This window comes from Spermophilus citellus, assembly GCF_964194105.1.
Source record: "Spermophilus citellus genome assembly, chromosome: 16".
Taxonomy (NCBI): domain Eukaryota; kingdom Metazoa; phylum Chordata; class Mammalia; order Rodentia; family Sciuridae; genus Spermophilus; species Spermophilus citellus.
In genome coordinates, this window is record NC_138196.1 from 42,088,407 (window position 1) to 42,160,495 (window position 72,089).

The 72,089-nt window shown below is 43.3% G+C and overlaps 1 protein-coding gene across 2 annotated transcripts; it reads left to right on the forward strand.

The window, feature by feature from the left end:
* The first annotated feature begins 2,915 nt into the window (after window positions 1-2,915).
* On the forward strand, window positions 2,916-59,778 carry PRAG1 (PEAK1 related, kinase-activating pseudokinase 1). Of its 2 annotated transcripts, none has more exons than XM_081268995.1 (6): window positions 2,916-3,202; window positions 7,938-8,375; window positions 10,476-12,310; window positions 37,718-37,875; window positions 48,303-49,060; window positions 55,457-59,778. In XM_081268995.1, the coding sequence occupies exons 2-6, from the start codon at window positions 8,046-8,048 to the stop codon at window positions 56,591-56,593; spliced, it is 4,218 nt and encodes a 1,405-aa protein (XP_081125121.1). In that variant the 5' UTR covers window positions 2,916-3,202; window positions 7,938-8,045; the 3' UTR covers window positions 56,594-59,778. The 2 variants fall into 2 exon arrangements, with proteins under 2 accessions (XP_081125121.1, XP_081125120.1); XM_081268994.1 differs by having other exon boundaries at window positions 7,959-8,375; window positions 55,457-59,777.
* Window positions 59,779-72,089: the final 12,311 nt, after the last annotated feature.

Consider the following 72,089-nt stretch of genomic DNA (forward strand, 5'->3'; position numbering starts at 1 on the left):
GTTCCATTGTGGGTAATCTTCTGTCAGTCTAGAAAGTCTCCATTATCCACAAGTAGCTATCTTATGGTGCAAAGCCCCCTTCTTCCATGAAACTACTTCTTGTGTTTCTGTTTTTTTCCTGTTTTGAATCTGCTCTGTCCCCAGCTCATCTTCCTCTCCTAGAGCTTACATTTTTTGTCTCTTACTCTTTTTTCTTTAGTTTCCCTGTGGAACCTCATCTAGTGCTTCATAAGGAGAAAGCACTCAATAAATACCCACTGACTAAAATTAAACACCTTTCACACTTTAAGGTGAGAGATTCCTCTCTATTATTTGAGATCTATCCTCCAGCTGGGAAAATATCACTCACGGAAATTCCTTGGCCCAGTCTATATGCTGTGTAATCCTTCTCAAACATCCCAGATTGCATTTTTCCAGGATAATTGAATAGAGTGTTCTTTCTAATTCTGCCTTTTTGCTTTTCCAATTCCAAACTACCTTATCTTGCCCACCCAAAAGTCCTACCTGTCCCAATTCCTTATCTTAATCTCCTAAAATTTAACTTCCGTCTTACACAGAATGGTGCCTGTAAACTAAAATACTGAAGAGAATCACTCTTCTTAAAGGTCTGATCTGTTTCAGGAAGCCCAAGCCCAGCAGTTAAAAGTGTAATGAAAATGAACTGATAAGTAGCAGAATGCTGTGACCACACAAATTGCACTGCATTGCAGGCAGGGTGCAGTTTGGAAGTTCAAGGAGAATTGTTCATGAGTTTACCATAGCTTGATGAAGGATACCTCATACCTAACAGTCACTAGCTGAGCACTGCAAAAGAGGATGGGGATTTTATGCGCATCTAAGTGATTCTTTTGAAATGTCTTTTGATTCTTTTCATTAGGCAAGATGAATCCATCTTTATGGCCATGTTGCTGGCATAAAAAGATGCACATTATATGTCAGCAACTACAGTATAATGCATTTATTTTGTGTGAGCGGAGCAAACCACTTGAGAATAGTTTATTTTGCAGAAACATGGGATTAACACTTCAATTGCTGTCCCAAGCCATAGGACCAGTGGTCTTGTCATGCAAAGACTTTTACTTCTATTATTATTATTATTATTATTATTATTATTATTATTATTATTATGTTCTTTAGTCTGTTCCTATATTAAGGATACAGTTAGGTTAAAAAAAATTAAAGTATCTCTTATGTGTTTGGCATGACCTTTATTTACCCTGTAAGGTGGGTGTCCCCTTCTAGTGGATCTTACAAAGGAAGAAGTGAAATAGCTAAACTAAATCCTAGGAATCATGAACTTCTCACAAACCTTGATAGAGGTTCCAGTATAACTGAATTGCATGCACCTCCCAAGTGACTTTTGTATTTCTTTAGTGTAAACGACTTTATACCTACCTGTTTATCAATACATTCCCCTCTTGGGTCTTGGTAGATGCATGGACTGGATCTTTCAGCTCATGTGGATGCTGATAGAGCCTAACCAAAGTTTTCCTTACATATTTGTTTAAACGATTTCCCCTTGCACTGGGAAGAGAGATAGGGCTGGACTATCACTACTTGGGGAGGGTGTTGTGAACTCACCTGTCAGTGGAATCAGACAGCCCTTGATTCCAATTCCAGTTTTCAGCTGAGAAACCCTGGCAAATAATGTGGTCCTCTGAGCCTCAGTTTTCTTCTCTGTAAAATGGGATGGAGGACTTTTTTTTTTTTTTTAACCCTGCATGGGCTTGCTTGACACAGGATATCTACACAAATAGATATCTCTCCCCTCTCTCTATACCTTCCTTGAAATTCTACCCATACTCTTAGGAGAAATTGGTGACATTGGGGCAGGGAAGTATTCCCTATGTCCCCTTTTGCCATTTTTCTTTTCCCCCACAGAAGGCAAACATGTCTCAAACATGTCTTCTCCTTCTGTTCCCTCCACCTATCCCCTCCCCCTCACTCCTGCTATATAACTGCCACAAAGGGAGGACAGTAAAGGAATCTAAGGACCCAGCTTCCTCCTGTGGTGTTGGTGACTCATAGGCTCATTCTGGAAAAGGACCCTATTTGGAATTTCAAACACTGTCTCAGCGTTTTTTGTGGGGTCTTTTCCTGTTCCATTTCTCTCAGCCTAGAGCCCTGGGAGGTGACTTTGGCCTGGGCTTTTTGAGGAAACACCCAGGCCAAGGTGCAAGCCTGTCCTACCTAGGTAGCTGGAGGAAGGGAGGGACTCGGAGTTAAAAGACTTTTCGCCAAGGAGGAATATCTCGAACTCTTTCTATCTCGGTGAATGACTCACTGGAACTCGTGTAAACACAGGTGTAATATGGGCCTGCGGAGGACTTATAAGTCCCAGCGCGATGGTAGGCCAGCGCTCTCTTCCAACCCTTGCATTCCACATGCAGAACACTAAAGTTCAAAGAGGTTAAGCAATTTGCCAGAGGCACCCCGCAGGACCTGGAATCTGCAGCCGGGATTCCCGGCCTCGCTCCTCCAGCCGCACCACCACCCTTCTCCCAGGGTAAGAGGAACTGGCAGTGACTGTACCCACGCCGCTTTCAGAGCCTCAGACCCCTACCTGGTCATTCCTCTCCGGGCCCCTCACTTCCTTCTTTCTTCCTCCTTCTCCCTCCCTGACCAGGGTCTCGCCAGGCCAACTGGATGAATGGATGCACAGCACCTATTCCCATAACTATACCTGTGCAAGCACTGTGGCTAAGAAAGCCTTCAAACACGGAAGCTTGCTTGCCCCTGCAGAACTAAGCAGAGTCATGGCTGAGGAGGGGGTGGCCAGAGGGGGTTAGCTGGGGGGTGGGGGGGGCGGGGGTCAGCTGGCGCCGGGAGTCGGGGTGGAGCTTCGCTGTGGCAAGCTGGTGGGCAGGGAGCGGGAGGGAGGGGCGGCGCGTGGAGTTTGGAAGGATCGGGGGGCTGGAGAGCTGTAGCTGCTGGGGCGGGCTCGCTGGGCTGGGGGGACGCGGAGAGGCGGCGGGGACTGCGGAGGTGCGGCGCGAGCCGCGGAGGGCGGCGTAACCGGAGGCGGAGGGGGCGGAGCCGCGCTCACAGCTGCCACCCGGCCGCCGGGCCCAGGCAGAGGCCACCCGCCCGCCGCCGGGCACGCACCGCGCGCAGACACTCTCCAAACAATGCTCCGGGGCGCCCAGTCGGGCGGCGGACGGCGAGGCCACCGACGGCGAGGCCAGAGGAGCGCAGCCCCGAGGTGAGTCCATGCGGCTTTTTGCAAATTCGGGCTCTTTTTGTCTGGCAAACGTGGCCTCACCGGGTGGTGGTGGTGGTGGTGGTGGTGGGTTGCAAGAGCGCTGCGGTCGCCGCGCAGGGAATCCCCTGTCGGTGTCGCCCTGGGTGACAGGCGGCGGATCCCGGCGAGTGGAGCGACTGAACCGCGTGCACCCGGGGTTGTGCTGGAGGTGGAGGCGCCGAGCGGAGTGGTTTTCGATTCATTCGAGTATCGCGCTCTTTAAAGGGGGAAACTTTCCTTCGAGTTCCGGGAGCCGGGAACCGACTGTTCTTAGGGTTGTACTGGTCTGGCTGCTGTGTGCGATGGGAGACTGAAACGCTTTCCACCGCGAGCATTGTCAAAGGAACGGAGAAGGAGAGATCGCCCGGGCTGCTCGCAACAGTTCCCTAGGACGATTTGGGAGTTAGGGTAGTTACCTCTTTTGCAGCAGCGGGCCTTGAGAAGCAACTGGGTGATACCTTTTTCCAAGCCCGAGCTGAGCTCCCTAAATGCAGTGAGCAGGTTCTTAACCTTTGCTTGTGCTGCCCCCTCCCTAACAGGCGAAACACACACACACACACACACACACACACACACACACACACACGGAAAATAGAACCTCTCTACTTTATGTCTTGTGAATGGGAATGGAGCTGCCTGAGTATTCGCAGCAAGCAGCGGCCACTGGCTCACTGTGTGTATTTCTCCCAGGTGAAGCTCAGCCAGCACATGGTTTGCAGAGCCGGTAGCAAAGCCCAAAGGTCTAGGGGCCAGGAGTTTTGCAATGCATTTAGCCCTGAGTCGGGTTTGAAAGGCTTTATTGATCACTGGGCTGAACTATCATTAACAACGCTTTCTCTTCCTTTTCTGAAAAGGAAATGTAACGGGAAACCCTAGGGAATTCTGCAGTTTGCTATCTTGGGGTCCTGTGGAACTCAGGTGTCCTTCTTATCAGTTTAGACTGTAGTGGGTGCAGAAACACATTCCTCCTGCCGAGATTAGATTACACAGCATTGGAGAAAGAAAAAAGAAAAGAGAAAGTTGTGTGAATATAACAACTTATCCTCTGTGTGTGTTGGTTGGGGGGGTAGTTACGATTGCCACTTTCTCTCTTCTGCCTGGTTAACCCTCGCCAGCAAGAGTGTGTTGAAATCCACATGTATTTCCTTTTTCAGATGTTGCATTAATTTAATTGCAATATATAGATATATAGTTTTTTTTGGTTAGAGTTTTCCGGAAGTCTGTCACTTTAGAGTAAGGTGTAAGTAACTTGCTGTAAATATGAGGGGTACTTTGAGCCAAGATATTTAATTTTATGGATCTGGCCACCCATTTTCTTCAGATTCTTCAAGAAATGGGGTGGGAGTGTATCTGACAGCTTTGGTCTTGTAAATTGTAGCCACAAATCTAGCACAGAATTTTGCAGAGATGAAGCTATTTTGTTATGGCTTAGATCAGAAAGAATGTTGAAATCTTTTTCTAATCTTACACTGCTGCCTCCCACTACAATGGGGGAATTTGCATAATTCTGGGGGCGCCACCCCTCAGAGGTAAGGAATGTGGGCTGAGAAGGTGCCATTCCCAGGCTGAGGAGCTGGCACCTGTGAGGTGTGTCAGCTCACTCCTGCATGGTGAGCGCCACTTGCTGCATGCTTCACCATTTTTTACTTAAAACAAATAGGAGGTACTTCCAGGCAAAGAAGTGCAACATGAAAAGGGCCCTTTCTGGCCCAACAGATATGGTGGTAAATTCTGTTTGCTTTGACTGAGAAACCAGTTTTAATAGGATATAGTTAGTGATGATGGCAAATCCAGAGCTTCATTTTGTCCCCTTATTTAATGGTGTCCCCTTTAAATACCCCTCCACTCCACCCTCCATCCTGGAGATTAAACTCAGGGGTGCTTTACCACTGAGTTACACCTTCAGCCCTTTTTGTTCTATATTTCGAGACAGGATCTTGCTAAGTCAGTGAGCCTGGCCTTGGACTATGATTGCAGGTGTGCACCTGGGCAACTGGCCCCTTTAAACACCTCTGTGTCTCTGGGAAGTTGTGTGGTGAAAGTTGAAACTGACCTGCAGAGAATTTCAGAGTTGACGCTGAGAGCAAAGACAACATCATAAACTAGGAGGGAGGCCTCAAGGAAACCTGCAGGATAGTAATCCCAGGCCTACCTAACTCCCAGGGCTATTGCAGGCCGATGGCTATAAAGGAGGGTGAGTGGGGGGCTTAGAAAGTGGGGCATCTGGCACCAAGCAACCTCCCCATCACAAATTTGGGTTCCTGCTGAGGAGGAAATGAGATGTGGCCTTGCAAAACGGCTTCTTTGTGAATCTGTGGTAACTGCTGAGGAAGTGGTTAGATGCCAACCTCCTCAGATAGCCCAGCTTGACCAAGAGCTGGCAGGAAGCTGATGAGCCCACACAGAGCTGGTTTCCAAGCTCTCTTCCTCCATCCCACAGAGGGGGCGTGGGAGCCTCTGCCTGTAATAGATGTGAGCCTGGCAGTGTCTTCCGTGACTGGGAAGGTCTAGTCAGCCTTGGCTCATCAGCTTCCCAGGAAGAACCCACTCCCCTCCCCTGAAGACCAAAACACTCCCTCCACTTTCCAGCTAGCCTGCATCTCTGATGCTGTAAGGGAAAGAGAAGCCCTGGGCTATGCCTCCTCTGCTTGTTGAAGCCCATGACTTGTCCTAGAGAACTTGGCAGGGAATGAACCTACTACTTGGGTGTAGTTGGAGAAGAAGAATTGAAATAGCAATCATTAAAGAAAAGGATCAAAGGCTCTAGGTGGCCACTGACAGTCTGTTCTTCTGGCTGTTCCTTTAGCTTAAAGATGGAGTTGGCTTCATTGTTAGCTTCGGAGGAAAAAGTGTTCCATTTAGCTTCAGCACTCCTTGAGTATAAGCACCTCCGTCTGTGAGTGTGGGAGACAAGAAAGAGGGCGCTTCCCACAAAGGCTCTGGAATTTTCTTTGGAGCTCCTGGCACATTCCACCTGGTTAGTCCTGTTGATTGTTTAGAGAACATCAACCTCAAGCAGATTCTCACGGAGCAAAGTGGAATGAAACCTCAGGTGAAACCCTCTCTGAGCAGTGAGAATCTGTTCACCTCCAGGACTCAAGGAAGAACAGGAATGAGTAACAGGGAGCAGCAAGCTCCTCGGTATTTCCTCAGTATCTGGAACCATGAGGTGAGGTGAAGGACTGCCAGCCAAGTTGCCTTCTCTTGCCAGAAGCACCAAAAACCCGTGTCCTTGGACGAGTGTCAGATTTTGTCCTTGCTGAAGTTTGCCCACCTGTAGAATGGGGTCACAGCTGCCATGGGATGTTATTCAGATTAATTGGCTAATGTTTGCAGCCCTTTGATCTCCTCAGGGGGTGAATTTACAGGGGGCATGGTGCAAAATGGGCTTCCAGCTTTACTCTCAGAAGAACTGAACTCTTTCAAGAAGCTGATCTTCACCCCTGAGCTACGATAGGGAAAATACTATCTAATAATTGCTTCTCTTATATTCTGTCCAGTTGACTTTCAGGCCAGGACTGTGATGACCATGCATTTCTCTCTCTTCTGTCTTCCTCCTTGGCTTGCAGTGCCCAGCTTTGATGACCTCACTCAGCTCAGGCAGGGTTGAACCCAAGGAAGAGGAGGGGCCAGAATTCCCAGATGTCAAATCTCCTGACAAGGTGCCCCTGGAGGATGGACCAGCACCACACCTCTTCCTCAACCATTCCCACCTCCACCTGTCCGGCATACGGATGAAAATGCCCATTTCAGCCCTTCTTCTATTTTTTTTTTGGCTGGAGGGTGGTGCCAGGGATTGAACTTGGTCACTGAGCCACATCCCCAGCCCTATTTTTGAATTAGATTTAGAGACAGGGTCTCACTGAGTTGCTTAGCACCTCACTTTTTGCTGAGTCTGGCTTTGAACTCAAGATCCTCCTGCCTCAGCCTCTGGAGCCGCTGGGATTATAGGCGTGTGCCATCGTGCCTGGCCCTGCTTTTATTTTAATAGAGTTCTTGATCAAAAATTGTGAGTTATCTAAATGAAACATGTAATCCTGGCTTGGGGCCTGGAGGCCACCTATCTGCCCTTAAATTGCTATAAGAGACATTACTAGGATAATCAACATCTTAAAACTACGTAAAGGTATTGAATCAATATTACTTTCTGGTTGTGAATTGTGTGGTTAGATGTGCAAATTATTAAATGGTTCAGGGGGAAAAGTATGTGTATGTGAAAAGATAAAGCAAAGAAAGTCAATGTAATAAAATATTAGAAAATCTGGAAAAAAATTGTGAGCTATCATCTGGAAGCCATTGTTTTTATTTGTTGTACTACTTTGAGGTTCTTCTTTCTTGGGGGCAGCGCCTTATGCTCTGGAGTCCCTCTGCAGTATTTTAAGGAATATATCAAGGAGTTACAGGCTTCCCTTCTCAAACTCCATGATTCCCTCTTATAAATGTCCCACACCCTCAAGTACTCAGTGTTTTAAGGACCTGAAATGTCTTTTATTTTGCAGTCTAGTTTTTGCAGCTCCTGATAAGGTCACTCCACTAGAGAGCGTCCAAGAACATTGTGACAAGAGCGTGAGGGCCCCAGAATAAATGGAATACTCATCTTTACCTTGTTGCTCCTCCTTACCCCACTGTGTCCTCTGTTCTCTTCCCTAATCAGATAATTAGACTCTAATAGCTAATACACCCGTCTTCTAATCAGGCCAGTGATCTGCCTTTCCAGGAGACTGCTCCAGGACCTACCTCTGTCTTCCATAAGACTACGCCAGAGGGCTGGGCACAAGATGAACCAGCACACTACTGGCCCACGATGCTCCAGACCATCCGACTGAACCCTGAGAGCCCCAAAATGTCTGCGTGCAGTGACTTTGTGGAGCATATCTGGAAGCCCGGGTCCTGCAAGAATTGCTTCTGCCTACGGAGCGACCACCAGCTGGCAGCTGGCTGTCCCCAGCCCAGAGCAGGCAGCCTGCCCCCTCCACCACGCCTGCCTCCCAGGCCTGAGAATTGCCGCCTGGAAGATGAAGGTGTGAACAGCTCCCCCTACTCCAAGCCCACGATTGCTGTGAAACCCACCATGATGAGCTCAGAGACTTCCGATGTGTGGACAGAGGCCAACCTGAGTGCTGACGTCCAGCAGGTGAGGCTGACTAACCCCTGTGGTATTTTAATAGGGGCTGCTTCTTTTCTAACACTTGGTGACTGGCTGGCAGCCAGGGAGGGCTGTTGGAGCAAGAATCCGGTAGGATGGCTGCCCGTTGGCTTGCCCAGAGATTGCTTTGCCCTGACTGCTGCTATTTGGCGATTGCCACCCTCCTTTGTATCTGTCCCTTTAGGCTAATTACTGTCTCCAGTCCCTCAGATTTCCTCCTGTGATACGGAGACTTGTCTCAGGGCAGACCAAAAATGAAAAACCTCTTTTAAAAATTTCAACTGATGATTTAGCAAGGCCCTAAGCAACTTAGTGAAACCCTGTTTCAAAATACAAAATTTAAAAAAAGGGCTGGGGATGTGGCTTAGTGTTAAAGCACCCCTGGGTTCAATCCCCCATACCAAAAAATAAAAATAAAAAATTCAACTGACAATTTTAAATGTATATACAATTAGCAGTCATTACATAATGAATCTCATGCACACAACACTCATCAACATAAGCTTCAAAATCCATCAGCTCATGACCAATCTTGTTTCATCTCTGACCTTATGCACCAATTGCATATCATTTTAGTAATGTTAAAATATAAAAGTTTTTATAAAAAAAACAATGCCATTATACCACACTTAAAATATTAACACTAATTATTTATTATCTTCTAATACTCAGGGAGGGTTCATAATCCCTGCCCTCTTTTTTTTTTTTTTTTGTACCAGGTATTGAATTCAGGGGTGCTTAAATACTTACTAAGCCTCATCCCCAACCCTTATTTATTTATTTATTTATTTAGAGACAGAGTTTTATTAAGTTGTTTAGGCCCTCAGCCTTCCAGGCTGCTGGACTTACAGGCATATACCACCACTACATTCAGCTTATAATTTTGAAGCTTGGATTTAAAAAACAGTTTTGATCTAGAATCTATTGAAACAGTTACATCCCTAAAGGTTAGACCTTTCTGCTCATCTCACAGATAACCCTTAGAAAGGAATAATAATTGAGATGACACGTAGACCAGGGCTGCTGGAATTTGCTGACTTGGGACACATCTTGGAGGCTTTATGTCTAAGACATTCCTAAGAACTGCTTGCTCCATGTTGACCTCTTTGCATGTTCTAGTTTTTCTCAGCCAATGTGGTGAGTGGATCAGGAAGGGTGTGTGAGCTTTATGTGAAAACAAAGGTCAATTTTAAATCGGAGGAGGCTTAATTGAAGAGAGGCATTTCCTGTGGTTGCTATGAGTTCCATGTCCCTCACGGGGCTGTTCCATTTTCCCTAAACTGGTTACACCCATTCGCCAGGCCACTCCCTACACCTTCAACCTTCACCTACATAAGCCAGGGACTCTCTGAGTTCTGAATCCTTTGGGAAAGGAGCCAAATGCAGGCCCTACTTTGAAACTGTTTCTAAAAGGGGTGGTGATAGGGACTTTAGAAGGGAAGGAAAAGGGAACAGGGATGGGAATGGCTAGTCCACATCTCTCTTTCATAGCCCAACTGGTCCAGTTACTTAGGCAGCTCTGGCTGAGGTAACCATTGTTAACTGGGAAAAAGAGCAGCTTTTTAGCTTTGCCTGAGGCAGAACCCAGCTAGGAGAGAAGAAGCCTGGACCCAGCTAAGAGTGATCCCTCACTTCCTGCCCTGCCCGGCCACACACCCCAGGTGTTTAAAAATCATATGACTTCTGTTTCTTCTGGAATGCACAGTGACAGGGTTATCAAAAAGCCAAAGAACAGAAAGCAAAAACTTAAAACCAAACCCTCTATTTTCCAAGCCTGTAAGAGACCTATTTCACCCAACACTTGTGACAAAGGCAAAATGTTCTCTTTGAGGGTTTGTGGGTTTTTTTTTTTTTTTTTCCCTATCTCACAGACTTAAGCCAAAAGCATTACAGACCCTGGGAGGGAAGCTGGGCTCAGTGGGTGCCCCAGCAATGCTCCTAAGCATGGGGAGATCAGAAGGGGGGTGTGCCCCGGGGTCCCTGCTCCCACGTGCTCGCACTGCACTATAGAAGGCAGTTGACAATGTCATGGCACTTGGCTGTCACTTTTTCTCTCTAATCTAAGTCTTTTCACCTTGGTCTGTGTAGGCACTCTGGAGACGAGCCCCGGGCAAGCTCCCCCTCCCAAAGCAGGAAAACATGCCCATAGTTTACCTGGGCAGCTTCCGCGGCATACAGAAGCCTGCGGCTCCCCCTGCCTGCGCGGATGGTGGCCCTCGCTGTCCCCCTGCCTACGCCATGGTGGGCCTGCACAACCTGGAGGCCCGCGGGGAAAGGAACATCGCCATCCACCCTGGGAGCTTCTCCGACGAGAAGCCTGGACGGGAAGAGAAACCCTCCTTTCCCTACCAAGAGCTGCCCACGGCTCAGGAGAGCTTCCGCCAGAAACTGGCAGCGTTTGCCGGAATGACATCTGGCTGTCCCAAGAGCCCTAGGCCCTGCCCCTCTCCTCAGCCCCTGCGGGAGTCCCTGCCCTCCGAAGATGACAGCGATCAAAGGTGCTCGCCCTCTGGGGACAGTGAAGGCGGAGAATACTGCTCCATTGTGGACTGTTGCCCCGGGAGCCCTGTGGCCAAGGATGCTGCTCGTGCTGAGGGCTCCCGGGGCACACCTGGCGCAGGGACCTGCTCGCCCACCTGCTGGGAGCAGGGAACTTGTGCTGGGCCTAAGGAGGAGGAGAAGCGGGTGCTGAGCTTCCCCAGTGAGTGCTGTGGCCAGGGCCCCACAGCCAACAGGCCCCACCTGGGGCCCAAGAAGCTGTCCCTGGCTTCAGACGCCGCCAGTTCTTCCGATGGCCTGTCCTGCGGCAGCACCAACAGTGGCGCCAGCAGCCCCTTCGCTGCCCACCTTGAGAGCGATTACTGCTCCCTGGTGAAGGAACCAGAGCCTGGGAAGCAACAGGACTCCGGCGGCCACTTGGTGACCTCTAGCAGATGCCCAGGGCTGGCTGGAGAGCCCCAGGCCCCACCCCACCCCAGGGAGGCTGTACAGCCAGAGCCCATCTATGCCGAGAGCACCAAGAGGAAGAAACCAGTGCCGGTGCCTTCCAGGCCACAGGCCAAGGCAGAACAGGCAGCAGCTACTCAGGGCCAAGGCCAGGGCCAGGGCCAGGTATGGGCAGGTGATGTCTGGACTCAGAAAACAGTGTCTGGCTGGAGTCAGGACAGGGAAGGCTCAGACAGGACTCCCCAGGTGTCAGCTACCATTACAGTTATGGCGGCCCACCCAGAAGAGGACCATCGCACCATCTACCTGAGTAGCCCTGACTCAGCAGTGGGGGTGCAGTGGCCACGTGGGCCTGTGAGCCAGAACTCAGAGGCTGGTGAAGAGCAGACCTCAGATGGGCAGGGACCGAGCTCCAGTGAGAGCCATCCTCATGATGCGACTGACAGCACACCCAAAGCAAGGCCTGCCATCCCCCCCAAGCTGTCTAAGAGTAGCCCTGGTGCATCACCGTCTTCTTCCCCACTGGCTGACCCCAGTGAGGGGGGCTCCAGTGGCAGTGGCATTGGACCCCAGCCTTCATCCAAAGGCCCTACTGACCCCACTTCTTCCTGTCGGATCAATGGCATCGTCAGCAATGAGCCTGCCAGATGTCCTCCACCCGCCACCTCTTCAGCCTGGGACCAGAGGCGGCCCAGGTTCCAGACTGGTGCCTGGAGTCGTCAGTGCCGGATAGAGGAAGAGGAGGAAGTGGAGCAGGAATTGTTGAGTCAAAGCTGGGGAAGAGAGACAGAAAATGGCATCATGGACCATTCAAATTCCTCTACCTGGCACCGTCTCCACAGCATGGATGGCTCCTCTGGACAGAATAGCAAAGCTGGGACTGGGATGAGCAAATCGGCTTCTTTTGCCTTTGAGTTTCCCAAGGACAGAAGCAGGATGGAGGCATTCTCACCTCCTCCCCCACCTCCCAAGTCCAGGTGAGTAACAGTGTCCTGTGGGAAAACAACTTGGCTCTTAAGGAAAAGTACCTGCTGGCAGGTCCAGGGCCTCCAGAAAGCTTGACCTTTGCTGCCTTGCTGGAAGGCCTTTAGGCCCAACCTCCAGGCCTCCCCTCTGGGCAGCAGTGTCTGCCCAGAGGCCATTGTGCCTTTATGTAAATTTTGAAGAGGCCCAGTGCAGCCTTCAGAGAAAAAGAATTATTGTTTGTGCTGGAGCTTTGCAAACAAACTTACAAGCAGAGCCCTGCAGGGTTTGGCTATTTGCAATGAATCTTTAAGGAGCTGGGGTTGTGGCTTAGTGGTAGAGCACTTGCCTAGCGGGTGAGGCACTGGGTTCGATTCTCAGCACGCGTGTAAATGAATAAATCATGAATAAATCAATAAACATCTAAGGAACGAATCTAATTTTAAAGAATGAATCTTTTAAAGCTAGAGGTGTAGCTCAGGGTGGAATGCATGCTTGAGGGGGACTCTGGGTTCCATCCTCAGCATCACAAAAAGTAAAAATGGTGTTGGGGGGGTGAGAAACCCTGCCAGGCTGTCACCCTTATGGTATCCATATTTTTATACCTGGTACTCTTTTGTTCCACCTCTCTCTCTCTCTCTCTCTCTCTCTCTGGTACTAGGAACTGAACCCAAGGTTGCTTTATCTCAGCCTTTTTTTGCCTTTTTAAAAATTTTCAGACAGGGGCTTGCTGAAGCTAGCCTCAAACTTGCTATCCTCCTGCCTCAGCCTCCCAAGTTGCTGGGCCTGGGTTTTTGTTCTTTTATAAGTGTCTTCTGCAGGATTTTTTTTAAGGAACTCTGAAGCTTTTTATTTGTATAAGCATGCAAAAGAGGGCTAAAGAAAGCAAAACAGGCAAAGCCAAGTGTGTGCTTAATAAACTATTACCCGCATGGTGATTAGGTACTGGGGCTAAAATTAGAAAAGAGGAAGCTTTGCACTTGGTTAGTAACTCTCAGATGTTTATTTTTTTATTTCATTTTTTCAGTCCTGGGGATTGAACCCAGGGCTTTGTACATGCTAGACAAGCGCTCTACCACTGAGCTACACCCCCAGTCCTCAGATGTGGTTTTTAAAGGAAAAAAAAAATGTAGTTTCATGTTAGCACGTTGAATCTCACAGCTTTTCGCACAGCCTCGCTGCTGTCCTGCTAGTTTAAAGTACCTTTCAAAGGCTCCAGAAAAATAAATGCCTTTTTAAAGGTATTGAGCTGTGCATGGGATTTAAATTGTGAGGGGGGAAAAAATCCCTCAGTGAAAGCAAAACTGATTTTATCAGGGGAAAAAAGAAACCTGCTGTTTTTTTAAAAAAAGACAGATTTCTCTAGTCCTGTTATTGCCAGTATTCTGTTTCAGTGGATGTGCCCTAGGTTGATGTCAGAAACAAGGGAATTGACCACAGAGAGAAGCAGCTGTGACACTTGACTTTGAACGTCAAGGCTCTCAGGATGTGATGTGATCTAACGTGGGCTTGTTCTCATGACCATCATCCCTTTGTTCTGGTAATGCATAGGCTGCCTACCATGCAGAATAGACACCTTTCAGATATTCAAGTGATTGCAGACTCTTTGGCTACAATTTTAACTCCCTGAATGAATGAACAATTCACCAGCCAAAAATGAACTCCCATCTATATAATACTTCCTAAGGGCCAGGTACAGATTCAGGTAGACATGATAACTCACTTCAGCCCTAAAGGGGAAGGATTACCATCCCCAATCCCTAGGTGACAAGACAGATATAGAGAGCTGAAGTAACCTGTCCAAGGCCACAACCATACCTAGCAGTCCAGCCCCAGGTCTGTGCTCCTAAACATACAGTACACATCGTCAGGCATAGGAGCATCAGCCCCTTGTATTTGTGTGCCTCTGTTTCTGGTAGGTTGGTGGAAAGTACCACTGTCAGTGTCAGAAAACCAAGTTTATACTCCATCTCTTTTATTGAGTGGCCTTGCACCAGCTGTTTACTGTGATTTGAGTTTTCGGGTTCCTCTTTTTCTAAAATGGGATGATGATAAGACTTTCATAACATCCTATTATTGAAATAAGTCGAACAACAGAATCTAATGGGGGAGGTAAGTTGTAATGTAGTCAGAAGCCACCCAGAGCTGTTAAGTGTGGCAGCCACCACCCATACCCTATAATAGAAACCAGCCTGGTCCGGTCCCGGAAATGCCACCTGAGCCTGGGGAAATAACTAAAACTTTCTCACTTGAGAATCACAGTGCTTGGAGAAATCCAAGTAACCATAGCAGCATGACTCAGGAAGGGTTTTAATTAGCATCTGGATTGAGATCAGAGTTTTTCAGTCCAATATGTTTTGATAAAACCCTTGGAGTAAATTTAGCTCAAATCAGGTAGGAATCTCAGAGGTTCCAGCTCTTAAAGAACAAAACAAAAAGATTAAAAAAGTTCTTACTTTGGGAGAAAAATGTGGGAAGTAAAATTAACTTAAGGAAACACAGAAAAAAAAGAAAAGAGCATCTTGTATTATTTAAAATAAGCCAAACTAGTCCATTTGAGAAGCATTTTCATTTTTCAAGCATTGCTGACATAATCCTTTGAATCTTCATGTCTCCCCTGTGAAGAGATAAGAGGGAAGGCTTGGGACCATAAGCTGACTTTTAAATCTGGAATTCCTCTGGGGAGAGAGGGTACCATGAAGTCTAAAGCCTTCAAACCTAGCGGATTGAGGTGTAGGCAAATCAAGAGTGTTAGTGAGAATTCAGCCCATAGCTGATTCAGTACCAACACCAGTGTGCACCAGTAATTATGGCAGGCTGATGTCTATTTTCCAAAATGGAAGTTATGGAACATCTTCAAGCAACGTGGGAAGTTAAGCTGATTTCTTGCATGGACCCATCTGTTAAATGCTTTCTGTATCTAATGATTAGATATATGTATGCTTTATGCGCTCTGAACTCTAGAAAAAGAATTACTTCATGCAGGGCTATGTTACTTTCCACTTACATGGTGTGGAGAGATGGACAGATTTGTCTGCTTTCTTGGGCCACCATGAAGAACAGAGAATGAATTTCTAGGTTGTCTATCATCCCCCTCCAAACTGGGCGGGGGAAATAGATGTCAAGAATGACTTGGTTTTCCTATGGTCCTGTTTCGAATGTTTGATAGTAGTAGCCTATCTATCTTTGAGATACTGTCTTCTGTAAGCTCCCATTTGCATTCCTGAGAAACCTCTTGCTGTAATGTTCTGCAGAACCAAGATCCTCCAGGCACATTTAATGTACTGAAGGGTCTTGCTCTGGATGTGTTTAGGGTGCACCCTCTTTCTGAGCAGGGAAGGAACAGTTTGGGCCTTTCCTGACCCTCTGCTGCTAAGGCAACCTCCTATACCCGAACACTGTACTTAGAATGATGGGCCACACCAATCTCTGGGTCATTCTGCAGGTTATAAGGTAAGGATTGACAAGTACTGTTGGTTAAGAGTTGAAATACTGCAGGCAAGAGGCATGGCCTGTGAAACATCACCTTCAAGACTTAAGGCAATTTAATGAGCTGCAGTACCTAGGGAAACAATTAAGATGCAAAATAATGACATTTCTTTCTGCCCTTTGTTTCTTTGCAGATGCAAACCTAGTTTGAAATGACTTATGACTTCAACAAGTCAGTTAAAGGAGAGTCATCTAGTTAATGCAGATACGTGTTTCACCCCAAATTAGGATGATGGACCTGAGCATGGAGGTGAAATTGAGGATGATAGGTGAATCAGATATGAGACAGGTTTATATAGTTTTAGTTCCCAAATAGTCTGGTCCCAAGTAGATAAGACTAATCAATAGTTTCCTCCAAGAAAGTGAGAGATGTGTTTGTTTTAAAATGATCACTCAGGACCGTTTTAATTTTAACTCACTGCCTGGTCAGTTCTCCCCTTCCTCTCAAGGATGCTGGGGAGTAGAGGGTGGGTATGTCCTTGGGCTTTTTCTCCCTCTTACAGTTGCTCCTGCATTGCTTCTTGGCAGACAGGTAGACACAGTGTCATAAATAGAGCTCTTTTCTGTTCACAGAAGTGGACGCTTTGCCAACCCAAGGAACCAAAATGACTTTGTTGTGTGGTCTCTCTTGTAACCTGGTCACTCAGCATGAGGCCGGAGAATGACAATAGAGTGAGTGAGGTGGCTATTTGTCTCCAAACTCCATATCCAATCTGATTAAAGCTCCAGGTGCTTTGTTCTGAAGGCTCTCTGTACTGAAGTGAGTTTCAGGGGGTGGTACCCGTTTACTAGGAAATCCAATAGTTTCAGTGCTTCTTGAGCTTATCTGTGTGGCATTTGAAAATCACAGTTTATATAAGAAAGCTCTGTATTTAGATAATCTTCTTTAACTATGTTTAGGCTTCTTGACCAAATTTAAATAATAAATAGGCTAGAATTGGTCAGAGAGAAATGAATCCTGGGCATACTCCAGTGGGAGAAATTGCCCCCTCCCTCCTGTCCCTCGCCAGTTGCACACAGAGATTGGCGAAGGAAACAAAGCCGTGTATCAACAGTGCAAGTTCATACCCTGTGCGAGGCCAGAGGCAAATCAAAAGTTAGCCTCTCCTATGAGTTTGTAGATAGAACCTGGAAGCATGGGGGACAGTCCATGTGCCATACGCATTGAAATTGATTCCCATCTTCCTGCTCTGTAATATTTAAGAAAAAAAAATCACTGACTTGACAGTAATTTATATAAACTCGTAAGACATTCTAATTTTGAGCATACATCCTTGTCTAAGACAAGGAATTAGAGATTCTTTAATTCATCAAATATCTACCAATTGCCTGCTTTTTCTTGGGCTCTGTGCAAGGCGTTTAAAACGCCAGTTACTGGGGTTCTGTCCTAAGGATTCTGAGGGTTGAATTGATATGAATTAAATCAGCAGATGTGCAGCACAACTGCCAAAGGCTGGCTCCTGCTTTGATTTTCTTTGATGAGTTCTGTTCTCAGAGGATCTGGATTCTTTCTCTATAAAATAGGCCAGGTGCTCCTTGACGATAAAGAGCATGCTTAGCCATTCTGGGAGGTCTAGACTGGTTCCTGACATAGAGTAGATGCTCAAGAAATGTGTTTTAAATGGGACAGTTGTAGGCAGAGACCATGCCCTGTTTATTTCATTTTACAGAAAAGCATCTGACTTCAGGCTTGGCACATAATAGGTTGCTTAAGACTTGTTGAGAGAAACAGCCCAGTGGGGCTTTGAATCTGAAGGATCCATCCTGCTTGCCTCGACACTGTGTTCATGCCTGTTTTTGCATGGAACACAGCATGTCTTCTGTTGCGTTAAAATGGGTCCATGTTTGCTTCTCTTGAAGAAACTGTAAACTTCTGGGTGTGCAGGGGCCACAGCTCTTCCTAGACTTCTCTATAAAGTACCTTTCACAGAAATTGACACCCAACAGGTGTTCAATGCAGAATTGAATTTTAAAGTCCACTGGGCACTATAGATGAAATATTTCTTGATTTGATTTTTCACTGGATATGGTTTATAATTCTTGGCTGTCCATGCTCAATAAAACATTGTCACCATAAGTTAAAGAAGTTGAGGTTAATAATTGTTCATGCTTCAAGGTGGGCAAACATCACATGGGCACAATACATACTTTCATGGATTAATTACTCTCTAATGATTATACATTTCACTTTTGCAAGTGGGTTTTATTACACTGCCCCACCCCCCCTTTTTAAAAAAGCTGAGCAGGTGTGTAGAGCCAGCCCTCTCTGTCACAAGAATGTTCTTTCAGGGAGCAATCATCTAAGAACTTTTTTTTTTCCACCCAGTAAGTTACCGAGTAATTCTAGGGTGTGGTTTTGCTTCTCTGAGAACAGATTTTTTTCATAGTCTCTGAGGGGGGGTTGGAAAACACAAACTTGGACTATATGATTGCGCCTCCTCTGTCTATCATGCAGACAGAGGGACTTTGTTTCTAGAACGGCTGGCCTACTTTTTTGGGCACAAAGGTCACTGATTGGTGAAAAATATTCTCTACTAGTGGCCCAAGGAATGTTTTGTTGTTGGATTGTTGTTTTGATTAAATTTGTACTTCTTCTATCAGGGTTGATTAATCAACTATAAAGAATCATTTGTGCCCTTTTCTGCAGCTAATACGTTTCAGAGTTGGAAGATCTATAAAATAGGCCAGGTGCTCCTTGAAGATAAAGTCTTCATTCTCTATGTTTAAATTGCTCATTATTTCTTCTATTGACTTTTGGGCAGATTCCTAAAGATGCTGGGTGTTATGAGTGTTTGTGCTGTTCCCATAAAACTTTGGAAAATTCCTTGCCTTGATTAGCTTGTGTCCAGTACCCTGGATGGCTTATTCTCTGTGCTTCTCTGTCAGGCAGACTAATAGAAACAATTCTTCTTTGTTCAGTGATAAGGGGAACTTTCAGGTTGAAAACTACCTTAAAAAAAAAAAAAACTTCCCTTTTACTCAGATATTTTGCTGTTGAGTTAATTTTAGTATCTGTCACTATCAAATGATCTCCTTGACTCCCCGGTAATTTGGTTTTTTACCCATTTCATACCCATTTAAACATGTGCTATAAAAATTTTTCTGACATGCACTTGTAGATCACTAAGAAAAGGGAAGGAAAGTCTGGAATTTGCATCATTTAATATGATTCTTCATATGTACTGATCAAAAGAAAAATAAGATTTTGTGACTGTGTAATCTTGAACCGTGGAGGCAGTTGGGTTGCATCCTCTATGCCAATCCTGATCAGTTGGAAGAGTGCTCTGCAGCTCCCTGTGGGAACCCACCCACAGCAAAGTTTGCCACCATCAATTGGTACTGTCTGCAGGTCATGCAGAGGGAGGGGTACAGGCACAGGTGCCAGCTACTTGCAATCCAGTCTTAAAATCTAAAATTTACCATTTAAAATTCGAAACATCTGATAGTCAATCACCATTCTCTGTGTTCTATTAAGAATTCAAGAATTCCCTTACTTTGTGGATGGGGTCTGTGGTCTGTCTAGCCCCGTGGCCCTAAGCTCAGTATTTGGCAGAAGATGTCATCCTCTTTGATCACAGCCTCACATTTCAGACAAGATGCCAAAATGTTTTGTTTCCTCTCAGGTAAATTATCATTATAACTGCTCTATGAATTTTAACCTTTTGAGAACTCAGTATTGAAATAAACACAACTACCCTTAAGTGTATTACCCATTATTTAAAGTATTGTTTTCCTTTACAGACTTAAATTTACTTTTTCAGTCCTTAATTGTTGAGCAATGACTGGTCACTTAGCCTTTCCTCTTTGGCTTGTCCCTCTGATTTCCTTTGTCCAAAATTAAGGGTGAATTCAGGAGATGGTAGATGCAGAAGGTGTGTCAGAATCCTCTAGAAGGCTTGTTTAAGCATGAAAATTAGGTATTATCAATTGGGGAAATAGAACAAAACTATTGTTTTCATAATACATAGTACACAGAGTTTTCTAACACTTCTTGACTGTTAATAAGGTAGATCTTTTTTTTTTTTTTTTTTTTTTTTTTTTCCAGTGCTAGGTACTGAACCCAGGGTCTTGTGCATGTATGTTAGGCAAGTGCTGTACCACTGAGCTACATCCCCAGCCTCTAGACCATCTTTCTTTTAGAGATTCTCAATTGGGAACAGACATGTTCCTAGGAGATAATAGAAGAAAACCAGGACAGATATTTGCTGATGTGTCATATTTACTTGGTAACCCTCCTTCACACCTCGCATAATGTCTTTTCCCTATTTGTGTCCTCTCTAAAACTTGAAATAGAGAAATTGTCTATTAGTGAATGCTAAATTCAGACCTTTGACCCCACAGCTTATCCTCCTCAGTGCTTCTCCATTTTTCCTACAAACCATAAAGAAAGATCTGAGAGCCTTGCATCCCAAGTGGGCCAGACCCTGCAGGTCAGGGTCTGAGACTTTTTTTTTTTTTTTTAAATCTTGACATTCATTGATTCAGTAAATATTGAATTGAAACCCAGGGCCTCACTGGGTATAGGTGAGCCCTTACCATTCACAGGTGGGTAAAGTACAGATGACTCATTAGATGATCTTAGCACACTGGTTTACTGTATGTAAAAAAACAAACACAAAACCACATTGAAACTCCGCTTTATATCATATGTGAAGGTGGACTGCAGCTAGTCTAATGACCCAAATGTGTAAGATAAAACCAAAACTCTAGTGCACAGGAGTTTTAAGGTCCTAAAACCATAACATGATTAATGGATTTGAACTCATCCAATTAAAGATTTCTGTGGATTGGAAGTGCCATAGGCAGATAAGAGATGAGAGATTGAAAAAGGTATATAAAAACCTGAAAGGGATTAATATACAGACTATTTAAGGGTTCTTATAAATCAACTAGAGAAATCTAAAAAAAACCAAGAGCAAAGTGGGCGAGAGACAGAGTGAACCAAAGACTAAGAGCTACTTAACCTCATCAATAAGCAGAGATGTGACATTAAGGAATAGGAAGTGTTATGTCAGATTGATGAAAATTACAGTCATATGATACCAATTTGGGCAAAGATCAAGGAAAATAGCTGAGCGTGCCCTGCTGGTGAGGGTGGAGGCTGGGCCAGTCGTTCCAGAGGATAATAGGATAGTTCTCAGGAAAATTAAGTATGAGAAAGAGCCATGTCCCCACAGTCCTCATTCCCGAGTATGTGCCTCAGAGACACCCACACAGAGGTCCACAAGGAGGCAGCTACAGGAAAGATGACAACAGTGTTTATAGTAGCAAGGAGTTAGAGCAAACCCAGGTATCATCTCTAGAGAAACAGATAAATAAAGTGTCATGAGTATGAAATGAATTGCTTAGTAGAAGTCAGAAGCAGTGAACCAAAAGTATGCACAAAAACATGGATGGACCTTAAACTGGTATTGAGTGAAATAAAGAAATAGAAGATGGAGGATCCTCGCAGAGTGTATTTAATATAAATTAAACACACAGTAGCACTGTATTTTTTTTTTTTTCTTCTGGGGATTAAACCCAGGGCCTCACCCATGCTAGGCAAGCACCCTATCACTGAGCCACATCCCCAGCCTACCACTTTATCTCTTTAAAGGAAAGCTACTTTGTTGATATTCTACACAATTTTTTAAAAAGCTATAGTAAATTGCATATAATATAAAAATTTACTATCTTAACTATTTTTTTCCAGTACTGAGGATTATACCCAGGGGCTCACAAATTCTAAGCAAGTACTCTACCACTAAGTTAGATCCTGGGTCCTTTTTTTTTTTTTTTTTTTTTTTTCAGTTTTTTAAATTTTTTGAGACAGGATCTCACTAATTTGCTGAAGCTGGCCTTGAATTTGTAATTCTCCTGCACTAGCATTCCAAGTAGCAGGAATTATAAGTATGTGCCACTATGCCTGGATTTAATAATTTTTAAGTGCAGCTTAGTAGTATTCCCAGGGCATTGATTCCACAGGGGATTGATTCCAGAACAAACCAAGGGTACCAAAATCCATGGAACTCAAATCCCATGCATAAAATGACACGTTATTAGTGTGTAACCTATACACATCCTTTCAGATATTTTGAGTCATCTCCAGATAACTTTAATACCTAATAAAATGTAAATGCTATGTAAATAGTTGTTATGCTGGATCATTTAAGGAGTAAAGACAAGAAAAAGTGTCTACACAGATATTCAGTACAGATGCAATTTCTGTTTTCAAATGTTTTCTATTTATGGTTGTTTGAATCTGCAGATTCAGACCCATGGATAGGGAGGGCTGACTGTACGTTCATGTTGTACAGCAAATCTCCAGAGTTCTTTTCATCTTGCAAAACTACAACTCTAGGGCTGGGGCTATAGCTCAGTTGGTAGAATGCTTGCCTTCATGCACAAGGCCCTGGATTTCATCTCCAGTGGGAGAAAAAAAAAAAAAAACAACTACAACTCTATACAACTCCCTGTTTTTTTTCTCCTGGTTGTAGACAACCACCAATTTCCTGTGTGAATTTCATTATTCTGGATACCTCACATAAGTGCAGTTATATAGTATGTATCTTTTTGTAAATGGCTGTTTCATTGTACCTAATACTTTTACCTTTCATCCATGTTGTAGCATGTTTCAGAATTTCCTTCCTTGGGTTTGCTTGCCCATTCATCTTTCAGTGAGCATGTGAGTTGCTTCCACTTTTTTGGCTGTTGTGAATAATGCTGCTATGAACATGGATGTACAAAGGTCTCTTCAAGACTTTGCCTAAGAGTAAAATTGATGGATCATTTTGTAACTTTATTTTTCATTGTTTGAGGCTCTGCCTTGCTCTTATCCATAGCTGCTGCACCATGGTGCACAGGGGATCCAGTTTCTCTACCTCCTCTCCAACACTTACCGTTTTTAGTTTTTTTGATAGTTGGCCATCCTAATGGTTCTGAGGGAGAATCTCGTCATGGTTTTGATTTGCATTTCCTTAATAGTTAGTGATGTCAAGAATCTTTTCATTTGCTTATCGACGGTTTCTTATAGAGAAATGTCTATTTTAAGTTCTTTGCCCATTTTTTGGTTCCTCATTGTTATTTTATTGTCATTGTTGTTGAGTTGTAGAAGTTCTTTAGATAGTCTGTATATTAACCCCTTATCTGATAGTAGAATTTGTAAATATAAACTCCCATTCCATGGGTTGCCTTTCACTCTGTTGATTATGTCCATTGATGCACAAAAGATTTTAATTTTCATTCTGCCCTATTTATCTATTTTTCTTTTGTTATTTGTGCTTTTGGTACAATACCCTAGATACCATGGCCACATCCAGTATCATGATGTTTTTCTTTGTTTTATTCTGACAAGTTATAGTTGTAAGTCTTCCATTTAGATCTTTGATCCATTTTGGTCTAATTTCCGTATGTGATATTAGGTAAGGGTCCAACTTCATTCTTTTGCATGTGGGTACCCAGTTTTCTCAGCACCAAAAGAATGGTCTTTGCACCTTTGTTGAAAATGATCTGACCGCATATGAAAGGTTGACTGCTGAGCTTTCCTGTCTTTTCTACTGGTCCATATGCCCATCTTTATGCCAGTGTCACATTGTGTGATTAGCTTTGTGACAAGTTTTCAAATCGGGCAGTGTGAGACATATAACTGTTCTTCTCCATCAGGATTGTTTTGACTGTTTGTGGTTCTTTGGGATTCCATATGAATCGTAGGATAAAATTTCTTTTTATAAAAAAATTCCCCTGGGATTTTGATATGGACTTCATTGAATCTATAAATCACTTTGGGTAGTGTTGGCATCTTAACAATATTAAGTCTTCCGGTCCATGCGAATGGTATGCCTTTCCATTTATTTGCATCTTCTTTAACACTGTATCTTTAAAAATAAATAAATCCAAAATATAAACCAAATACCAAAAAGTAGAAATGAGGAATTTGAGGAAGTAGGGAATTAGACTAGAGATGGGATGAAAGGTAAACTAAAATACAGAGCAACGTGAAAATGTATCATTAAATGAGACTTATGGTTATCTCTGCCCTTGACAGAAGCACAAACAGGAAAAGAGACCATGACTCATGGAGAGATTGAAAGAGGACTTACTTTTACTTGAGGGAGATGAGTATGGCAATTAAGAAAATGAATAAAAGTGATGAAAGGTTGGAACAGCTTCTTTGGGTTAAGTACAGCATTTCCTGGGAGCTTAGAGAGGTAGGACAAATGAATTAGCCTGCATGGCTGTGCACCTTTATAGAGAAATACTGGGCTTGCTTGACAAGGTGCAAGAGTGGCAGGTTTTGGGCGGTTACCCAGAGTGGGGTGATTTCAGCAAATGCTGGAAACAGGGAAATGGAACTATTGAGGTAAGATGGTGTTGAACCTCCTAGGTTTCCTCCTAGGTCTGATCCATAATTGGGCAACAGGCTGAACCAGCATGAGAAGTGGGGAAGTAGCTTATTCCAGCAACTTTGTTCCAAGTAGTCTCCCAAGCTAGCAGGATAGGAATGAAGGGTAGTAACCCGAATAGTTGGACTCACATGCTGGACTTTCAAGTCTAGCAAAGTGGACTTGAATTATTAGCAATCAAGAGAAGGGGCAGGTGGTCCAAGAATTTTGAAAGCAGCGTTACCAAAACCAATAGTCCAGAAATGAAGATTCCCATCAGGCACAGGTGATCTTGGTGGATTAATTCTTACAGGAATAGATCAGGAAAAGAACCACAGTGACTCTCAAGTTCATAAGAGCTCACTACTGGTTTGATTAGTCAATCAGCAGAGGTATATGCTGGCGGGCGAGTTCGGTGGGGTGAAGGGAGAAGGAATCCTACAAGGCTGGAGGTACTCAAGGAAGATTGTTTTTGCATGGGGAAAGCAGGTTAATACAATTAAGGGACTGTTCCTTTTCTAGACATTCCTATAATGGAAGCAGGTGACAGAGCTGAGCAACCTGATGAGCTGAGGATTGTGTTGGCCTCTGAATCTGAGGCTAAACTCAACTGTCAAGCTCGTGAACACATGGATTCAAAATGAGGTCTGGTTGATGGATACATCAACTCTTTCTGTTTATTTTATTTTCTTAAATCATCTTCTTGGTTATCTTTCTTCCTTCAGGCTCCCTAAAATGCCATAACACATGAGGCAATTTTGGGTGAATTTACAATAACTGGGCATGGTGGTGCATGCCTGTAATCCCAGAGGCTCAGGAGGCTGAGGCAGGAGGACTGAGTAGGCCAGTCTCAGCAACTTAGTGAGGCCTTAAGCAACTTTGCAAGAGCCTGTCTCATAATAAAATATTTAAAAGGGGCTGGTGATGTAGCTCAGTGGTTGAGTGCCCCTGGGTTCAATTCCTAGTACCAAAGAAAGAAAAATTAGAGGTCTTAAGGTGAAGTCTCTAGCCCAACTATCTAATTCCGCTTCCATCCAGGAAGCAAAAGGAATCACTCATTTACTGTAGGCTACTGAAGTCGTCTCTCTGTTTATCCATCCATCTATCCATTCATCCATCCATCCTTCTGCTTGACTAGTACTTTCCACACACATAGTGCAGTTTTTAGCAGTTTATAAATATTAACTCACTGAATCTTCCTAAGAGATAAGCATTCTTGTTATCTTCATGTTATAAATGGGAAGCTATAACACAGAGAGATTAAGCGCTTTCTTCCACAGCCAATAAACAGGGAGCCCTAATGTTCATGCTTTTAACCACATCAGTGGCCTTCCTAGGAGACTCTGAAATCCATTTAAGAAGTTCTCAGTTGCTTGAATAGCTCTTCTCTCCAAAGGCTCCTGGGCCCCTGCCCACACGGTGCCCACCCGTAGCCAAGGCAGCTGGCGGGAGACATTCTTCTGTGCTTTGCAGTTGTTCCGTCTTTAGTTTCCATTTGTTACCCTCTTTTCATCTCCTCTGCCCGTCTGCCCCTCTCGCATGAACAGGTGTAGACTTCCTCCTCGACTTTTCCATGCTCCAGATTGGAGAGATGTTGTTCTTAGGTGATTATGATATAGATGAAAAGTGTAGTGGGTTGGGCAACAGGTCAGCTTCTGAGTTCTTCAATTCTATTTCTTTCTTTCTTTCTTTCTTTCTTTCTTTCTTTCTTTCTTTCTTTCTTTCTTTTTTTGAGACACAGATTTATGTAGGAAAGCAGATAGACATTCAAGGAAGAATGTGAACTCTCTCAGGGGGGTAAACTAAGAATTGCACATTCAAAGGAGATCGTGGGCCGTCTCCAGAGGAAGAGACGGGCTTCCACACTCCTCTTTGCACCTTAGCTGCACTTGCGCCCATGCAATTCCTCGCCCTCTCTTTCTTTTTTGCCTCAACTGAAACCTGCCGGCCCTAGGAAGCTCCAGGCATTTGCCATCCCCATCCCTGCAGCAGACAGTCCAGAGCTTCTCTGGGAAAGTACACAACCATGCAGACTGGGACCATGAATAAAAGATTGGTTTTCTGAGATACGAATGGCCAGTCTTTAACAAATATTTATAGCTCTCAATGTCAAAGTGTATTTTTCTGCAAATTTGACCAACTTAAACGTTTTGATTCCTGATTAAAACCAACTAGTAACCTACAAGTTGTGTCTATATGTGTGTGTACACACGTGTGCATGTTTCTCTAGAAATATAGGGAAAGGCACATTCAATTTCTCTGTTATTCTCACTCACCAAACTGTCATTGTAAAAGGGTTCAGGGGGGTCCAAAAAAGTCTCTCTACTCAGATCTTCCTGGTTCTGGGCCTGCCTAGCTCTTGACACATCACTGACAAGAATTGAAGGATGCTTCAGGTTTTGACAAAGAAAGAATTTCATTAGAAAGTGAAATCAGGAGGCTGAGGCAGGAGGATCATGAGTTCAAAGCCAGCCTCAGCAAAAGCAAGGCTGTAAGCAACTCAGCCAGACCCTGTCTCTAAATAAAATACAAAATAGGACTGGGGATGTGACTCAGTGGTTAAGTGCTCCTGAGTTCAATTCCGGTACCAAAAAAAAAAAAAAAAAAAAAAAAAAGTGAAAGGTGAAGACAAGACAGGAATTCTCAAAGCTGAATTTGGGCTACCTTGAGAGTGAGAAGCATTCTGGGGAGTCTCCTGCTCCCTGCCTTTCACCCTTTGGTATTGGAAATTTAACCTTGAGCCTCACTGGCAAGTGCTATACCATGAACCCCATCCCCAGCGCTTTTTATTTTGAGACAGGATCTTCCTGAATTTCCTAGGCTGATTTTGAACTTGTAATCCTCCTGCCTCAGCCTCCAGAGACCCTAGGATTATAGCCCACCTGACTTGGCTGTTATTTTGAAGGAAACTGGAGGGGTGCACGTGATGTGGGAAGATGTCAGTCTGGTGAATTCGGTTCTTTGATCATGGGTCACAAGTGTCTGGTGCTCTTCAGGAACCTTAGGTTGGCATTGTCTCCTCTATCTAGATAATGTTTGGAATGTGCCTGTATTATAGGTTTCTTAAAATATGTCATCTAACCTAAAAATATTAGGCTAACATGCATGTTCATTTTAATTAAAATGAGGCAATTTGGGGTGAATTTACAATAACTCTAAGATTTGTAAATATCTCATAAATTTGGGAATGTCAGCGCTGGAGGAGAAACAAGTTTGGGGAGTAAGTCTGATCATAGGCCTTTTAGATTTACAGGTCTGGTCTACATTTCCTCTGCTTTTGTCTCCTTTCTAGCTATATTTGTTCTTTCTATTTTGAAATGACACAGAAGACTTCTGTGACCAAATATGTGTGGGGTTTACCCCACACACCGAGCAAGCAATTCATTCTGCAGAGTACATGAGCTAGGTGTCCTCTAACTCGATTCTGTTCTGTCACTTTGCCTGGAAATGGCATCGGACCTTGCAGATCGAGGGCTCAGCCTCAAAAACTGCCATTCCCCCCAACTTCTGAGGCCAGTTGCAAGGCCCAGGTTGTGCCAGTTCTGATTGATAAGCTATAAATCCGGGTTCCCACAACCCCCTCTTTGGGCTTAGTTAATGTGTTGGAGCAGCTCACAGAATTGGGGGAAATGCTTAACTCATTTACAGGTTTATCATAAACAATATTTCAGAGAATAGTGACGAACCCCAGATGGAGAGGGGAATAGGACAAGACACATGGGACCATGATGTTTCTGGTGCAGCACCCTCCAGGAACCTCCACGTGTTCAGAAACTCTCCAAACCCAGTCCTTTTGGGTTTTTTGGAGGCTTCATGAATAGGTATTAAATACTTCACCCTTGATGATCAGGTTAACTTTGAGCTCCTCTCCTTCCCTGGAGGTGGTAGTCCCAACCCTCTAATCCTGACTGGTCGTTCCTGTGACCCCCATTTGGAAGCTTCTGAGGGGATTTCAGCCCTCAATCAACTCATTAGCACACAAAAAGACACTATCACTTTGGTGATTCTTAGGATTTCAGAAGCTGTGTGCCGAAGAAACTGGGTAAAGACAAATATATATTTCATGGTGTCATAGTTTCCCTGTCTTTTAAAATAATTATGGCTCTGCTGGGCATGGTAGCACATGCCTGTAATCCCAGTGGTTGGAGAGGCTGAGGCAGGAGGATCACAAGTTCAAAGCCAGCCTTAGCAACAGCAAGGTGCTAAGCAACTCAATGAGAAACTGTCTCTAAATAAAATACAAAATAGGGCTGGAGATGTGGCTCAGTTGAATGCCCCTGAGTTTAATCCCTGGTATAAAATATATATATATGACTTCGATCCCGTTTTTATTTCATTGATTTTTTTTTAAATTCCATTTTTAAATGTTTCCACTGAATGCAAAATTGAACCACAGCTTGGGAACCCCAGCAGAATTGGTGGGGCATTCACTGTAAATGCAAATTAACAGGCTTGCCTCATGGGGACCATACGGGTCACCTGACCAAAGATGAAACAGATTTTCTATTTTTATACATGCAAATAATTCAGTGGGGGAAACATGGCCCCAGAGCAGACTAGTCCCATGAATCCTTTCAGGTGGCACTTAGGCATTTGCAAAATAATTCTCTCAGCATCTTCATCAAGAGGCATAAAGACAAAAATGATAAAAGCCTTTCCAGTTTCGTTACTTGCCTTTTTCACCCCTTCTTCTGAAAAGAAATTTCTTTAAACAATAAGATTTTTTCAGATTCCAAGTATTTTTTAAGACTTGTATTTTGTAGAGATGAAAATGGTTCCGCTGTTGAATCCGTATTCCTGATGTTGTCAGTTGCTCGTTGAATCAGTATTCCTGATGTTGTCGGTTGCTCCTTGTTCCTGCCATTTGCAAGTGTAATTCTTTCTTAAAGAAAGTATTTATTCTCCCAGATGCCACTGGGGTATTGAAACAGAGGCAGATAAACTTAATCAAGAAGTATTTAATAATTACTCTGTGTTCCAGCACATTCTGACTGTAACACAGCTCCTCAGACTGTTTATAATTTTGGTGTGGTCATAAGCCTGTTTTGCACAAAACAATTAGAATAATTTAACCAGGATTATAACCAAATGCTCAGTGAAGTGATTCAGTGCAGTGTGAGTTACAGAGGGGAGGGACCTGTCAGAGAAGACTGAAATAGGTTAGGAGGAATTTGTCGGTAAGTGAAACTAATGCTGGGTCTCAAGGATGGAAAATTTGAAGGGGGAGAGGGAAGAGAGAAGGAATATTGGGTGCTTTGGGGACAATCGGATGAACCTGACTGGAACAAAGGATTTGTGAGAAGTGGTAGTATATTAACCAAAATGGTGCTGCTGCTTCTTTGTCTTTTTTTTTTAATAAATCAGAAAAAAATATTATAATGCATAGACAGTTTTTATAATGTATAGACTGTGGGGAGGAATTTTTGAAAATGATACTGTCAAAAAAAAAAAAAAAAATCTGAGCGGCTCAGGAGGCTGAGACAAGAGGATCACAATTTCAAAGCCAGCCTCAGCAAAAAGCAAGCCACTAAGCAACTCAGTGAGACTCTGTCTCCAAATAAAATACAAAATAGGGCTGGGGATGTATGTGGCTCAGTGGTCGAGTGCCCCTGAGTTCAATCCCTGGTACCAAAAAAGAAAATCTGAGATGAGTCTTTCTGTCACAAGGAAGTTGTAAGTTGATCCAAAATAGTGGCCAAAGTAGTGTATCTTTACAAGAACTTTAAGTAGGACTCCGCCATTGTGTGAGAGTCATATTTTAGGAAGATTTTCGAGTCAGGATACTCTTCCCCAAGGTTGCAAAGCTTTTTTGAAGATGTCACGAACTCTTTTTAGAGGAGCTTGATAAATATTTCTGTATCTGTTGCAGACTGTTGCAGCACAGGGATTGTGCCAGCTCTGTGCACTGTCATCCCTAAGTGCTAACACAGCACTTGGCACCGAGCAGGCAGGCAGGCAGTATTTAATATTGAAAAACCCAGGAATGCTATTCAGGATAAAGAGGAAGGAAGACGCATTGCAGTTAATACAGGCATAAGAGATATTAAAAAACGGTGTTCTTATTCACCCAGCAAACTGTGGCTAAATAGTAGAAAATAAATGAGGAGAAACAATGTATCTTAGAACGTTGGAATTTCTTCTAGTCTTGGAGCCAAATAAGACAATTGGAGATTAAAAGCTGCAGGTCAGAGAGGCAGAGCCGTCCCTATTTTCCTGTGCTTTTGCAGGAAGTGCATTTTATAGAAAAGTCAGAGAGGAACTGAGGGGAAACAGAGAGCTCTGAGCTGGGGAATTCATCGCAGCCTGACAGATACCCAGGGCTGCCTCTCAAACTGGCCCTTCACCCTATGGGCTGCTCCATGGGACCCTGAAGTCACTGGCCAGCCTGTCACAGGGTTGGGGAGGTCACGCTGATGAGGACAGCACATCGAGCTGGAGTCTATGATGGTAAGAGTTTCCCATTCTTTGACTGAAGCATTCATTGTTTGAATCTAAAGCCAACTTTTTACTTCCTCTTGGTGATTTTAAATGATGTATAGAATTTTTAAAAATTCATTTATGCTTTCAGAGCATTAATGTTACTCTTTAAAACTCTCCTTTAGGTCTTCTCCACATCATTATTAAATTTAGTAGTGAATCTGCCCAATCCCAAGACTTGGTGGTGGGAGTGTTTGCTGGGATTTAAAGAGCTAGTCTCAAACTGCATGCTGGTATCATTTGTGTTTTCAGATCTTTAGCTCCAGAGGCAGGAAGCCCTCTGCCTAGTGCAGGTTAACTAAACCAAAATCAGGCGGTGAGAATGAAAATTTGCCTCAGCCACTCTGTAAACTGTGCTGTCATCTGAGGGTTCTAGCAACCACGTGAAGTTGGAGATACCCGTCTCTGCCACACGCTGGGGCATGGCCTCCATTAAGGATTGCGGACATTCTGGAAGCTCTGCGGGTATTTTTAGATGAGGCTTGTTCCTATGAATGAGGAAGTCTGGCAGATGGCTCTTCCGGCTGGATTATTTTTTTCCAACTTTCTACCAGTGTTGTACGGAGACCACTCTCAAAAAGCTTTGCTCTCTAAGGACAATGGGGGGAAAAGCCATTCTAAATGCCCCTGGGCTGCAGCTGCAGGGCTGAATCTGGCAGGACACTGTGCCACTGACTCGTGTGGTTCACACAGCTCCTGTGACCAACAGTGGGAGGCGGGAAAGGAAGTCTGAGTAAGAAGTCGTTTATCACAGGGCGTGAGCAGAGACATCTGTGGAGGCCATACTCTTGCTGTAGCTGATAAGAATGTTATTCCCCAGTTGAAGAGGAAAGACTAGAGCATGTGGTTTACATCCATTGAAGCCATGACATCAGATTTCATTGCATGACAATCAGATTTCATTTTATAGAGGGTTTGCCCGGGTTTTATGAGGGACCAATCAAATTAACATGGATGAGGGAAACATGCCATTTAAAAAATAAGTCTATTTTTACTATACATTGTTAAGTGCACACATATTGTTAGTTGGCCTCACATCTGACAGAACCCTCCATGAGAGCTCAGAAAGTTCACCTTTGGGAGATTAAGCCTTTTCCAGGGATTCTTAATGTCTATTGTACACACAGGCTGAAGAATCAAAAACATCTTGATTGTAAGTCTCTGCTTTGATGGCAATCTCTCCTTTCATTTTAAAATTTAATGTGGCTTTGCTCATTCACTAATTAAAGTGGCAATATTCAAAGAGTGCAGATTGCACAGATTTCCAGGGTGAAAGGTTGGTATTTTTTTTTTTTTTTTTTTTTGAAGGGAGGATAACCAGAGATTGAACTCAGGGCCACTTGACCACTGAGTACAACCACAGTCCTATTTTTTTTTTTTTTTTTTTTAATTTAGAGGCAGGGTCTCACTGATTTGCTTATTAGAACTTCACTTTTACTGAGGCTGGCTTTGAACTCGAGATTCTCCTGCTTCAGCCTCCTGAGTTGCTGGGATTACAGCCCTGAGCCACTGTGCCAGGCTGGGCGGAAGGTTTTTGATGCAGTTCATGCAAGAGTTATTTCTCCTAAGATTTTGTTGCTTGAGCTCTGTTTGGCTTTTGTTTTGATTCTGTTTGCAGTGTTGGGGATTGAACCTAGGGCCTCAAGCATGCTTGGCAATCCTCTTTTGCATTTGAGCTACACCCCTAGCCCTTCCTAAGATTTTACTTTTAAGGAAAAGTGTCACCCACTGTGTATTAGAAAGCATGTTCCCTCCCCGTGCACACCTGAGCATTTTCAGTGCCTGTTCAATTTCAGTTGCCTGGTGGGAATCTGAGCTTCATGAACTTTTCCAGTAGGGAAGCAGCGGTCATATCCCCAGAATTCTCCTCTAGGCCAGGATACTAAGATTTACCAAACTACACAGGGGAAGGGTCTCTGCCTTCCCAACACAGGTGCACATGTGCCATACAGAGAATGTATATCCTGTAATGGAGACTGCTTTTGTCTGTGTTCATGTAGTGAGCATCTTCAGGGCTGTGACTTCTCCCTTATGAAGACCAGATTCAGGATTAGATCCAAAGTCCCAGACAAGTTGCATCTCTTCCCATTCACGAGGCCATCCTGAGGCAGAGCTCTCACTGAGCGTGTGGGAGGAGATTCCTCCAAGTTACTCTGTGCCTTTCAGAAGCTCAATGAAGGATTAATTGGCATAGCCATCTCCGGACTCACTCAGACTCTGGTGAAGTCATTCCTACTAGACACGTTCATTTATCAAGTACTTCGATCATCCAGTGAAGTTCTAAAAATAATTCAACTGACACTCAAATGTCTCAGAATTTTTCCAATACTAACATTTTGCATTTGTGTGTGTGTGTGTGTGTGTGTGTGTGTGTGCGCGCGCGCGCGCGCGTGCGCGCGCTGGGGATTAAACCTAGGACCTTTACATGCTAGCACACACTTCCTCCACTAAGCTAACACCCCCAGCCCTAGATTTAAAAAAAAAATAAATAAAATATTGCTGATAAAGTGAAAGATTCCTTTATACTCAATTCTCATTTTAATTTCCCCCTGCTCCCTGGAGCAATTACTGACTTAAAGTTGATGAGCATCTTTTACATTTTGTTATGTGGATCTACAAAAATATTTATTACTATGTGTTTTGAAAATGTATATAAATGGTATCACATTATACATGAGTCTTTTGTAAACTACTTTTGATTTTTAACATGTTAAGATTTTTTTCCATATTGACACATAATCCATTCTATTTATTTTTGACTCTTATGTAATATCACACTATGAGACTGTACCATAATTTGTCTATTCCTGTTTTGAGGGACAATTAGATTGTTTATGATTTTAATTTTAGTATTTGTAACACTAAACACATCCTTGTCCATGTATTTGAAAATTTCTCTAGCTTTGCACTGTGTAGTATGGTAGCCACAAGTTTAAAATGTGATTAGTCCAATTTTCAATGTGCTGCCAATGAAAAATATATACCAGATTTTGAAGACTTAGAATGAAGAATATAAAAATCTTATTAAAAATTTTATATTGATTATGTGCTGAAATAACTATTTTTGATATGTTGTGTTAAATAAAACACATAACCATTTTATGTTAACCATTTTAACATAAAAATTAATATCACTTTTTTTTTTTTGGTGGTGCTGAGGGTTGAACCAGGCCTTGTGCTTGCAAGGCAAGCACTCTACCAACTGAGTTATATCTCCAGCCCTCACCTATGTTTTCAATATTTTTAGATATAACTACTAAGATGTTTTAATTACTTAAATGATTTGCATTATATATCTACTGTACAATGTCATTCTAGACCAGGAGTCAGTAACTCAGGGACCATGGGCCAGCCATCTGTTTTTGTAAATAAAGTTTTATTGGAACTCATACACGTTCATTTAGATAATGTCTGTAGCTGCTTTCCTGCTACAGCAGCAGGTCAAGTAGTCGCAGTCTATATGGTTCATGAGCCTCAAATACTTAGCTTTTGCCTGTTTAAGGGGAAGTCTTGATCCTCATTCTAGAGTAATGATTTTTAAATTTTCTTTAAAAACATGACTCACAAAGATCTATATTTAATGTAATTAATATCAATTAATTACATTTCTTTATAAATGTTAATTATAATTTTTGCATTTATTTATAGATATATTTATAGCAATTAAATTAATAAATATTTTCAATATTAATATATTTTCTATAGGAAACATTTAATATTATGATCCCACACAGACACAGTTGAAACAAAAGTTTCATAAATCCTTGCTTTATTTATTTTTGTATTTTCAAGGACACATATACTTCAGAATGGAGTCACTGAGTAACAGGAATGTGCACATTTAACTTTCAGGATTCATTAAAGTGTTAGCCTCTGTGAGAATGTGTGTGTATGAAAGAGAGAGAGCAGTCACATGTACATGAGCTAATCTGTGGTCCCACAAATGGTACAAGAAAATTCCCATTTTTTGTGTCCTTAACTATACCTGGTATTGCTAGTCTGATCTGTATGTGAAATGAGATTTGTTTTGTGGATAATTGGTTACTGTAAGGTTGATCATTTTTTCTTGTGTTGACTGGCCTTTCATGTTTCTTCTTTTATGAATTGCCTTTCCCTTTTTAAAATGGCTCATTTGTCTATTTCTTACATTTGTAGGCATTTTTTCTATATTTTGAGTACTGATGCTTTCTTTATCAGTCATGTGGATTGCAAAAATGTAGGTTGCCCACTCCGAGCATTATTTTTTTCACCTTCTTTATAAGGCTTTACATTTTTTCAGACAGGAGTTTTACATTTTAAAGTAGTGAAATTTTTCCTTTATGGTTCTATTTATAGATTTTATTTGAGAGATCCCTTTTTCTACTCAAAGTTTGTAAAGATTGTCTCTCATATTTTTAACTAACAAATTTAAAATTTTATATATATATATGTCTCCCAATCAAAATTCACACTCGTGAATGGCATAGGATGTGGCACTGCTCTTTTTCATTTCTGTCTTAAATAGCTGGTGTGAGATCCAGGAACTGACCTGTCTCTATTCCTAGCAGTGTGGTGGTGCTATTTCTCACACAAGTTCCTACACATGGGGTCTGTTTCTTGGCTCTCCGCCAAAGCATTATCAGTTCTAGATGGATCAGAAAAAAAATCTTTAGTGATGTCACTTACACTATGGGTAAGCCTTGGGCCTCAATGCCTTTATAGAAAGTTTTAATGACCTTTCAGGGATCACATAATCCTTATCTTGTAACAATTACACCAGATAATTTAAAAGTAGAAAAAGTTACTCAATTCATTTTGCAGCTCTGATTTAACCAATGTACCAAAACTGGACAAAGAAACAACAGGAAAGGAAAATTACGGACTGGTCTCTATTTGAATGGAAATGTAAAAATCCTAAAATACTAGTAAAACTAAATACAGCAATGGAGAGTAAAAGAAGTTTATGCAAAATGTGCAACCATAGTTTTATTTAAGAAAAGTTATTGATAACATCACATGGTTCCCTATTAATATGTACAGTTTTTACATTTTTATGTGTCAGTTAAAGATAACTACTGAGCCACATCCCCAGCCCTTTTTATTTTTTATTTTGGGACAGAGTCTTGTTAAGTTAATTAGGGCCTCACTAAATTGCTGAGGCTGGCTTCGAACTCACGATCCTCCTGCTTCAGCCTCCTGAGTCACTGGGATTGAGAACACAGTTCTAACTGCTTCATATAGTTTTCTTGTGTGCATCTCGATAGTAGTATATTCTAGCTTTGAAGCCAGGGTGTGGGAATTTCTCTCTTGGTGACTTTCTGGACCTGAAAGATAAGACCCTACAGATGATTTGGAGAGGCCAAGTATTTGGTTTCCCCTAGAGCCAGCTTCTAGACTTAGGAATTGTCATTATCAGCTTCATGTCCTGGCTTCATCTGAGAAAGCCACTATTGATGGATTTGATAAGCATAAAAATATTGTAAGAGACTTTCTACGACTGTATGTTGCCAAGGGTTAAATGAAAATCATCTACCGCCATAGCATTTCCTAAAGTGTATTTCCAAGATCCCAACAGTGATACTGAAATATAAAGACTATGGTCATATGATATTTGACAGCTTTAAAAGCTTTTTTTAATGTGGTTTTAAGGGTTGGGAATTAGAGAAAAGATATGTTTTCTGAAGAGCACTTTTCATGGTAGCAAACAAACTTTCTCCAAACTTTTCTGTTAAGAACAAGGGATTCCAATGACTATGAAAACTAACCTAGAGCCAGCAATATTGAACTCAAAAGAACAATCAATGCATTCTTGCCAGTAAGGTCATACGTATTAAATCAGGCAGTTCTGATACCAAATCAATACTGCATTATGTATTTGCTATGTCAGATATTGAGGTATAGATCTGCTGTAGTAGGAACAGGAACGTCATCAGGAAATATCAGTTCAGACAAATGTATGTTACCACCTATGGGGAAAGAGCTGGATTGATTACAGTCTGTCTCGTTTCTTGGTGAAAATGTCAAATCAGGAGTGAATATTCATGTTCTTGGAAAATGGGGGAGGAGAAATCAATAAGCTAAACATTCTACCTAGTAATGGAACTGTTTTCTCCAAGGAAAATTGTCTTGTGTTTTTTTTCTTCTTCTTCTTAAAGTTGGTCTTCCCATCTCTGGAATGCTGGTAATGCTGTTTTAGAGATACAACAAAAGATTTTACAAAAAGCCAAAGGGCAGATTCCATAGTTCTAGAATAGGGGTTATGGCCAGATCTGGTGGTGCCCACCTATAATTCCAGCGGCTCGGGAGGCTGAGGCAGGAGGATCACAAGTTTAAAGCCATCCTTAGCAACTTAGCGAGGCCCTAATCAACTCAGCAAGACCCCATCCCAAAATAAAAAATAAAAAGTACTGGGAATATGGCTCAGTGGTTAAATGTCCCTGAGTTCAATCTCTAGTATAGGGAAGAAAAAAAAATAGAAATAGGGGTTATGGTAATACTCAGTTCTATTTAAGCATTTCATTGGAAATCTGGTTAAAATTTAAGTAATGTTTTCCTTAATTCCAAGGAACAACCTAGACCTTTCAATGCCAGGGTTACAGAGTATCAGGCAAATGAAGAAATCCCATATTTAGAGACCTAGTTTGCAATTCACATGTCTCAGGTTTCAAAAACTACCCAGTCTCATATTCCTCTGTACCTTTATTTATGTGATAAAAATTTTGATTTTTCTTTGTAGAAATGTAACACATGATATAAGAGATGACATAAATGTTTTGGTAGATGGGGTCAGAATGTGAAGCAGTTCCTCCCAAGTCAGGATTTTGGTGCTTGTTTTTATAAACTCTCTCTAATCCCACTCAGGAAATCTTCCATCCATGTTCATAAGATTTCAGATGAATCCCTGTTCTCTCTCCCCCAAATGTATATACATGTGTGTGTGCGTGTGTGTGTGTGCGTGTGTGTGTGTGCGTGTGTGTGTGTGTATGTGTGCGTGTGTGTGTGTGTGTGCAGGCATTGGCCAGGTTTCAAAAGCATAGGAGGTTCATGACCCATCAGCCTAGTCTCTGAGTGGAAACCAAATGGGTTATTTTTATTGTTTGTTCTTACCTTTTCCAGGCACCTTTTAAAAATGAACAAGAGCAGCTCTGACTTGGAAAAAGTGAGCCAGAGCTCTGCAGAGAGCCTCAGCCCGTCCTTCAGGGGTGTCCCCATCAGCTTCACCACTGGCTCCACAGACAGCCTGGCCTCAGACTCAAGGACCTGCAGTGATGGAGGTAACAGACTGGCCCTTTGGTGAAGAGCTTCAGATTCCCCTGGATCTACAAGGCGGGTCTGAGTTGACTGCTGGGATTTGAAAGGGTTAAGCAAGACCTACTGCCTTGACCTGCTTTCTCCTCCAAGGAGCAGTTAGTTCCTCAGTAAATACGTGACAGCTGCCTCATCCCTATTGCCCTCTCTAATCCAAAGTGCATTGGCATGGCAACAGGGTGGGAGGGGGTTGGAGTTGGGAGCATACAGAAAGGCTCCTGATTCCTTGGGTAACCAGCCAGCTGTGTCTGCAGGTGTACTTCCTCCCCTGAGGGTTAGCTCTAAGGGGACTGGGTGCACACCAACCACTGGTCTCATCCTCTGTATTTCTCTCTGTGTGTCATTTGCATGTACTCGAGCACAAGCTCACATGGACACAGCAGGTGTTTACATAAATGTTTGCTGAGTTAAAGCATGAAGGCTTCATTAGGTCCATGCCACTTTTGTGGATTAGACTCTAAAGTCTAATAAGTGGGTCTTGATGGGGCACCTTCCTAAAAAGGATCTGCTGATTCTCTGTGCCTGTGGCCTGGATGGGTAGTATTTAAAACCTCTCACCCTTTCAGCCTTCTTTGTGTGTGCCCTCTCCTGTGTTTCTGTGTTTTAAACATGTGCTAATATGGCTCTTTTTCTCATTCTTATTTCAGTACTTCTTCTCAGTAGGCAATTCTGGAGTAGAGGGTTCCATTGTAATTCTCTTGTCGGCAACATGTTTCTATCCAAAAGATGAGCACTGGCTAAGATAAAAGCATGTGTTATAAGTCAGACTATGGTGTGTTCTGATGGGAAACCTCTAATAGCTCTCACTTAAAAACAGGAAATATTTTAGTCTTGATTTTGGGGGAAGGTAGCAAAATGCAGATTTTTCCGGGCTCCTATCTTCTTCCTTTTCCCATCCCATTGTGCAAACATTCAGTGAGGCAGATTACTCGCTGAAATGTTGGGCATCTGAACCATGATCCCTGTGATAGTCAGCTCTGATCCACTCGTTGGAGGACAGTGACCAATTCCAAGAGTGCCATCCACAATGGGCCCCTCTGTGATGGTCATGAGAACTGGAGTTCACTTCCTCACCACTTTGCTTCTCAGTAAGTCACGATGTCTGTTCTCAGGGCTCTTAAGGACTAGCCAGGAAAGATAAGATTAAAACACATGACACATGGGTGCATCGGACAACATGGGAAACTGGGCTGCCCACGGCATGAAGGCTTACGCAGGCTTCCAGAGCCCAGAGACCTGCTGAGCACCAAGGGAGGGTTTGGGAAAGGGTTTTTGAGAAAATGGGACTTCAGCTCCTGTCTGCAGTATGTTGGAATTGAGGAGGTGGGGGGTCAAGAGGCAGAGGACTTTTCAGGTTACAGAAATAATAGAGGAACCCAAAGCACAGGGTGGCGGTGCAGAGTGGGAAGGGAAAACCAACTAAGGTGCAGAGGTGAAGGTAGGCGCAGGAAACATGGGAACATGGGACGTGAGGTTGGACAGAAGCCAGGACTGGATTGTTCAAGGCTCTCAAAGCCAGTTTGTGGGGATAGGACATAGAGAGCTGCAGGGGACTTCAAGCCACAATGGGGACACCCAATTAAGAGAGTTTTTCTTGTTAGTTTTTGAATAACATGAACTAAAAGGAATGTATCTTCCTGGTCCTTTCTTTATCACAAGTTATTCAGTGGAAAAGCACTTCAAAATGTAGGTTCCTACATCAACAAGAGATGTGTACCTTGTCACCAGACACTGAGCCTTAGGGGCCAACCATTTCTCCCTGCTGCTCTTTCATATAGCTCTGTACCAGAACCAGAGTTGGAAACTGGCAGGAGACCAAAGGTATTCTTTCTCTCTTCATTCAGGTTTGCACCATGAACCAAGGCAGCTTGCTTTAGGTCTGTATTAAACAATTATCTGTCAGTCCCTTGAGTTGTTACTTACTTTTCCTTTGTAGCTGAAATATTTCCCCAAGAATATTTATTCTTGACTTGTATTACAACTTGATATCTGGTAGTGAAGCTGAGACCATGGATCAGAATAAAAGTGGCGTCAGTTCCAGTGAAATTGCTCAAAACTAAAATGTAACGTCTACCTCCCTAATGGTATATGTAAAGTGAAAAGATACCCTTAGCACGTACATTTATTTGTCAGTAAGAATTCACTAGTGAGAACTGAATTTTGTTGACTTTTTATATCCACGGTATGGGCTGGACTAGGTGAGCTGAGAGAGTCATTCCGGGGCATATCATCATAGTGGTTTGTATAAACTTCTTGGAAAATTATCAGGGTTAGTGTTTAAAGCGTGTGATCTGCCACTCAGGTTTTGTGGCTAAAAAAGTAAAATGTATAAGAAAAACAACCAAAATCTTTAACTTTGTTATATTTCTAAATCAGGAGTTTACCCAATTTTTTATGGTAAAGAAATAGAATTTTTTTAATCAATGTTAATTTTACCTCTTTCTACTTGTATCAGATTTTGTAGTCTTCCCCGCACATCTGTTAACGCATTTGTCCATGGAGCAGTTTGGTTGAACAGGGAGTCAACTCTGTGGAAGGAAAAACCCATCTAAGCAGTTGTTTGCTTGGTTTGGGAGGACAGTGGGCATGTGAAAGCTGCCCTGAGGGAGGTTATCTGTGGTAGGTGGACGTGAGAGGGAAGATGGACAAATGAACATCAGAAATGGTCCTCAGAAGACTCTTGTGCTTTTAAGTAGTCATTTTTACTTATTTATTCATTTATTTTGGTACTAGGAATTTAACCCAGGGGCGCTTCACCACCGAGCCACATCCCCAGCCCACATCCCCATCCCACATCCCCAAGATGTCTTGCTAGGTTGCTGAGGCTTTCTTTGAACTTGCAATCCTCCTGCTTCAGCCTCCAGAACCATGGGATTGTAGGCATGCACCACCACGCCTGGCTTCAAGTTGTTTCTTTTAAGTACACAAGCCTAATGTTACATTAAGATAATTCCCCTCTTTGATTTAGGATGACATTAAAATTTAGTTAACATGTATTTGTGGATACCAGGAGATAAGATTAATTACAGTTGTCTATTTAACTGAAATGATTGGTACTCACAATAGAGAAGAAAAAAGTCTGACTACACTGTGAGCAGGTATAAACCCACGAAAAGCCAAGTGCCAGGGCCCTCCTGCTGTTCTTATTTTTAGAGAGAGCAAACCAGAGTTAGAGAAAGTTAATTATATATTGTGGCAGTCGTCAGCTCCTTTTTCTCAACAATAATGCCAAACAGAATTTTTAAATACATACATTACTTCAATTGTTCGATAGATATGTGTTGAACGCAGACCATATGCTGGGTATAGTTCAGCCTGCTGAAGATCCAACAGTGGAAAAACTCTCCTGTCCCTTCTGTCTTGGGGCAAGTAGCTGGTAAGTCAGGTGGCAGTAAATCCTGTAGAGGAGAATCCAGCCAGGCAGGAGGTAGGCAGGGGGGTAGTGCCTGTCAAAAGGACAGACGGGAAGTCCAAAAAGATCAGACCTCAGTTAGAATGAATGACAGCTTGACCTTCACCAAGCACTGGCTCCCCTTCTCTGATTCTCATCTGTGACTTGGTAAGAAGAAATTCTATTTTTAAAAAGAAGATTCTGGAAAAGGCATCTAAAATTCTCTATTTAGACTCAGTGTATTTTCTATCTAGTGAACAGGCTTAATAGAGCCCTTAATATTAAATTCACTGTTTGAGTCTAATATAGTACACTGGTGTTTAGCCTAATACAGAAGGTATACCTTATCCAAGAAGGTAAACTGAATCATGGATTCTCTTCTGGTAAATCTGTTACTGAAGGATAAAGGTTATATTCCAGAGGAAAGTATATATGTCAGATTTTTGGTGTCTGAGCTGCAATATCAGCAAAGTGACGCTTCATCTTAAACTATTCTCATCTGAAGCTATTATCTTTAAACTGAGTTTTAAACTACATTGCATCAATCAAGTTAATATGAATTGATAAAAATTCAAATAATACAGAAAAATACGAAATGAAATATGAGTCGTGGGAACCCTCATCCACCTCTTTCTACCACTTTGAACATTTTTTATATTTTCCCAGAGTTTTTTTTGGAGGGGCGGAGGCGCATACCGGGGATTGAACCTAGGGGCACTCAACCACTAAACCACATCCCCAGCCCTATTTTGTGTTTTATTTAGAGACAGGGTCTCACTGAGTTGCTGAGTGCCTCGCCATTGCTGAGGCTGGCTTTGAACTCACAATCCTCCTGCTTCCGCCTCCTGAGCCACTGAGATTACCTCTCCCCACCAGAAGTTTTTAATCTATATTTGGGGGTGTCATAAAATTCAGTTCTACTCATTTTTATACTTAATGTACTTTGAAGTCTTTCAGAAAGGAGATCTACCTTATTTTTTAAAATCACTGTATATATTTTTATTGGATGAATTGGTGAGACCCTTCTATTCCAAAGCATGTTTAGATTTTCATTACAAGACTATAATAAGATCCTGCAATGTCTGTTGGCTGAATTTGGCAAGCACATCTGTAAGACAAATTCTTAAAAGACATTGAACTGATCACAATGGATATGTATTTCAAATTGATATTACCAAATTAACCTCTAAAACGTCAGTTTGCCTCTCTGTCAACAGTATATGAAAAGTGCTTTGAATGAACTTTTAACTCTTTTGGAAGAAACTGCTTAATGATCAAGTCAAAAAACAAGACATTGAAAGATCACAATTCAGAACCACAGTTGAACTACAGGCAGGGCCTGAGAGGTACCTAGGGCCTGTTTTCCTGGCTTTCCATCTTTTGCATGTAAATCACATTCTCCTCTTGATTATTGTTTCCTGGGATGATTAAGTGGTCTGGAGAGATTCCTCACAAATGCCACATTTCCATCTCCTTGTAAAATGTTAATAACATGCTTCCAATTTCAGACCACGTTTACCTTCTTGAAAAAGCAAAGCATTCTTTTAAAAGGAATGCTGAGCCTGTTCCGACTGTAGACCCAAACAAAAGATTGCACAATTTTCCTTTGGAGGAAAAAGTTACAAGTGGAGCTCCAGCACCCCTCACCCTCACCCTTCACATCCCCTGAGGGGAAACCCAGGGAACTGGCAGAAACCTGTATGACTGCCACTTCATGTTGACAGTAGCAGGTTGCCTACACGGATGGCTGTTGTTTCCTCACCTCTAATGTGAGGGGACTGAACCAGGCCACAGGGCCTAAGAAAGTTTTCCTCCATCCACTTTGTTCCCAGTGTCTTGCACTTAGTGTGTGCTGAAGAAACACGGACTGATAGGTGGACGAATCCATGTAGCCGTTTGCTGCTATACAATCTGGTATCCTCGTTAAAAAAAATGGATCCATACAATATTCCAATAATTCGGTTTGCTTTATCTTAGTCAAAGTTGGAGAAGAGTCAAACCAACAGCAAAGAATTTGGGGAAACCATGGGGATTGTGTCTTTTGCCTCCATCTTTGCTCTGACCCAGCTGCCACGAGGCAGCAGAACCCAGCACAGAGGGAACCCAGCACTCATGCATATGGCTCAGAAGCTCAAAACACAGTGACCACTTCCTCTGTAAGCCCAGTCCTCATTTGGCTGTAGAAGGAATGTAAGTGCCCATCAAAACCTGAAAAGGAGGACTCTACCCTAAGGTAAACCACACGGTACCACGTTTGAACTTGTGCTCTGCTTTTCTCCATAGGGGTTAAACTGTTCTTCCCAACCACTGAAATCCTGATTAGTCAGTCTTCTTTGCCTTCTAAACATAAGAACACAAAACGAGTACACATTTCCCTTTTAAGATTCCACACCGTGCATTGTAGGTGGTGGGTGGTTTCCCACTAGAAATGCTGTCTCTTCTCCAAAGCACATGCACTAGGAGATGCCAGTTGCTTTTCTCTCTAGGTCCTCCCTATAGATGTAGAATTGGAATTGAAATGAAAACTTAGGAACTGGTGTTTAGAACCTCTGACCCAATTAGTACGCAAAATCATTAAAAACTTCCCAAAGAGGTGACCATGACATAGTCATAGTTACCAGGAAGGTTTCTCACCCCTGTGATCCTTAATTGTAAGCCAGAATTTGGGGACAGTGATCTGACAGCAACACATAACCAGGATATAGTTATATAGTTGAATTAGTTTCATGTCCCTTTTGGCTGTTGGCCAAAGTTGGTGTTTTTTTTGTTGGTTTTTTTTTTTTTTGGTAGATTTTTTTTTGAACCAGTGGTTTGCCTATGAATTTCAAACTATTTCGGTGTCAGGGCATGTTTATTCTCTCTTCCTGGCTTTTCTAAATTCAGAGTGCAGCAGCTGCTGCATATAGTAAGAATTCAGCCCCTGCCTCGCCCATGGCCATGTTTATGAAGGGATAGTTCCCCAATCAGAGTCAAGAACAGTGCCCTCTGATCCTGGAGAAGACAGCCACTTGCTGGTCACTGATAGAGACAGACGGGCCACATGTTAGCATCTGTTTCAAAGTAGCCCTAAAAATATTAACACCTGAGAAGTTACAGGATCCTGAGGTCCCTGGTGGGGAGGGAGGCTCTCAGTGAATTGCAGCCTTCTGACCAGTTGAGCTTCCAGAAGTTCAGAAGCCTGCGTCAGGAACAGGTGTGCTTGTAACAGACTAGGGTTTCCTCGCTTCCTTCCCTCCTTCATTTCTTCCTTCCTTTCAGTACAAAAATCCTGATGTAATATGTAATATGAAATTCCCTGTAATATGGAATATGTAGACATAATTCCCAGTTATATGTGTGAAGTCCACATGTCCCTTGAGCCTCAGGGCGCTAATAAGTTTGTAGAACTTCCAGCTTTCCCCTCTGTTGAGCAAGGGTGTGATCGCGGAGTATTTCTTACATGGGGCCGTCCTCTGATTAGTAGTACGTGCGTCATGGAGTTATTGTCGGAAGAGGCTCATAATATATATCTAAGAAATAAAGAAAAAATAATGGTATGAATTAACTATGTAAATGAACGCCGTTAATTCATGAAGCCATGCCTCCCTCCTGATACCTAGAGCTCCTTGCCAGATTGACCCCAGAAGCTCCCGGGTTTAGATCTGATTGCAGCCACTGGCCAGCACAGTTCCCACGGGAAGGCAAGAGAACACTGCGTAGGGTAAAGGATTCAGGCCCTCCTCCCGCTGCCTGAGCACATAGCTACTGCTCTGGGCCCTACTGTAAAGTCTGTAGCAGAAGTTCTTGATTCTCTTGGGTGATATAAGAAATAAGAAATATTAAAGATCAGTTTTTAAAGATGCCTGCTATACATAAAGATTAAAAAGTTTTCCAGCAGCAAGCTGTGGGAACTAGAGATAGAGGGAGGAACTGTGGAGGCATGATAACCATCTGCCTACAGGTATTTTTATTTTGGGCCAGCTTTTCAGACAAAATGCATGTTGGGAGAGACTGAAAATGGAGAGTGGCTATAATTATAGACTATTAGTGCTGCAAGGGGGGCCTTTCCAATGATGCAACCTGATCCTTTTTTTAATGAGGAAACAAAGCCAGGTAAGGCCACCAAGTTAGGTTAGGGTTCATTCCGACACTTGCCCTCAAATCAGGGCAGATGCAGAAAGGGGCGTGTTGGAGACATCCAGAAAGCTGACGTTAAAGACAGGACCCCACCAGTAAAGATGGGGAAATAAACACAAAGCTTAAAGAAGGGAGCAGTCAAGAAACTGGTATGTTTGAAAGCCTCTTCCAGACCAGGAGTCCTGTCCCCGGGCAGACTGCCCTGTTATTGAAGGCTCTGATTAAAGCACCCACTGGGTGCTGGGCTCCTGCTCCAGTCCCAGCCTCTTCTGGTTTCTGCCATGATGGTAATTGAGAATCCGGCATCTCCATGGGGATAACAGTGTCTACCGCCCAAAAGGCTGAAGACTTGGGAAATGGTGTGCTTTTGCCTCTTCCCACCCTCTTGCTTATCAGAGCTGGGAGAATGCATAGGGTAGAGAGGATTCCTGTGCTTGGGTGTCTTCTTCCTGGTCTCTTTAGCCTAGAAAAGCTAGTGAATGGTCCTCCTTTCTCAGCCTCTTCTGCAGAGGGAGGAGGGAGAGGAAGTGAATCATCTGTTCACGCTGCTGACCAAGCTCTTGGAGCAGAGGCGCTTTCCTGGGAAGCCTGGGACTGGAGACCTGTGAACTTCCGGGTCTCAGAGCCCACCGAGACCAGCAGAGAGTAGCATCTCCACTCTTCCTCGGGCTGTTCCTTGAACACACTCTCTTCTGACTATTAGGAGAAATTCCTGGGCATATCAAGCTGCTGGTTAGAGTATGCCTGTGCTGCCTGATTTATTATTAACCTGAGTCCTCCTGGAGGGGACATAAATCACTCACTCAGCCTTGCTGGCAGGAGCTCTGCCTGCCCTTAGCAAAGCAGGAAGAAATGGGAAAGTGCCCTATGGTCATGATAAGCCACTAGCAAGCCAGAGTGGTTACCTACTGGGACGGGGAGTGTGTGAGGGAGGAGAGGAGATGGAGCCAGGGAGGGTGGTGTTGTGCAGCTGGCATGACAGTCTTTCTTGCTTGACTGTTGGGGTTCTCAGCCTGAATCCACAGGCTGCATGCACCAGCTCTGTCCTCCTGTGAACTTTGCATTCAGGGCTATGCTAGGCAGGCAGTGCCGGCTGTCACACACTGATGCTGCATCTGAGAGGCTGGGGCAGGAATGTCAGCATTCTTTGCCCTGAGCCCAGAGGACATGCACATCTGACATGCTCCCAGGGGGCCCCTTCCCTCCATGGAGTGTCCCAAGGAAGGAGACCCAGTCTTGATCTGAGGGGCTTCAGTAAGGCCCCCAATGTCCCTATTTGGGTTGGAGAAAACCAAAAAGGTTCAGTGAAGCCCTAGAAAAGTCAGGGGCTTCCTTTCCCAGTATTTCTCCCCTTGTTAGTCCTGTGATTTATGGTGTTTTTTTTTTTTTTAATTGTTGTTGTCTGTATTTTCTTTGTTTTTTTCCTGGTCTCACTGCTAGGACTGCAGAGGTAAAGAGAGGTACTAAATGTCCTGCCCTTTAGGTGACCTGTCACAGTAGACTAAATATGAGGTATACATTCTAAGTACTCATTGCTTTGAATCTAAGACCCATGTTTTTATTCACAGTTTAAGATTCAGGATAATAGGATGCATTTTACAACATATGAATAATGTTAACATTTCTTTATTTCCCCCCTCAAAGCTGTTATTAAAATGGTGGAGACGTCTTATAGTCAGTTCTTTGAAGGAAATGAGTATTTTTGGTACTTGGGATTGAACCCAGGGGCACTAAACCACTGAACCACATCCTCAGTCCTTTTTATTTTTTTATTTTGAGACAGATTCTAATTTGCTGAGGCTGGTTTTGATGTTATGATCCTCCTACCTCAGCCTCCCAAACTACTGGGATTACAAGTGTGCATTTGTGCCCAGTTTATATATATTTTTAATTTTAATTCTTGTTTCATTTTGAAATAAGTATTTCATACATTGATATAAAAAATGTGGTTCAGCAGTCCATTTTGCTATCAGTGTGATGGCTAGACAGGTTGTCTGAATGTCCCCACACTCTTCAGAGATCTGTGGCCCTGACTAAACCTCCTCCCAATCAGATTCAGTGTGACTCATGTTTGGCACCCTGGGACCCAACCTGGGACCTTGGAAAGACTTGCTTTCCTTTGACTCGTTTCCTTATAAAATCTTCTTACTAAGATGTCTATGAACCAACTCTGTCCCCTAAACCAGCAAGATTTTGTGAAAACTCAAAGAACTACACAATAAAAAGGGAGAAATTTTGCTTTAGGTAAACTGCACCTTCAATACACCTAACTTAAAAAAAAATGTACTCAAACCATACATGTTCAGGTTTGCAAAATATTAGAAACAACCAAAGGGCTCATCAAGAGGGCACTAATTAGGGGTTGGGGTTGTGACTCAGTGGTAGAGTGCTCGCCTAGCATGTATGAGGCACTGGGTTCAATCCTTAGCACCACATAAAAATAAAATAAGCATACTGCATCCACCTAAAGCTAAAAAATTAAATATTAAAAAAACAGGGACTAATTAAATTGTGATACATGCATGTGATGGTTATGGTATGGTATTCTGAACAGTGGGTACTGTTTGCTCTCATTTTGTGTAAATGTGTGTGCTCACACTCACACAGACGCACTTCTATTTGGACTGTTAGAAGGATGCATGAGAAACTGCGGAAATAGTCTGGCAAGAGGGACTGAGTACCAAGGGACAGAGTAAAGACTTAATGATCAATGTATACCTTCTTTGCATTTTGAATTTTGTCAAGTGTGCATATATTGCCTATTTGAGAAATAGAAAAGAAGTAAAATGAACTGAATTACTTTGGTGGGGAGAAAACAAAAGCTGGCAAGACCTGGTGCTGAGTGGCATTGGCCTTTACCCTGATGTTCCTGCTTCTCTCTTTCAGGTCCATCCTATGAGCCGACCCACTCGCCCACCATCAGTGGGAAGAAGCTTTTTGCTCCTGTCCCATTCCCTTCGGGCTCCACTGAGGATGTGTCCCATAGTGGCCCTGCTCAGCCCCCTCCACTGCCCCAGAAAAAGTTAGTGAGCCGGGCAGCCTCTTCTCCTGATGGCTTCTTCTGGACCCAAGGCTCCCCCAAGACGCGAACCACAAGCCCTAAGCTGAACCTTAGCCACTCAGAAACCAATGTCTGTGTCCATGATGAGACTCACTTTAGCTATTCCCTGAGCCCTGGGAACCGCCATCACCACGTTTTCTCCTCTTCTGAGCCTCTGGAGAAAGCTTTCAAAGGCAATGGCCACTGGGTCCCTGTCCCAGGGCTGGCGGGCAGCAAAGGCAGCTGCGGGAGCCCCAGCCTCCAGTGCAAAGCCGCCACCTCCACCTCGTCCTCCCAGCTCAGCGTGTGCAGCCAGGCCTCCTCCAGCAGCACCCAGCTGCAGCTCCACAGTCTCCTGAGCAGCATCAGCAGCAAGGAAGGCACCTACGCCAAGCTGGGGGGGCTCTACACACAGTCCCTGGCCCGTCTCGTGGCCAAGTGTGAGGACCTCTTCATGGGCGGCCAGAAAAAGGAGCTTCACTTCAATGAGAACAACTGGTCCCTCTTCAAGCTGACTTGTAACAAGCCCTGTTGTGACTCGGGGGACGCTATTTATTACTGTGCTACCTGCTCCGAGGACCCTGGCAGCACGTATGCTGTGAAAGTAGGTACCACCCCCTTCTTCTGTTCTGTACCAGGATGACTACTGGTCCTGGCTTGAGCGAATCTTCTCACCTCTCCATGCTTTAGGAGTGTTGGTTCTTGAGCTTCCTTTTAACACTTAGTGCTCTATGACTTCACTCTCTTCCTGGCCCGGGACATGGTGCAATGAGATCTATAGTACAAAATGCATTCTGTGCTTTCAGGAATGTCTTCAAACATGTGGCCGGAGGAAAATCTTTAGCTTGTGGGTGTTTTCCAAGCTATCTCATTGGAAAGGAAACAGTTAATCTTTTAATGCAACAGAGTTCGTTCATTTATTCAAACTTTTACTAAGCTCATACTCTACACCAGGTATTTTGCAAAGATCTCAGTAGATAGGGGTGAATGTGAGATTCCTTAGAGAGTTAAAATCTAGTGGATGAAATGGACAATTAAGATATTGTTCTTCAAATGTTAGAGTCTGAGGAAACTCTAATGGAGTTTCAGCCCCTTAGATCTAGACATCATCTTGAATAACACAAGTGATATCAAGTGATATAACATTTATTGAACATTCACTATACATATACTCTTGACTGGACATAGTAACTATTACCCATAGTTCCAACAGTAATTTTGCAGGATAGGTAGATTTTACAGATTGGCAATCTGAGGCTCAACATGATTAAGTAATTTGCTCACAACTAGTTAGTAGCTGAAATGGATTTGAATCCTGGTTTATTTATGTCCACTTAAGAAAACTAAAGTTCAGAGAAGTTAAGTGATTCACCCAAGGTAACATAAATCTTTAGTCTTTGATGCTGGACTGTGGGTATTGGTACCACACCTGATTGCTTTCTCAGAGTGAGGCAGCTCTGAGCAAGCTAGTAGAATCACCCACACTCATTTGCAACACAGTGATCTGTACCAGGGGCTCCAGTCCTTCCTGGTGGGTTCCTGATCCTTCTATAAATGCAGGCTTCTGTAGGGAGTGAGGAAAGGGCCTGAACTCTTTTTCTGCCATTATCTCTATCCCAAGACATATTATTTTTCCAGTTAGAAAAATGCAAAGAGTGAAGTAACTTGAAATGGCCTTGGTGATGTAGCTTGCTCATCAGCAAAGTTTTTAAAAATAGGATGATTAGCCAAGGAAATTGCAGGGAATTTGTTTTGAGATTTTGCTTTTCAGAAATTTGAGACTGAGAATCCTGATTAGTATATTCAAGGGGCTGTCTGTAGTTACTGGCTGCCTACCATGAAAAAAACAAGAGGGGAAGCTACTGGGAAGATCCAGTTTATTGTGCAGAAATCAAGGCTTTATAATCAAGTTTATGGCCAAGGTGGTGGGCACTGGAAGGAAGAGCGCACACAGATCCTGAGATTCTAGGCTGCTATTTCTCAAACTCCGTTGCCTCTTTATTATCTAAACCCAGCAGCTACCTTCTTGATAAGCTATACTTCCCTGTCACTCCCACAGTCCAAGTTAAGAGAAAAGAAATCTGAGTTTCCCTTCCTATTATGACTGCTGTATCAAGTATGGCGACTCTTCAGCTTAACAATGGTGTTATGTCCCCCCAAATCCTCTTGCTCTATCCTCCTGAGCCACTGGGATTACAGGCATGCGCCACTGTACCCGGCTATGGTCCCTCTATTTTGTGGAAGGAAAAGTCTGGTGAGAGAGACTTAATCCCTCTTTCCCTTGGTATAGAAATCGATGGGACCACAGCAGAGAAGCCTGGCCGTCTGGTGCAGGACACGTGACTCTGCCACCAATCTGAACTTTACAAAGGAAAGGGTTGTTTTATATCTGATTGTCCTGTGCCATTTGAATTCTAGGGCCTTTATAATAATGTAGACTTAACGGTATTCTCCAATATATCATGCAAAGAAATGTGCTTTCTGAGAGGATGTTAAAAACGAGCATCGCTCCTTACTTCATTAGAAGTCTAAGCTGTAAGGAAACCAGAAGATAAGCCGAAGTCTCCAAAGAAGAGAGTCCCAGGGGTATTTTAATGGACTTTCCCAGAGACTTGGTAGCTCAAGGACCACCTCTACCATGTGAAAAGGTGAAAAGTGGAGTTTGGAGAACAGCGTAAAATATTCAGAGAATAGGAACCTTGGAACCAGATTACCAGGAATGACAATATCAATTTGCAAATGTGCCTCATCTGGTAATTGGGGGGTGGGGGTTGTGAGCATCATTTCGCACGTGCAGCTGTTCCACTTCATTAGCACTCCAGTCTAGACGGAATATAGTCATCTGGGAGCCGGAGGGAGGGGGAGCCGGGCTCCTTCCCAACCAGCCTCTTGTGAGTCGCCGAGCTCATTTCGCCTGCGCATGTTAAGCAGGGAGCCCACACTGAAGTCTGACACAGCCTTGGTTGCACAGCCCCAGTGAACAATAGCAGGCTTGCACCTGTTCTTCCTTGATGTCAGATCCCCCATCCGTGGGCTGAGGGACCTGCAGCAGTCAGGAGATAAAACCAGCTCTTGAAGACTGACTCCTCGGACATGTGGCCGGAGGGAAACCTTTAGCTTGTGGGTGTTTTCCAAGCTGTTTCATTTCTCAACAAGAACTTCAACTCCAGCTCGTAATTAGGAGTCTGCGTTAGGCCTCTGGGCCTTTTTTATTTAACAGACGTGACTTAGCCCAGATTTTCACCCATCAGTGAGACCCTGGCTCCAGAGTTTAAAATGAGACTTGGCTCAGCAAAAAAGTTGGAAATTTGAGCTAAACCAAAGGTCTATGTAAAGTTCATGAGCCAAAACCCAGGGCAGGACCCTGTGAAAGTGAAACCGGTGGAGGAGGAGAGGATGGGATGGAGAAGTAGCTATTCTCCTCTGTCCATCCCCTCATCCCCCATCCGGCACTTTAGAATGATCTCAGGGGATGCCCTGCCTAGGGCTCCCAGGACTGGTTAACATGCCCTGCACAGCCCTCTCCAGTGCAGGCTGTGAAGAAGTTGGAGGTCTTGCCAGAGGCCCTGCTCACTGATTTTGAAATGCATCCAGCCCAATTGCCATTTACCCTGCTCCTTCATTTACATCTCTGTGCAGATTGTCAGTTGCTCAACTGGAGCTCTGGGTCCAGGTTTGCTGGGCCTAAGCTTTTCAAACCCTGGAGGAAAGGGGGCCTTGGAAACACCTCCCAGCTCCTGGCAGCTGCCTTCTCAGAGTTGCACAATACCTGCAAGCCAGCTCCGGATTGCAGGGCACCACCACGTGGCTTCAGCGAAATGGCAAGGGCAGTCACCATAGCAACCTTTCACATCGAGTGCTCACCGTGGGCCAGGCCTGGTGCTGAAAGCCATATACCTGTATTATTTCACTTAATCTGCACAATGGCCCTGTCACGATAAAACTGTCACTTGCAGTTAAATCAAGAAGAAAGTGAGCTTTGAGATAAATACCACTGATCCTCATTATTCGTGGATTCCACATTTACAAAATCTCCTACCCACTCAAAGTTATTTGTAATCCCACAAATAATATACTCAAAGCACTTTCGAGACGTTTGTGGATATGTGCAGGACAGGCAAAAATAGGAGTCCTCCCATGTACTTGTTCCCAGCTGAGGTGGAATAGAGTCACTCTGCCATCTCGTTCCACACTAAAGGAAGCAAGTGCACTTTTTGCAGTGTATGTTAGTACACCCCCCCTGTTTTTTTTACACTTTTGTGCTTTGTGTTAGTGAGTTTGCTATTTAAAACGGCCCCCACATCTAGTACTAAATGCTGTTAGTGGTTGCAAGCACATGATGGCTTACAGAGAAAATGAGTTTGCTGAGGAGGCTTCCTTCAGACCACAGGGCAATGTTAATGATCAGCACCATATACTAAATAAGACGTCTCCAAACTGAAGCACACATAAAGCAAGGTTATGCAGTGATCGGTTGATACAAATATTGTGACTAGAGGTCCACAGAAACCTCAGCCTCTTACTTCCCCTAGGATCCCTGCTTCGGTATTTGTTAATTTGATGTTTGCATCTACTTAATAGAACATAACTGCTTCAAACAACTTGCCAGTTTATAGAGTTGGCATTTAAGCCCAAGAGATTTTTATTCCAAAGCCCATGCTTTTAACAACCTAAATACTGCCCAGTTGTCTAATCTTAGGCAAATAGTTTCACCTCCTAAAACCTTAGTTCCTCCTCTGTTATAGCATCCACCACTTTGGGTGAATGAGATTTGATGAGACACTGTGGGAAAAGTGCATGGTGTTGACACAGGGTCTCACTTGTGCAAGGGTCCAGTGTGTGTCTACTGTGGTGAGAAGGTAGTAGGGTGCTCTTGCCTCGTGTGCACTGAGCGTACTACAGACAGTGGTTGCACAATCACTGAGTGTTTATATGTAAGACTCTTTTGTTGAAGATCCCCTCCCCCCACAAGTTTTCTTTAGCTTAATAGTGTCCCAGAAGACTGCCATTTAAAACCTGAGGACAGCTAGGTGGGCTAGAATAAGAAAGAGCCAGAAATAATGCCCTTTGAGCATGTATTCCAAAATCATTTTTGTTAGTGCAATAGAAAGCAATGCCTGGGGTAAAGATACTTCCCTTTTATTTCTGTTCTGCTTCCATAATAGAGAGATTACTAAATTAATGTGCTACCTTCTCCCTCCCCCAATTAGTTCAGGGGAAAAGAAAAAAAAAAAACTTTCCTTGGAGGCTCAATTCTTTTCTGTGAGGTTTCATGCTGAAAGGTTTGTATAGCTACAATATAAATAAATCTCCTTGAAAAGGTGCTTGCAGTAGAACTTCTGAAAACATCAGCCATAAGCATTGCGGCGCTTCCAAAACACTGCCATAATCATTTTTGTGCAGCAGCCCAAAGCAAGGGCTATTTGAGGATTATTGGCCGGATGGTATTTTACAGGTAGATGTGAGGTGCTTTTCTTCTCTGGATTACCCACTGATCCTTGCTTTTACAAAGCCTCGGTGAGATTGCACAGTCTCTGACGGAGAGAGACCACTGGCCATCTTCAGTCCCTTTCAGTGTAATTACAGGGAAATTGAGGCCTGAGAGAGGACTGTTAGGGCTGCCTCAAGACTCTCCAGTTAAGTGGCAGCTCGATGAAGATTAGTGTTGCTCAAGTGGCTGATGCTGTCCTTGATACAGCAGAAGAGATGGAAGAGGCGAGAAAGACACAGTTGTACAGATCCCCTAGGCACTCTTTCCACGGAGGAGCTTGAGATCACCCATCTTGTTTATTCCTACCTTCAGTTCAGAGGATGCCTTTGGGCACTGGGGGTTCCCGTTCCCTGGAGAACTTAACTGTTTTCTTTCAGCTGCTGTGATTCATCCTTGGAGGAAAAGCCTGAGGCTTCCACCTAGCAGCTCCACTAGATCTGGACCCACAGGTCAGGTCAGCTAGGCATTGCATATTTACCTGGATCTAAAAACTAGGTCAACCCAAGAGAATTTGGTCAAGTCCCAAAGGTTTAAGGCCTGCATCTGCATCTCCCCCTAAAATTCCCCACAGACAACACATCAGCTGTCAGGTAGCTGCCATGTCAGATGAGAAGATTGTGGAGTGAGGCTGAGTCCTGTGCAAACCCTATCTGGCTTTAGGAGGATGCATCCAGCCCCCAGGGCAATGTCCTCCTACCATCCCACAATGCCACACTGTTGGCTGCTCTGCAGGGACCCCACTTACACTGGGTCATGTGGTTGTTTTATGTTGAAGTTTTAAGAAGTTGGAAAACCTTGTTCTAAAGTGGCTGCACTATTTTATATTCCCACCAGTAATTATGAAATTCTCCTTTTTTGGGGGGAACTCAGGGGTCAAGCTTTAGGATTTGGCCAAATTCTCTTTATGTTGCCCTAGTTTCTAGATCTAGGTAAATATGCATTGCCTCCTAGGTGGCATGACCTGCAAGTCAGCCTTAACAGAGCTGCTATATGTGAATGATGCACACTTTCCTCCAAGGGTAGGCCCATTCTCCACATCCTCAGACACTTGTTAGAGTCTTTTGTTTGTTTTATTTGAGACGGCATCTCACTAAGTTACTTAGGGCCTCACTAAGTTGCTAAGGCTGGCCTTGAACTTGCAATCCTCCTGCCTCAGCCTCCTGAGTCACTGGGATGACAGGCTTGTACCCTCATTTTTTTTAATGCTATATCTCAAAGCACAAAAGTCTAGAATTATGAAGTCAAGTTTATGAATTATTTTCTTGTGGACCATGCTTTTGGTGTGGTATCTAAGAAATCAGCATTCAACCCAAGGTCTTAAAGATTCTCTTTCATATATCTAGCTCTTACCCTTAAGTGTATAAAATCCACTTTTGAATCAATTTTATGTATGGTATGAGGTTAAGTGGTTAACTTTAGCTTTTTGCATGTAGATACCCAAATGTCTTAACTCCTGTTGAACAGAACCATGGATCACACTCCTGAACTCACTTCTCCTTCTCCCCACAGATCTGCAAAACCCCTGAGCCCAAAACAGCCTCATACTGCAGCCCCTCTGTGCCCGTGCACTTCAACATCCAGCAGGATTGCGGCCACTTTGTGGCCTCAGTGCCCTCCAGCATGCTCACCTCTCCGGACGCACCCAAGGACTCTCTGCCTGCTCCACCTTTACAGCCCCCTGCGCAGGAGCAGGACTGTGTAGTGGTCATCACCCGAGAGGTGCCTCACCAGACAGCCTCTGACTTTGTGCGGGACTCTGCTGCCAGCCATCGGGCTGAGCCTGAGGCTTATGAGCGGCGCGTGTGCTTCCTGCTTCTGCAGCTGTGCAACGGGCTGGAGCACCTGAAGGAACACAGGATCATCCATCGGGACCTGTGCCTGGAGAACCTGCTGCTGGTGCACTGCAGCCCCCAGGCCTCCCCGGGGCCCTCCCCTAATGTCTCCGCCCCTCCCACCACCACATCCCCTAGCCCTTCTGCCCCCCAAGCCAGTGTCACTCCCAGTCCCCCAACTGTTCCCACCTGTCAGGGTGTGCCTAGTGAGAAGCAGTTGCCCAGGCTCATCATTAGCAACTTCCTGAAGGCCAAGCAGAAGCCAGGAAGCACTGCCAACCTGCAGCAGAAAAAGAGCCAGGCCCGGCTGGCCCCCGAGATCGTGTCTGCCTCCCAGTACAGCAAGTTTGATGAGTTCCAGACAGGCATTCTCATCTATGAGCTGCTGCACCAGCCCAACCCCTTTGAGGTGCGGACCCAGCTGCGGGAACAGGACTATCGGAGGGAAGACCTGCCTCCACTACCCACCCTGTCCCTCTACTCGCCTGGCCTGCAGCAGCTGGCCCACTTGCTACTCGAGGCTGACCCTATCAAGCGCATCCGCATAGGTGAGGCCAAGAGGGTGCTGCAGTGCCTGCTGTGGGGGCCCCGACGGGAGCTAGTGGAGCAACCGGGCACCTCTGAGGAGGTGCTGTGCAGCACCCTGCATAACTGGATCGACATGAAGAGGGCCCTGATGATGATGAAGTTTGCAGAGAAGGCGGTGGATCGAAGGCGAGGGGTGGAGCTGGAGGACTGGCTTTGCTGTCAGTACCTGGCGTCCGCTGAGCCCGGAGCCCTCTTGCAATCACTGAAGCTCCTGCAGCTTCTATGAGCAAAGCCCCAACCTTGCGCTTTTACTGCCCCCTTCTATACCTTCCCCTGTGCCCTTGCCTTGCCTTGGAAACATCCATGTCTCCCCGGGAAATGGTACAAACGACTGTCATACCTGGATGTAAAATATATGTACAGATAATATATAAATTTGAAAGACTAAGGACATCATTGCCCATTCTAGCCTCCCCTCCTCAACACCCCCCCCCCCACCTGCCATTTTCTGCTATAATCATGTAAATTTCTAGATCAGTGCAAGGAATTAAGTTCTGCCAACAACCTGAAGCCAAGATCCTGGCCTGACTACCCCATTATGGAATCTCTTCACCCTCTTGTCAAACTGTTATTTAAACAACAATAAAAAAAAAAAGTTTTAAAAAGCAACAGTAGCATTGGACCAAAGCTCTAGGTTGGGTCACAAGCCAAGGCTGTTTTATCCTCATGAGCCTGGATGCACTAAGATCTCTGGACAGCATTGAATCCAAACCTCTACAATCATAGCAGGGCTCTCTTGAAATGCTTGGTCTTATACTTCTCATGAAATGGCAGCAGTCAATGGAGCCCTGAATGTGTTGATACCAATTAATCCTCCCACCTAGCAGCCTCCTAGAAAGAATCCAAACAAGGCTGGTGTGATCCCAGTCCTTTGGAGTTCAACCCACTACTTCAAACACATTTCCAGTTTGCTAAAACTGATCATCTTTCAAAGGCCTGGCTGAAAACACAGTTCACCCCCAGATGGTTCAGATGAAAAGATCTTAACGGAATCACTTAGGAAGTCCTAGACAAGCTAAGGAACAATCAAAAAAGGATGATGGGCTGGCTAGGGGTACAGCTTAGTTGGTAGAGTGTTTGCATTGCATGCACAAGCCCTGGAGTTCAATCCCCAGCACACCACACACACACACACACACACACACACACACACACACACACACACACACAAAAGATGATGGTGCAAAAGCAAGAACTGGAACTACTACAGAACAGGCGCCACCTGCAGGAGGAGTTTGCACTGTGGTCCAGAGGTGGAAGAGGGAAGAATTTATGTATTTCGTAACCCTCTTTCCCCTCTGTCATCTCCAGGCTCAGACCAATTGGGACACCACATAGCAAGGACATTTGGATATGCTGTTTGCAGGGTCAGCTTCCTGGGCGGGGAGAAGGTAGAGAAAGATTAGGGTGTTATGTGACAAACAGCCCATTGTTCCGACTGTGCCAGTGCAAGAGTGGAACTCAGGAGTTTCAATTCCCAGACCAGTATTTTCTTTGCTGTTCTAAGTTCCTTCTGGTCTCCTTTTCTTAAATTATTTAACGTATGCTTTGAGCCAGGGATGAAGGCTCACACCTATAATTCCACCAACTTGGGAAGCTGAGGCAGGAAGATGGCAAGCTCTAGACCAGCCTGGGCAAAAAAATAAAAGAGGGATGTAACTCAGTGGTAGAGCACCCCTGGTAAATTATCAGTACCATAAAAAATGAATAAATGTTTCTTGGCACCTGCTACCCACCAAGGTCAGTGTTTGTTCCCATGCGTTTAAAAATGCACCAAATCATGCCTGTAATCCTAGCTGCTCAAGAGGCTTAGGCAGGAAGATTGCAAGTTCAACACCAGCCTCAGCAACTTAGCAAGGCTGTAGGCACTTAATGAGACCCTATCTCTAAATAAAAAAACTTTTTAAAAACTGGGGATGTGGTTCAGTGCTTAAACGCCCCTGAGTTCAATTCCAGATATCCAAAAAAATAAAAATAAAAAAAGTAAAAGTGCTCCAAGTGGATTAGGAGACATCAGATCTTTCCTTTTCGAAACTAGTCACACAAAAAAAGTAAAAAATAACTAATTTGGAAGGAAACAGCCCCAAGACCCTTGTATTTTTACCTAAAAGTGAACTAATTAGTTCTAACTAGTGAACTAATTAATTTCTAAGACCTTGTTAATGACCTATGGACAATTTAAAACAAACGCATAGATGTCCTGTGTGGTTAGCAATCAGGATGGGGAACTCTCTCAGGTCTCTTCCTGCATATGAATGTCACCTCTTCTGCAAGCTCCACCTTCTGCATCTGGTTACACATAAATACATCTACATTTTCATGCATCAGTGGTTAAGACCTCACCTGGGGGTACAATTGTAATTTTCATCATTGCCTGAGCTTTTGAGGAAAAGAGCTGGCTAAAGTTAGCTCCCAGCTATATACAAGAGGGAAAAAAAATCTTTTGAGTATGGAAATCATAATCCTCTGCAAGATCTATCTGTTTCAGGGGGTGTTATTTTGTCAGTTGTTTCTTCTTGGGAATTTTCTAGGCAAAACCCTTCTCCCTCGATTTGCTTTTGTTTTCTTGTCCTTTCTCAATTCAAACAAACAATGGAGAGGGAGGAAACAAACATGTCGCCAGGAGTATACGTGGTGCCATTTGGAAACACAGGTCGCAGGAGGCATCTTTTTAATCCCTGAATTATTTGCATCTCTTTAAAATGCCACCCACTTTGGGGGCAAAATTAGGTTGCACAAATGGTTTTAAAACCAAAATGAAGCAAAAAATTAAGGTGGTTAAGAGAAGAAACTATAGCCATAAATTCTGATTGAGAAGAATGAGAGCAATTAAACTTAACTTCTGAGCTGCCCACCAACCTAGAAAAAGAAAACAGGGGTGACAGAATTCCTTTTGTGTGATTTTAGGGAACTGCTCATCAGGAGGAACAAACCTTTGCCCAGCACTTGATTCTAAAGGAAATTTGTCAAGGAGTCTTTGTTTGAAGACATTGGAAAATCAATCAAAAACAATTTTTAAAAGCAAGAAGAAAGCATTTTTTTTTTTTTTTAAATCAGGGCAATTTCTTGTATCCACCATTGGTAAAATCCAAGTGTGTAGGGTTTATTCCCAGGTCTGTCAAGGTGACTCTCTGGAGTCATTGCCACCTATTGGTACCCATGGGTTGGCTTTTGCCATGAATGGTAAGTCATGTAGTTATAAAGAACAGGTTTGGTGAATAGCTTCATTCACAGTAAACTCAGGGGCTCAAAATAACTGGTCTTTTGTTAACTTCATACATCTGGGATGCACAGCTTTATCTCACAGAAAACTCCAGCACTAAAATGATCAAGTCCAGAAGCAATAATTTCATGTAGAACTGAGGATCAGAAGTAATCAGGAATCCTTGCATGGGAACTGTCAAATGGCATCCAGCTATTTAATACTTTTGCTGAGGTTGAGTGTGGCTTTGTTTAGAATGTGAGCTTAGCATGCACAGGCCCTTGGTTCAGACTTCAGCGCCCACCAACAACAACAATAAAATCCAATGAATATAATAAAAGAGTTTAAAAAAATATTTCTGCTGTGAGTTAATCTCCTCTTTTTCTTGGCTTTAAACCTAACTACTGGTATTTAAATCTCCAATTTTTCTTCTCATTGCTCTGAGGCACAAGTTGCCCCCACATCCTTTCACATATGTGGCTTTTGTTAATGGGCCTTTCCCATTTTCATGCCAAGATGTAGAATCTTCTTTTCTGTAGGAGTTAAGATGCCTCCCATCTAAATTGTTGATAGCCGTTTCAAAAGCAAGATAGGCTCTTCAGGGAATATGTATTTATCACAACACATGGTTTAGCTCTGAAAAGACTGGGCTCTGGGGAGATGTAGTTATCACTTTATATAACACTCCCTGTTTTTCAAGTGCTTAGGACTAGAGGAAACTCTTTAGTGATGCATACATGTACACAAAACATGGTGAACGAGAAAGACAGTTACTTGAATGACTTCTCCGAAATTTGCTCTTTAAGTGAGTACATAACCAATAAGTGAAGCAGGCCCTTCCCACTCCACTCTGCTGAATATCTAAGCATCTTTGAAGAGCTAAAGATAAGCTTACTAAATCTTACTAAAAGGAGTAGATTTGTAATGTAAATTCACTTGCTATTTTTAATAAAGTATGATATGAATGGAATTGATTCATTAGAAACCAAAATTTTAACCCAGTTGAGGTCATTGCTAAAAATAGAAAAAAAAAAAAGGAATAAAATGTTTGGAGCATGGGTCATGGAGTGAATGTTCTGACAAATTACTTTCTCTTTTCTAGTACTAATTAATGTGGGCAAAGGGGCAGCTTGTGTGTAAGAGATGTCCCGGGAGAAGACTTGCACCCTGGAAAAGTAATTAAAGAGGTACCCTGTTGGGTTTTAGGGCCCAGGAAAAGAGTCCAGAGTAACCCCAAAATGATAAGATCAACCAGGGGAAACTGGGGCCGGATCAGAATGTCAATGACCAATTTGGAGCCTTACTGGATCCAGGGTACTCCATCTTCTCTGATCTAGATCTTTCCTCCCAAGACTTCACTGCATCCATTTCCAACTTTACAGGGTGGAGTAGCAAAGTCAAGTTGACTCAGGATTCTTCTGCATGCCAACAGGCTCACTTGGACTATCCCAATGGAGACTTGAACATATATATTGATCATATATTATAAATGCTGCATTCAAATCTTTCCAACTCCTTTACCAGGGGAGTTTATAGTTATTTCCTTAAAGAGCACTGTCCTGGACACTGGATTGTCTAAACTGTCAGGACTTTTATGCACTCTCATAGACTGCAGGGTATTTTTTGACTCCTGCCTTACAGCCTTATTACCTCCAATAAGGCATGGAGACAGGTTGAAGAAATTGAGTGGACGACTAAAGAGCGAAGAAAAGGCAGGAAACGAGAACATAAGATTTGGAGATAAAAACCTGTTGATATTCAGAGCCTGGATCTAGCCTTGATGACATCCCACATCCTGCAAAGGCCATTCAAGTCTGCCTGCCCTTTACTGGGATGATACAGACTCCCAAATGTCTATTCTCTTCTCAAAGATCTCCAGAGATAAAGAAGCTATGCCTGTTTCCCTTTTTTCAGATTGTAGAGTTCAATTTTAGAGTTGGTAGCAGATTCTTTAAAGGCTAGAAGATTTTAAGGGCCCTTTATTTTTTTTTTAAATTTTTTTCCTGACCCTTCCTACCTCCATGATAATATAGACAAGTTTCCTTTTTCCAAAAAGAGTAGAAGTTTCTCTGCCTACCTTTCAGATTTTGATTTTATTTATTTTGAATATGGGAACCATAACATGGCTCTAAGTCGAAGCTATTTAAAAACTCAGAGGAAAATACTTCATGATGATCTAAAACTCAGAGGAGTATCATTCTCCTGTGCCTTCCACCTGCTCTTCCCTTTTTACTCTCCCTTCCCACCACCTATAGTAGGCAAACTCACTAGTGTCAACCTTATCTGTGTGTGTGTGTGTGTGTGTGTGTGTGTGTGTGTGTTTAAAGATCAAACCCAGGGGGGCTGGGGTTGTGGCTCAGTGGTAGATACTTGCCTACCTAGCATGTGTGAGGCACTGAGTTTGATTCTCGGCACCACATGTAAATAAATAAATAAAGATCCATCAACAACTAATAAAAAAATATTTTAAAAAAATTCAAATCCAAGGCCTCACTTGTGCTGGGCAAACCCCCTATCTCTGAGTTTACCCTCAGCCCCTGCTGTATCCTTCCATGTTTTATTTCCACAAATGAGCAACACAGTACAGATGGCCCTCTGCATCCTGAGATCCAACCAACCAGGAATTTAAAATATCTGGGGGGAAAAATTGTGTCTATCACTGAACATGTATGGACTTTTCCCCCCTTGTATTTCCTAAACAATACAGTGCAACAACTATCAACAGAGCATTTAGGTTGTATTAGGCATTATAAGTCATGGAGAGGTGACTAAAGCATACAGAGGGATGTGCTTAGGTTATATGTAAGGCACTTGAACATCCAAGGATTTTAGTGTTTGCAGGGGGTCCTGGACTAATCCCCCCTCCCACCAGATACTGAGTATTTCCTCTTTCCTTCTTATATGGAAGTTAGTACAGTAGACATGTAAGAGATCTTTGTTTTCTCAATTAGCAGGACCTCAATGGGAATGGTAATAAGAGAGTGACTTGATCTCTCCCATAAGTCAGAGAATGACAAGATTTCACCATCCTTCCCAGGTGTTAAAGCATCCTTAGCTGCTTGGAGAGTCACTAATCTTAACTATCCTTTACTGGTATTGCATCTCCACTTATGCCTTAAGACAACCATTGTATTCTTTAAAAAAAAAACATTTATTTTTTAGTTGTAGTTGGACACAATACCTGTATTTCAATTATTTATTTTTATATGGTGCTGGGGATTGAACCCTGGGTCTCGTAGGTAGGAGACGAGCGCTCTACTGTTGAGCCACAACCCCACCCCCAACCATTGTATTTCTACTGGGAGATAAGGACTGTTTTTCTTCTCAAATGGAAATCCTAAGGTTTGCCCCAAACCCAAGCTGGCATTGGCAGGCAGCAGGTCCCTAAATTTCAATGGTAAAATCCGTCAGCAGGCCCTTACTAGTGCCTGGAGTGACACTGTCAGCCTTGCACTTAAAACTCAACTCTTCTTTAAGAAACCTAGTCCATCTTTCACAGCAGCCTCATGACCAAGGCCAATGCTCAGAGGAAAATACTTCATGATGATCTTCTAGGATAGGGTTTAAGGAAGAATGAGGTCTTGTGACTGACTGTGTCCTGGCTTTTCAATGGCTCCAACGTGGCCATCTCTTTCCATGACTTTAGAGACCAGCCATGTAAGCAACAAAGACTCCACTGACTGAAATCATTTATGGAACTTGCAGTTAACTCTTAAACAAAAGAAAGCCTAGTGCTGTTGGTCTTGGCTGAGTCTGGCATGAGTCATGTACTGTTTCCAGTACCTGATTGAACATGGATAGAATGAAGGAGCTAGCTGGGTGTTGGCCAGTGGAACAGAACGGTTCCCTGCGGAGACAAGAGCTGGGGAGGGAGGCGGGGTGGAGCTCCCAGCGGACAGCACACACACAGGCACAGTGCAGAGCGCCTTCTTGGCCAGTACAGACTGCGCCCTGCAGCTGGAGTTGGCAGCCTCCTCCCAGCTATGAATCACACATTTGATCCCAGCCCTCATCCTGCCGACAGGCCCAGCCTGGGCCAGCTGCTGGGCCCTGGCTTATCACCCGGCAGCCCCCTTTGTTTCAACTCTGAAAAGGCAACAGCCCATTGGAGACAGCATTGGAATTAAGAAAACCAAGGCATTGTTAAGATGTGAGGGCAGCCATGAATGTTATTTTGGTAGGGTAACCATTTCTAACAACACCCAGCTCCTATAAAAGGGCTTTTCACCAGGGTGTAGGCCTTGGGAGCTGCTCTGCTGGGGGCTGGGGGTGGGTGGGAGATTATCACATTCCAGGGACAGGCCCTGTGAGGTCTGGAATTTCTCCTTTGTGATAATTCTAAAGTTACCATGAAGGGAAAGAAAGGATAGAGGAGAGAGACACTTAATATTCCTGGAGTGAAGTTGTTGAGAGCATGCAGCAAGCCCTGAGAAAGAATGGCCATGGCTTGGCTTTGTGCGATATCTCCGAGTCTGGAAGCAGACACCACTCGGTTTGGTGAATAGAAACTGGCATGACATCCGGGTCGTTTGTCTAGTTTTCATTCACATACCCTTGTGGTCTGTGCACCAAGAAAGGAATTCATTAATACCAGCGACCTATCATTCATAGACACCCTGGGTTGCATGAACAGAAGGTTTTGGTATGGTGTCTGATGAAAATATTGAAAAACAATGAACGACATAATAATAGTCTCTTTGTTTATTGGCTTCTCTGCTCCAAAAGACTTAAAGGCCTGGCATTTGAAATATTATTTTACCTTCTTACAACATTTCTCTGACATATGGAGAAGGCTAAATAGGTAATCTACTGTTTAACCCATTATATCCCAAGTTTTCAATTCTGCACATATTTCAACGAAATCAACACAGTTGCATTAGAATAGGTTGGAAATAATGATCTTGAGATTATAATTAATAAAGTTTATATTAATATTTTTCTCATATTCTTATTTTTATATAATTATATTACACATTATATAATTATATACCATATTGTAGATTTGTTAGCTTTTTCTTTCTTTTTTTTGTGTGTGTGTGCACTATGGGAGATATAATTCAAGGCATTTCACCCCATAGTTACATCCCCAACCCTTTTTATTTATCTTGTTCTCAATAAGTTGCCCAGAGTGGCCTCAAACTTGTAATCCCCTTGCCTCAGCCTCCCGAGTTGCTGGAATTACAGACGTGTGCCACAGTGTCCAGCTTATATTTAATTTTTTTACATGCTCCACCTCTGGGACAATGAGACAAAACAGATTAAGGGTAAAGTCCCAAATGGAAAATTGATGGTGAAGGGTAAATTTGAAACTAGTTTAGATTCTGCCTTCCGTTCTCTGCTAACATGTGTGTGACCAAATGTTTACCAAATGATGGGCACCCGAGCATCTTGGCAGTCCTTCAGTGTTCAGCTCAAGTACTACTTTGTTCAAGAAAGCTAGTGTCCCTTTCTCTGTACTCACTCACTTCTAGATCATTCTTGACCTGGGAAACATCTTTTTTTTTTTTTTAATTTAAATTTCATATTCTTTCTCATTAGGTTGTCTATAAGTCCCTTGAGACCAGTGACCATACCCTAAATTCCTTTGTTATCCCCTTCCCTGGCCTCTTGGATTGTACAGTAGTTGTTTAATAAATGCTGTGGTGACATTAATGATGATGCCTGTTTTACAGTTCTTGACCATGGCAACTGCTTAGAAAAATGGTGCCCACCAATCATACAGCACTTCACAGTGGGCAAAGTGCTTTCCCATGCCTTACCCACCACAGCCCTCTAAGGTCATACACCACCCCTACATAAAGAGCATGACCATGAGCCTCAGAAAGACTAAGTGACTTGCTAGAGAGTTATGACGGGTAAATGACAGGACTCTGACTGCAACTGAGGGCTTTGGTATTGAAATCCAATGTTCCCTCCACCACAGGGCAACTGTTGCTCTTGTTTTTAAGGAATGGGGCAGGGCCATTACCCAGGGATCTGCAAAGCCTCTGTCCTTTACACTACTAGAAGTAGTTACTTCTAGTAGTTACTTCTCTTACCCTGAGCAGCTTTCTCTGCAAGAGTGACTATGACTCAATGCTCCATTGTTAATATCAAAACTTGAATTCAAAGGAGCTTTTCATATTTTCTTATGCAAATGCTACCTGCCTCTCCAAAAAGGGTCTTGATGAGGTAAGTAGAGGTAACAGATACACATAACTTTGATTAAAAACACTTTCAAATCAAACATGATGATGCCCAGCTGGTAACCCTGGAGGAAGAACTTTCTTTCTCAGATCACTGGCTCCAATCCACCCAGCCAAGTTGCAGGTCCCCCTTGCTCCAAACCCTGGCAGGGCCTTATCAGATGGGCATGCAGGAGATGTGCAAGGTGCCTACCCGCCCTCGGCCCCTGCCATGCACTGCACCAGGCTCCACTTCTGCCCCTCTAGGTAGCAAACCTAATTCAACGCTGACTCCACAGTCACCTTCTCAAGGTACATGTGGCCCCCTCTGCTTCTCATGGTTGCACCCAACACCAAGCAAGACAGGTAGACGGACAGCACATGCAACTTGTTTTAGAGAGATAAAACATCAAATTTCATTTTTGTCTCAAACTAAGGCTAGCTGGAAAGGAAGGGAATAAGCATCTGTAAACTTCCCATACTGCTCATTTTTTACTCTGGATTCTGAGACTTTTCTACTAAAGTTTGAATGTTGTCAAAATACCAGGTTGGTGGGCACTTCAGGTTTATGAGGAGGGTGTCCCAATACTCTTAGCTTTTTATATTTTTTATAGACCTCAGAAGCAGGATTCAGAATAACAGCACTCTGTTGAAGGGTATGCCAGACAGATGCAAATCACTTAAATATTGTCTGTGATTCTGAAAGAATACTGTCCCAATTCCCTGGACAAACATCCATTTATGAAGAGTGATTCTCTCTTTCATTTCCTCAAATTCGGATCCCTTTTAAAAGATGTGCTTCCATTTCTTGACAATGGTTCACGGACACCTTCTTTCTGAGCTGCCTCCCCCTATTTTGTTTTTACGGCAAGAATTAGTTTTCCAAAATAATTTCTCTGGTTTCCCAGGATAAAGGCACCTCCTGAACCCACTCCAGTGCTCCTAATGGCTGCAGTTGGTGGAGTTCAGACCTCTGCCTGGTTTCTCCCCCATTTCTGGTTTGAAAGATCCATCAAAGCGAATGAACACCTTGCAGATTATTTCACGGGGCCTGATAAAGGCATGTCAGAGCTCTGCCAGAAGAATCTAGTTTCAGAAGCAACTTTCCTTTTAAAGTGCCAGAGCAATCATTTCTGCCCAGAGTCATGAAGATCACATTGCAGGAAGCACAAATATGATAGCACAGCATCTTGGCGGGTAAGTGTCTTCCTTCTCCTCCCAGCTTCCAAACAAATAGCTCTCTGGGGGAGTGATGTCTACATCAAAAGCTACTTGTCACTCCGTGGGCCTCCCAGATGAGGAAGTGTTTGTTTTGGCTGAGAATGACAATTTTCTCTGCATCCGGAGCAGGAGGAGCAGCCGAGGAGCAGCAGAGGAGCCAGGGGCTGCCTGCAAGGACTCTGCCTACAGCAGGTGGATTAGAAGTTGCTTCACCTTCCCTGGCTCCTCTCAACCAGAAAGGTCGGAGGAAGTGAAGACAGTGGACAGGCTTTCTTGGGGCCCCAGACAATAACTGGAGATCTCTGGAAGTGTTCAGAGATTGCTAGTTATGGTACATGTGGTGGGGAAGGTGAGGAACTGGGGAAGGTCACAGAGGAAGTGACAGTGGAAGTGAATTTTGAAGCATAATTAAAGTCTGTACTCTAGAATGACAAGGGCATTTTATTTTTAACAGCTGTTTTGAGGAAAGATATACGTATATAATGACGTATATATACTTATATAATGGATAAGTGCATATATTTATATAAGGATAATTAGAAGTCTGCAATCTAGACAAGAATGGAAAGGACATTTTATTTTCAACAGATGTTTTGATGTGCTATATATATGTATATAGTAAATTATATATATATATATATATATATATATATATATATATATATATTGAACTGCATATATTTAAATACAAATGAACAATAAGTAAAACCTTAGTAAGTTTTGGCATATGTACATACACATCCATAAAACCATTGCTGCAATCAAAATAATGAATATATATATTCATCACTCAAAAACATTTCCTGGGGTTCTCTTTAACTGATATGCTCTTTAACTGATATGCTTTCCCTCACAATACTTTATATTTTTCTAGAATTTGGTATAAATAGACCCTTTTGTCTCTCATTCAGCATTAAACATTTTGAGATTGACATGTTTTATGTATATCAGTAACTTATTCATTTTTATTGTTGAATGCTATTCCGTTATAACACGGTCTGTGATATTCATCTTCTTTTTCTTTTTTTTAATTGATATATAAAAACACAGAAACTATATTATTAATTAAATACCATGTAGTGCTTGATAGATGTACATATTGTGCAATGTTCAAATCAGGCTAAACATATATATATATACACACACACACATACACATGTGTGTATGTATCCTTAAATATAGGATATATATACATACATATATATATGTGTATATATATATATTTATATATATCCTCAAATATTTATCACTTCTTTATGGTGAAAACATCCTTTCTTCTAGATTTTTGAAATAAATAGTCCATAATTTTTTTTTAAACCAGGGATTGAACTCAGGGGGCTGAACCACTGAGCAACACCAGCCACCACCACGCCCCCCACTTTTTTTTTTTAATTTTGAGACAGGATTTCACTAAGTTGCTTAAAGCCTCACTAAATTGCTTAAGGCGGGAGGGGAGGGGGGATAGTAGGGGATAGGAAAGGTAGCAGAATACAACAATTACTAATAGGGCATTATGTAAAATTGTGGATGTGTAACCCACGTGATTCTGCAATCTGCATTTGGGGTAAAATTGGGGTTCATAACCCACTTCAATCTAATGTATGAAATATGATATGTCAAGAGCTTTGTAATGTTGTGAACAACCAATAAAAAAAAAAGAAAAAAAAATAAATAAATAAATTGCTTAAGGCCTCACTAAGTGGCTTTGAATCTGCAATCCTCCTGCCTCAGCCTCCTGAGCCACTGGAATTATAGGCATGTGCCACTATTATTATTATTAATTATTAATATTAATATTAATAATCACCTTTTGATGGATCTCTGAGTTGCTTCCAGCTTAAGGTTACTATAAAGAAAACTGCTGAGAGCTCTCACCTACAAGCCTTTGGACAGATGTTTGCATTCTTTTCTCTTGGGTCTATATGTAAGAGTGGAATGACTGGCTCTGAGAGCAGGTGTTAGTTTGACTTTTTTAGAACTTTCCAAATAGAGTTCTAAAGTGTTTGCACCATTATACATACTCGCCTACAGCATATGAGAGTACTTACTATTTCCTGTCCGTAGCCTGGCATCGCCAACCTTCCTAATTTTACACATCTGTGCTTGTGTTGTGGGGGATGGGGGATGAGCATCTGGTGACTCCCTTGGAAGAGAATCACAGAAATAATAAGAATCTTTAATCTCATTTCATATCACAAGGTGACATTTATAAAATTCTGCCCTCATTTACCTTCCTCACATGGATTTTATCTCATGGACCTGCCTTCACGTTTAAAACTCTCTTCATTTTCCTCAGAATTCCCATACTGCATGGTGCCAGGTATCATCTTTCAAATAGGGTAGTGTGTGTGGAAAAGGGTCTTTGGGGGCATTCTTGATGTTGTCTTTGGCCCCCACTGTGGCCCCCAGCTCTTTCATGAATCTCTTCAGAAGTGTAGACTCCCCTCACAGGGTAGGAGGGAGATGGCGAGGAAGAAAGGAGATGCAGACTGTAGTGAGAGAACGAGAAGGGATTGTTAAGAACATCCAGGTCTCACTTCCAGATCATTAGCTAGTTCCTTCCGCAAGTATAGAATTACTTGGAATTCCTTTAAGTATGATTAAAGCTACAGCTTTTATTTTTCTGTGTCTTAAACATGACTTAGTTGTGATCACTTAGGAATATGCTTTTTTTAAAAAAATAATCATCTGTCTACATTTTTTTTTGGAAAAATTCAGCCCAGGCATTACATTAGAAGATAATTTCTAATGTCTTTTTCAGTCTTTCAGTTCTCCTAAAACCATTTCCCTTATTTAAAAAAAAAAAAAAAAACTGACTACTGTTTCTGTCAATGTAGGTAGCAGTGAAGTTTCTACAGATGTTAAGGAACTTTATTGCGAATGCAATCCTATCATCTTACATTACTGTTTGGCTTGGGAATTCTGGAATTTACTTTTCCTGTCAAGTTTTACTACACCATGATTCCTCATATGGATGCCTGGCAGTATATGAGGTTTGCCTCCTTAGACAACCGGCTCACCCCACCCTGTAAAGGAACTAAACATAATGGTTCTGGTTAAACATGAGCCAGACCCAGCTGAGGACTCAGCACAAAAGACAAGGACTTCCCAGCCTGTGGTGCCAGCACAGACTCTCAGCAGGGGTGTCTGATGCCACCCCTCTGTTTCTGCTGAACCAAGGGGGCATCTGAGCTAAACTTTCCTGTGCTCATAGGTACTCTGAGGGCCTAGTCATGGGCCTCACAGGGAGGTGCAGGCTGAACTGTTCACAACCAGATGCAGCCATTCTCTTAACTTATGGTTAAAGTCCTTTAAATGTAAATGATTAAGGTCCTAATGAAGAGTCTCTAACTTGCTCTTTTCCTTAGCACCATCCTTCTGAGATATCTATTAGCTAAACCTTTCCTTGAAAGGTTAAGGCCATCTCAAGATGGTCAAATGGCTTACTTTGGTAGAGATTTTCTTACATTTTAACATTAGTTTGTTCCTGACAATGAGGCCTCTGCACTAGACATTGCTTCGTTCTTCTTCTCACATTATCTTTTTCTCTCTATCTTTAGCTTTTTCTTGATTTCTATCTTCCACGAGTGGGGAGCCATTTTTGCTTATTAAAACACCAACCAGAGAGTCATCCCATCAAGTGGAATTTCCCAGATGAGTCTACAGACCTTCCCAGCTGGCCAGCTCTCAGGGGTCACTGTGCACAGTCTTTCTGAGCCTGTCCACCTTGTTAGGCAGAGCTTCAATCCTGAAGTCCTAGCCCAGTGGCTAACAGCCAGAGAGGAATTCTCTCCCACACTTGGTTTTCCGCAGTCCTGCTCTGGCATAATTGAACTCTTATGATTTTTTTTTTTTTTTTTTTGTCCATTATGCCTGCACTGCTCAAGTATTCATGCTCCTTCTGTATTCTTTTAGAAGATGATTGGAGAAATCATTAAATCTATACAAAATAAGAAGGAAAATGGAGGAGGACACCTAAGTCACCCACTGCATCATGGGGCTCCGCAATAACTTGGAGGCCAAGCCAAGTCCCAATATTTCAGCATCCTGTTCAAGGTGTCACCTGAATTACTGGGCCTTATTATGTCCTTTGAACCAACCCAGTCTCTTCCCTTGCCCCTCAGAGGGCTCTGTTTTCATATCCATACTGGGACTTTTAGCACAGAACCATGAATGAGGAGAAGAGACATCCCCCACCAACCCCTTCCCCAAGGCCACCTCTTTCCTGTGTTCTTCCTCGCCTCACTGAACGGGAGAGTTCCTTAGCCGCCTATTTTCACCACTCAGGTACCTGTCACCTAGGAAATGTCCCATTATCCTACAGAGTGTCCCAGCAGTGGCACTGAATCCCCTAAGCCCTGCTCCTGGGCACTCCCCTTCCTGATACCTGAATCCCTCTGGCTAGGTTTGTCTCACTGTTCTGCAGAAGCCCCACTTCCTTGGGGAAGTGCTAAGGTCTCTGAAAAGGTATCACTTGCAGAGTTCCTAGGAAAACTGTCTACGGTGTGTGTGAATGGGAAGGTGGCAAGCCAGCATTGGTCACAAACGGGTGCCTCGCCTCCTTGCAAGCTAGGGTGGTGACAACTGCTGAGGTCAGCCTGATGGAACATTTCTCAGTAACACTCCCTCCCGGTAGAGGTCAAGGTCCCTGAGTCAGAGCATAAGAGACACCCTGGGTAGATGTGAGCATAACTCCACACCAGGGGGCAAAGAAAAGGAGGAAGCCTGTTGGCTCCAACAGAGAACTAGAGATTAGTCACTCTGCTCGGTGCTGGGCCTAGGGCAGACTCTCAACTCATTGAGTCTGGCACATTCTTTTCTATCAAATTTAACCTTTCTGTTGCTCTATGGATGTTGCTTTTTCCAGAAAGGCCCCTTTGGGAGTGAGTGCAGGAAGCTCCTGGCTGCCACCAGCAACCCCTAGGAAGGGAGGGACTGTTCAGGGGTGGGCAAGCTATGGCAGGGTCTAACCTGGCACTGAGTAGGGGATCCAAACCTAAAGCATTCACTGAGATGCGAAACAAGAGTCTGCATATGCACCGCATCCCAGAGGTCTGTCCCTCAAACCCCTGCTGAATCACATTTTCTCAACACAATGGATTGAACTCTAAAGAATTCGCTGCCTCAGAAATGGC

What these genes read in the sequence shown, in the direction of transcription:
- PRAG1 (XM_081268995.1), top strand. Translation starts at nt 8,046, where the DNA reads ATGCTCCAGACCATCCGACTGAACCCTGAGAGCCCCAAAATGTCTGCG. An exon ending in CCCCCACCTCCCAAGTCCAG is followed by an intron (nt 12,311 to 37,717) that starts GTGAGTAACAGT and finishes TACCTTTTCCAG; the next exon opens with GCACCTTTTAAAAATGAACA. An exon ending in GCAGCACGTATGCTGTGAAA is followed by an intron (nt 49,061 to 55,456) that starts GTAGGTACCACC and finishes TTCTCCCCACAG; the next exon opens with ATCTGCAAAACCCCTGAGCC.